At 45.0% G+C, this 70,407-nt stretch overlaps 5 protein-coding genes across 13 annotated transcripts; 1 reads left to right on the top strand and 4 right to left on the bottom strand.

Annotated features, from left to right (window-relative positions):
- Positions 1-945: 945 nt before the first annotated feature.
- Positions 946-4,359, bottom strand: LOC136453795 (uncharacterized). 4 transcript variants are annotated; one of them, XM_066454348.1, is made up of 6 exons: positions 3,202-4,359; positions 2,711-2,911; positions 2,353-2,628; positions 2,066-2,284; positions 1,668-1,982; positions 946-1,580 (listed from the first exon to the last, which is right to left on the bottom strand). In XM_066454348.1, exon 1 carries the CDS (start codon positions 4,347-4,349, stop codon positions 3,864-3,866), a length of 486 nt encoding a protein of 161 aa, XP_066310445.1. In that variant the 5' UTR covers positions 4,350-4,359; the 3' UTR covers positions 946-1,580; positions 1,668-1,982; positions 2,066-2,284; positions 2,353-2,628; positions 2,711-2,911; positions 3,202-3,863. The 4 variants fall into 4 exon arrangements, with proteins under 4 accessions (XP_066310445.1, XP_066310444.1, XP_066310446.1 ...); XM_066454347.1 differs by having other exon boundaries at positions 2,066-2,628; XM_066454349.1 differs by having other exon boundaries at positions 1,668-1,966; positions 2,066-2,628.
- A 1,656-nt stretch (positions 4,360-6,015) lies between these two features.
- Positions 6,016-9,053, bottom strand: LOC136450925 (fructokinase-1-like). The gene is made up of 4 exons (XM_066451619.1): positions 8,525-9,053; positions 7,111-7,443; positions 6,779-6,895; positions 6,016-6,658 (listed from the first exon to the last, which is right to left on the bottom strand). Exons 1-4 carry the CDS (start codon positions 8,915-8,917, stop codon positions 6,530-6,532), a joined length of 972 nt encoding a protein of 323 aa, XP_066307716.1. The 5' UTR covers positions 8,918-9,053; the 3' UTR covers positions 6,016-6,529.
- An 11,037-nt stretch (positions 9,054-20,090) lies between these two features.
- Positions 20,091-22,778, top strand: LOC136453794 (uncharacterized). The gene is made up of 4 exons (XM_066454345.1): positions 20,091-20,412; positions 21,392-21,450; positions 21,829-22,010; positions 22,533-22,778. The coding sequence occupies exons 1-4, from the start codon at positions 20,244-20,246 to the stop codon at positions 22,606-22,608; spliced, it is 486 nt and encodes a 161-aa protein (XP_066310442.1). The 5' UTR covers positions 20,091-20,243; the 3' UTR covers positions 22,609-22,778.
- A 10,606-nt stretch (positions 22,779-33,384) lies between these two features.
- LOC136453793 (uncharacterized) lies at positions 33,385-36,656 on the bottom strand. 6 transcript variants are annotated; one of them, XM_066454343.1, is made up of 7 exons: positions 36,251-36,656; positions 35,539-35,610; positions 35,176-35,243; positions 34,729-34,876; positions 34,549-34,632; positions 34,038-34,096; positions 33,385-33,705 (listed from the first exon to the last, which is right to left on the bottom strand). In XM_066454343.1, exons 1-6 carry the CDS (start codon positions 36,422-36,424, stop codon positions 34,052-34,054), a joined length of 591 nt encoding a protein of 196 aa, XP_066310440.1. In that variant the 5' UTR covers positions 36,425-36,656; the 3' UTR covers positions 33,385-33,705; positions 34,038-34,051. The 6 variants fall into 6 exon arrangements, with proteins under 6 accessions (XP_066310440.1, XP_066310439.1, XP_066310441.1 ...); XM_066454342.1 differs by having other exon boundaries at positions 33,385-33,997; positions 34,040-34,096; XM_066454344.1 differs by having other exon boundaries at positions 34,079-34,096; positions 36,251-36,655.
- A 2,957-nt stretch (positions 36,657-39,613) lies between these two features.
- On the bottom strand, positions 39,614-42,455 carry LOC136453792 (uncharacterized). The gene is made up of 8 exons (XM_066454337.1): positions 42,258-42,455; positions 42,102-42,169; positions 41,954-42,021; positions 41,739-41,836; positions 41,528-41,636; positions 41,328-41,341; positions 40,062-40,163; positions 39,614-39,968 (listed from the first exon to the last, which is right to left on the bottom strand). The coding sequence occupies exons 1-8, from the start codon at positions 42,438-42,440 to the stop codon at positions 39,744-39,746; spliced, it is 867 nt and encodes a 288-aa protein (XP_066310434.1). The 5' UTR covers positions 42,441-42,455; the 3' UTR covers positions 39,614-39,743.
- Positions 42,456-70,407: the final 27,952 nt, after the last annotated feature.

Raw genomic sequence — 70,407 nt, 5'->3', positions numbered from 1 at the left:
AGCTTCGAGCCATATCTTGACCTGACATAGTGGCCACCTTATAATGGTTATGACTACGTGTCATATCCGGATCTAATGAAGGTAGGGAAGGATATGAGGAAGAAGAAGCGACTCAAGGGGGACATGGACGCTATGAGAGGGTACGACAAAGACATGTACGGTGGGGGAGACTTAAATGAGACCCGTGGCAGGAATCTTTGTTCCGTTTGCAAACAATCTAGTCACAAGGCTAGCTGGCATAGAAGATGAGGGCAGCAGGTGATTTCATATTGTGTTCGTACTGCATAACAAGTAGTTTAAATTTTGCAATGCTACATAATGTTAATCTGAATATTGTTAATTTGAGTACTCTAACTCTTTTTTATCAATTTGTAATAAGATGGCCCCTCCCACGCCGCACTAGTTGTACCCCCTTCTTGAGGTGGAGTACGACGACCCCCTTTTTCCACCGGACGACGAGGTTTCCAAGAGGCGTTCGAGGAATCCTTATATTCCAGGGACTTAGTTTATTACGTCGAACTTATGTCGGACGAATATTGTCGTCGAAAACTTGCAGACTCATAAACCAATGAAAATGTTATGTGGTAACTTGTCGTCCATTTATTTGCTTCATGTTTGTTTTAACTTGCGCACGATCGCGGCACCACTTGTAGTTTTGTACAGCACCGACAACAACTCAATTGAAGCTGGATGTTGTCTGTCCGCGTCACTGTCGCGCCGTCGTCTATGGTGCGGCACTGACACGTTGTTTAGTATGGCGCGGCACTGACGCGCTGTGGACTCTGGCACGTCAAAACCTGGGCTATGGTGTGGCCGAACCAGTGGGCTACGACGTTGTATTCGAGATAATTTCACCCGATTACGTTCATTTTAGAAATTTTGAACGCATGATACAAACAGATGTGATCACTTAAGATCGATCATGGGTAATCCGAGTACATGACACATGGGTATAATACATCAGTAGTTTAAATAGAATATAAGACAACACAATGGAATTTCTACTACATAGCTACATTGATCATTAATAAAGCATGGAACTAACAGTCAGCGCAATTAAAAACCCTCAGTCAGAAACATACTGAGTAAGCAACTCGTCGTCCGAGTACCAATCCTCAACCATAACCCTGTTGTTGTGGCTAGGCTCACCTGCATTGCCCTGATCTGCCTTTCGCCTATAGTAAGCGGCCTCCGCTTCATCTACGGCCTCTGCGGCCTAAGTGAAGAACACGTCGTCATCCTCCGCCGCCTGCAAGCTCGCCTTTGCTAGAGCGATGAGCTCGCTCAGTCTATCAGTGTCGTCCTTGGCCTCCTCCGCCTGCAAGCCCGCCTCTGCTAGAGCGATGAGCTCGCTCAGTCAGTCAGTGTCGTCCTCAGCCTCCTCCACCTGCAAGCCCACCTCTACTAGAGCGATGAGCTCGTTGAGTCTGGCAGTGTTGTCCTCATGCTCGTCCCCCTCATTAGACAACATAATCGGTGATTCAACGGTGCGACCAGCTTGCTTTCTGTGCTCATCTAACTTTTTTCCTCGTACCTTGCACGAGCCACCTCTGCAACATGGTCCTCGCTGCATCCAATCCCTTCATGTATAAAATGCAATTAGTTAGCAACGCGACTATATTACATTTAAAATCAGGCAACGAAAAAAAAGGCTTCGAAGTACTCACTAGCACATAATGAAACAACATGCTCGTTCAAGACCTGCATCTGTACTCTTGTCTCCTCCCTTGCCTCCTTCCTTGCTCTCTCCTCCTCTAATGTCATCCGTCTCTCCAATCCCCATTTGACAAGCCCAACGTCGATCGGGTTACAAATACCGCGTTGTCTAGCAAACTCACGCATCTTATCTTTGTGATGTTTAACGAAAAGGTTGACGTAGTCAGGTCCATATCCCCTCTTTTGTGCAATTACTTGCTTCCCCTTTAGTTCATCTAAGAACTTAGCTTGACCATCATAACATTCCCACCTGCATTTTTAGTGCTCTGTTCAAACGATAAATTATATCATATATGTCTTAGCAAAAGAAACAAAATATGATTCCATGGTTACCATAAAAATAACCAACCTCATCATAGTCAATCATATAGCCGCAATAATGACCTATTCTAAGCTCCGAAGGGACTAGACCGTAGTTGGATTTAACACCACATTCGCACTTGACTGGCAGTGCTCTGTAAATTAACCTTTCTTTCTTCTTTTGCTTTGCTTTTGGAGGTTCTTCGGTCCATTTATTCTTAGAACCATACAACCACTCCTTGAAACGACACTTCGTCATTGAATACACCTAAATAACGTGACATTAGTACATGACACATATAGCTCAATATTTCAACACATACACTTTGCACTTACTTTATGCTTGTTTAGACACACAAACTCCAATGTATTGTCAGGGTTTATCACGGCTCGGTCTCCGCAATGGCACAGAGGAGGTTTCTCGAGTTGTCTAACTACGGCTAAGTGCTTCTCCTTAGCCGTCATTGGAGGGAGGTTAGGGTGAGGTGGAACCCACCGCTCGAAGTGCTCTCGTGGATGTCGCCCTCTCCATCAATCGTCGAAAAGGAGGTACCTGGGATCAAACTTGTCTGCACCGTCGATCCACTGAAAGAAAAAGCACCTCTCATGGGCCTACACAATAAAATTCCAACAAAATATTAGTAACCTAGTAATACAAATGAAGAAGAAAAAATATACGAAAACAATTACTTACATTAAAACGACTGCACGTGTAGAAGCAACGAGCCGCTGTGTCCGGATGTCTCGATTGAAACACATCGCCCGGATGACCACAGTCACACTTAGGGACAGGGAGTCCAGGAGGGACGGGGGCATCTTTGCTAGACTCGTTGGGGTACAATTCTCTAAGACGACCCCGTTTTCGCCATAACTGCTCCCGAAATATGTCTTACATCTAATAAAACGGTTCAAATTAAACATCAATCAAAACAACGCAAATTAATATAAAATATAATCATTTGCAATACAACAAAAATAATATAACCAACAATTATAGCAACAAAAATATACATGGTAAACATACTTCTAACTAAATAATTAACCTTAACATTGACAAAATCAAACTAATATCTTCCTTCAAACCGTAGACCATAGTTCCCAAACATAATTTTTTTCTCCTAAACTTAGCTCCCATTCATAATATACTATCCATCATTCAAACGAAAATAAAATATGCGTTATTACCTTGCACGAGGACGAAGAAGGAGGGAGGCGGCCAAGGAATGGAATGGAAGGGAGGCGGCAATGGAGGGCCGGGCGGGGGACGGGACTGGCCGCGACGGTTTTTTCGGCTCTGCCGCGCCACGGATCAGGGCGGTGGCGCGGCAAGCCCTGCCCCGTCAGCGGTCAGCGATTCTGGTCGCCGCCACGTCAGCCCTCTACAGCGCCACCATGCATGGCGCGGCACAGGCATTTGGCCACGCGCAGGACAATAGACGCGGCCAAAAGTGTTAGTTTAAAAAAACCGACCGTGTTAAATTTAAAATTAGTTTACAAAAAAATGCTAAAATTAAAAAAAAAAGTCCTGCCCGAGGCCTTCTCAATGGGGGGAAACCGTGAAAGCTTGGGTCAAAAAGCTCTGATACAGGGTGATGCAGGGAAAATCAAACGGAATCAACATGGTCAGTCAAACTGCGGCACTATGACTAGCGGAGCTGAATTTGGCATGCGAATCAAAGGCTCAGATAATCCGTTATCGATATACCTAAGATGGTTATAAAGGACATTTTTTGTTTGCTTAGACTTGGACACAAGTTGCGTACTCTTCTTACTAAAAAATGTCATTTTGGAGTTCTTTTTTTAGTATTCCATTCCAGTTGACAAGGAAGCATACTGTATGCAAGTGCTTAGTGGTAACGGACACAGAGATGCAATGCAATGCAGCGGCTAGCGTTAAGGAAGGACGGTCCGACCTGGTGGAAGCCGGGCTCGCGGGTGAGCGGCACGCCGAGCTCGCTGAGGCAGGCCTTGACGCGCTCATCGCTGCCGAAGAAGAACCTGTACCGGCCGAGGCAGCCGTCGATGGCCTCGGCGAGCGCGGCCGCGGCCCGGTAGCTGACCGCGAACCCGCCGCCGCCGAAGGCCGTGCCGTACGAGTGCATCACGTCCTGCTCCACGCTCTCCGACGGCGCCCCGACATAGTACATCTCCTCGTGGTCGTACTTGCGCAGCACGGCCACCAGGTTGTCCGGGAAGAAGACGGTGTCGTCGTCGCCCATCACGAACCACCGCACCTCCTCCCGGTCCCGGGCCATCGTGTCGTTCCCGAGCTCCGCCGCGACGGCCAGGAACGAGTCCGCCACGATCCGGGCCATCCGCGACGCCTCTGGCATTTGGATTGGAAAAATTGTAAATGTAGTGTGCCGTCGGATTTCTGGAAAGCCGATAGGGTACCTGTCGGCCCACCAGGATATTTTGGCGGGTGCTATGGGTCATTGAGAGCCCGACAGGATACTATATCATTAAAAAATACTATTTTAAAAACCACGCAAGAACCACCGCCTCGCGTCTAGACCTGCCAAGAGGCAAGGCAACCAACAACCCACTTCGCTTGGACGGAGCAGATGGTAAATTCCCCTTGTGTTCAACAGATATATATAAGTGGATTTTCTAAACTTAAACAGTCTGTTCGTTTGGTCGTATTTGACTTATAAGCCATGGCTTATCAGTCAACGAATAATTTTTTTTTCTCTCACACTAAACCAGTCAACAGTATTTTCAGCTGTTGTTTACCAGCCAAACTAAGCCCAAACGAACGTGGCGAAAGTCGATTCTAAAGCACGCATAAAAGTGGATTCCTGCACGCTTCCTTCCCACTTCCCAGTGGACTGGACAGTCTCGCTAGTTTCGTCTATAAACTGCCTACAGTAATTCCCAGATGCATGTCGCGGTTGCTCCTTTTCCGCACCGTACGTTCTTGGGCTCTTGGCTCTAATTAATAGTTGTCCTGATTGCATTGCTGCCTACCGTTGTGCACTAGCGATCTGTGTGAGCATCCCAGGCTCTGTTCCGTTGGCTAAAAAAACGGTCGATGATACTGATTCGTTGGAGGAGAAAAACATTGTTATTTTATTGAAACGGTACGACTGATAAGTTTCGACGAACAGGGTTCTAGCCTTTAGGTGAGGAGGCAACGCAAGCATCGTCAGTCTCGAGCTGCACCCGGCAATCTTGCGGCCGGCACGCTGATGATTGCCTTGCTCTCCGGTGGAACAACAACCAGACCCACGCACCGTGCACGTCATAGTCTCGTGTCGCGTCCGCCGGCGGCAGATGCCAAACTGTATGGGCCAACCTCGGCGACAATGCCAAGCGCCGCCGCTGGCCCGTTGTGGTTAATTGTGGGTGGCCGTGGCCGATGCAATCGATGACAGATGCCTCTTCAAAAACACACCGGAAACCTCAGCCACGAACCTTACCAAAGCTAGAGAACCAGACGCGTCACTGTTGACGTCGACTCTGATTTGCGCGCCAATGTTCGATGAAAGCTACGTACCTCTCCCCAGGGGACGTGGCGACGTGGCGCTGACATGTCATTTCCGGGTGACTGTCGAGACGACCGTCAGGACAACAGCAGCACTGTAGGAGTTTACTGTACTGTATGTGCTGCGATTGCCGATTCCCAGCACCAACAGATGCTGCTGGGTTCTTGGAACGAAAGCAGCGGATGATTAGAAATGGGAAACGCCGAGACGAGGCCAAGGTGCGAAGGCAAAAGGCTGCTGATTCTGTTTCGCTTCTGGCTGTTGGCTTTATTCGCTGTTCGCCGTTCATCGGTCACCATGTCATAGAGACGATTCCGGCTTTGCCTTGTGCTGTACATGTGCTGTGATGAATACAGTGATTTGCTGCTAGATACATGGCGTTGTTTTCTGGCTTGGTCTAATGAGCAAAGTGCAGGCGATAGAACAGCAATCGTAAAGGACAGCCTTGCAGATGCAGCGTAAATTCCACAGGTCATGCAACAGCGCAGCTACCGTTTAGCACCAACCAGAGAGCTCAAGCTTCAGGTTGATCACATGTTGGGATTAATTTCGCTGAACCTCAACCAATACACACAGGCCGTTACAAAACAAACAAAGCTGAACAATGAAGCCCCACTGGCCCAGTTACATAACCATTCGGCAGATGCCGCCAGTGTACTCTGTCTGAGCTATCTATAGTAGCAAATTCAAGGCTGTGCATCTCTCTCACCAGGACCAGATATCCCAATTTTAAATGCAACCCCAAATGCAATTCATTCACAAACTGAACAAAAGTTCAGGTGATTTTTTTTTAAAATGCTACAATTATGGATTAACTATTTGATCGTATCGAATGCACTCTGATATAAAAAATAAAAGGCTCTGCTTATTGCAAGTAGAGTTCTAAAACAAAACACCCTTTCAAAAGGGGAACTAGGGCAAACAAAAAGGGCAGGTAAGATGGAGCACCCGCTTCTTCTGAAGCAGATCAGCATACAATACAATTTGCAGAAGTCGACGCTAGTGAAAACCATGGCAAACAGGATGATCTATGCCTTCTCTATTAGCTGCAAGACCTCAGCTTCGGTGGGCAGTGACGGGATTGCCCCCTTCTTTGTGGTGGTGATTGCTCCACACGCGTTAGCGAATTTAATAGACTCCGCAAGTTTCTTCTCGTCCTGTACAGTCACCAGATACCAAATTTCCATCACATGGTGAAAACTGAAAACTGAAGGGACCAACTTGACATGTAGAACCAACAATTTTTCAGATCAAAGAACAAATTTCAGGCAACATACTTGTAGTGAGGATGGATCTTTAACGATCCTTCGGAGCAGAGCACCAACAAATGCATCACCTGCGCCAGTTGTATCAACTTGTTGTACTTTGAAGGAAGGGACAGCTCCATGGAAATCCTGCAATCAAGCAAAGTAAACTTTTGTAAGTCTCCGCTGCAGATGAAGTCTTCCAAGTCACAATGTGCAAATTATATATATGCTAATAGTGTACACTTTGAATTTGGCAAAGACTGGCCCTAGTGAAGTTCAATATAAGCACCCCATGAATATTCAGCATCAACAACACATTTTCATAGGAAAGCAGCAATCACAAAGTTATAAAGCATACCCACCCTGGCATAGTACTTGCATCCTTGATCTCCAAGAGTCACTAGGAGCAGCTTCATGGTAGGTCGCCACAGCTTCATGACAACATCGTCCTCCACTGAGTCGATGCCTGTCAAGAACTCAAGCTCGACTTCGCTGACCTTGACAATGTCTGCCTGGTCCCAGATGCTCAAGATCTGGGTGCGGGCCTCCTCACGGGATGGCCATAGTGCCTCCCTCAGGTTTGGGTCATAAGAGAGCAGTGCACCAGCCTCTTTGGCAATCTCCATGGCACGGAGATGTGCCGTCCGGCAAGGCTCAGCAATCAAGCTTATTGATCCGTAGTGAAAGACCGCAGCCTGTAGAAAATACAACTTATGAAAAAATTACCCAAACATTCCCTCAAAAAAAAAACTAAACAAACAGCGGGGAAAGATGGACAGATGCTGCAAGTTTTTTTTTTTTTTAAACTGTGTTCCAATCTGAGTCATTGCATTAGTTCACATATTTTCCAGTAAACTCTACAAATGACAGCCTTTTTTTTAACATGTTTACAGAAAGCATGAAAAAAAATGAACCATCTAGGATCACCTGATACGTGGTAATTCTAGATTTAATTCAAGTTCTTGGTGTAAAGAAAATGGAATAGTGCTAATCCAAATTCACAGATCCAACAAGGACGTTTGCCATCATATAGTTATGCATTTATATCTTAGTAGGATCACACGGATAAATCAGAGTTTCTCTAAAGCTTCAATGGAACTGAGGAGGAACTGAAGTATTGTCACGTCAGTTGCAATTATTGACCCACCACAAAGAAACAAAAATTCCTCCGTGGACTCCGTAATACACGCCATGGCTAACGATTTCTACAAGGCCAGCTCACGCCGATGGATCCAAGAAGCACGGGGTTTGACTAGTTTCATAACGGCTCTCCTTTGGATTGGATTACTACTACTACTTGTTTGTCTCCCCCTAATTTTTAGGATGAATCACAGAAGCCACATGACCAGATCCAGAAAAGAACAAATTCGCCAACTAGAACGCACAACAAGATCCGACCAAAACCAGCAAAGAAAGGCGCCCACTTTGGCCCCGGAATCTTTGGATTCCACGGGAAGATTCAACATCAAAGAGCCGAATTAGACGACGGGAAAAAAAGGGGTACCTTTATAGGAGTATTGTTGAACGTAATAAACAAGAAGAGGCCCGAGAAAATTGCAGGCGCCGCGACCTAAACCGCACGCGAAATCAGCGCAAGAAACCTAGCGGTCGCATCCAGATCCCACCCGGGATCGAATCAAGAAATGGGCGGAAAGATTGATACTGTACTCGACGGGATCAATCAATTACAACAATAAGTCTGTCCGCAGATCACGGGGTGTGAAGGCACGGGGATCACCAAGGAAGGATATCAGGGTGGCGCTGGGCTTAACTTACCCTCTTGATGAGCTCGACGTTGAGCTCGTCGGCGGTGAGGAGCATGTCGGCGCTGGGGTTGCGGTAGAACATGAACTCGCGCTCGCCGTCGGCGCGCAGGGTGACGAAGGCGAGCGCGGTGCGCGCGCCGGCGTCGAAGACGACGCCTTTGCCGTCGACGCCGTTGTCGCGGAGGATGGCGGCGAGCATGCGGCCGAACTCGTCGTCGCCGAGCTTGCCGACGAAGGCGGCCCCGCCGCCGAGGCGCGAGACGGCGATGGCGACGTTGGCGGGCGCGCCCCCGGGCGCCTTGAGGAAGGCCGGCGCCTCCGCCAGCGAGACCCCCGCCACCGTCGGCACGAAGTCTATCAGCATCTCGCCGAAACTCACCACCAGCTCTCGCCCGGCCGCCATTGCTCCTCGCGGTTGCCGCCCCCCTAACAAACACAGCGCACGGACGCAGAGGTGGGGTGGGGAGAGAGGGGAGGACTAGAGGAGAGGAGAGGAGAGGAGGTGGGCGCGTGTGCGGAATTTTCTGGTGAGGTGGCGAGGCGGCGTGTTTTATAGAGGACGGGGAGGGGTGCCTTGGGCCTTGGCTTGGGTAGGGGGGGTGAAGGCGAAGGCGAAGGCGGATGAGAGCCGAGAGGGAGATGGTGGGGTGTTGTGCGGGTGCGGCCGCGGGCCGCGGCCGTGCTTGGGTTTCTGCGGGGCGTAGCGTCGCAAGGGGACGGATGACCACAGCACAGCACAGGTGCGCTGGCTGTTGACGGCTGCCATGCTTCGATCGGCTAGCTTTTTACTAGGCTTCTTCCTCCCAGCTCGTCCTGTAACGTTTATCTAGAACCATGCCTTGCCCTAGGTAGAATGGTGTGTGAATCATATTTCCAGGGCTCGTTTGCTTTGCTGAAAAAACAGTCGAAATATTGTTCCGATTAATTTGTTGAAAGAGAAAAACAATGTTCCGACTAAACAAAATAAGCTAAAAAATACGAGTTAAAAGAGAAGCAAACAGGGCCATATATGAAATGAAACAGGATGGAGATCCCCTCCCCATACTGAGGAGCCATCAAGTATGTGAGGGAAGCCTAAGAGGATGATTTTGGATGTTGCAACAAAAATAACATTCGTATTCGTAGTAAACGTGGAAATTATTCGTATTCGTAGTAAACGTGGAAATTATGAACAAAAGACGGCATTGCAACAATTAAGCATATATCTATTAGACTTTCTATTTTACTTAAACTTATTGTTGCCCTTACTATAAAACCTTATCGTCTTATCAATACACGTACAACATTTTATTATTTTATATATAAGTGATTTAAATCTATTTTGTCACTAAAAATCGTAATTTAGCCTTCTGATGAACGGTTGCACTACTTTACTGCACTCATTACTATAATACATGAGCTAGCTGCAGCTGCAAAGCTCAAGTAGTGTAGCCTATTTGGACCTAATAAGTTGATAATAAGGGAACCATAAAGTATGTGGAAAGTTTGTGAGCGTGAAAAATATGGCTACCATGGTCTTGGCTACGTGGTTCCTCGTCCCTTGCTGACTCCACAAAGCATCAAATGCTCCAGCTAACAGTGGTCCGTGGAGTCCAATTCAGCTGAAGCTAACGTGTTGTTGGCAAAGCACTCCATCGCACGTAGGAGGAGAAAATCTGTTGCGGCCATGTCCACCCGGAGCAAAATGTAGGACAAAACAAAGGTCCGGTTCGTTTCGCTGAAAAAACAAACCGAAATACTATTCCGACTAATTTGTTGTGAGAGAAAAACAATATTTCGACTAAAAAAACAAACTAAAAATTATAGATTATAAGACAAGCGAACATGACCAAAGGTGATGCCACCAAGGCCTCGATGAGTTCCATCGTCCACGTGGATCCCCCTAGCTGTCCCACAATTGGACCCAGATGACAACAAGCTAAAGGGGTCTCAATCAGGTCATGATAATTAGGGTAGTAAAGTTTGTCCGCAAGGATACACTTGTTTTTGTCTATTTAGGGCTTGTTTGATATCATTCTCATATATATTGAGATTCTATAGATTAATATTCTCGATTTTCTGAATAAAAAAATTAAGGGTTATTTGGGTCTCATTTTTAAAGTGATTGCCTTTGTATAGTGTAAAAATGTCCAAATATTAGGTTTGGATCTCATTCTAGAATTCTAGTGTTTGGATCTCGTTCTAGAATTCTAGAGTTTGGATCTTATTCTTCTTTTTCCACATAATTCTCAATTTTGTTAGGAGATCCAAATAAGCCCCGGTCTTCCCACTATATGGATCGTTGTGTTCCTGGACTCTACAATAAACATGCAAGTGAATTTATAGTTTCCCGATATGTCTGTTTACTGTGTTGGTTTTCTGTTTTGTAACTTGAACTTACTTATGGTTCAATAGTTTTGTATAACATTTGGTCACACATAGATTGGGTTGATTGTTAGATGCAGTTATATACTCTCTGTCTTGAAATACAGTGTATTTTAAAGATTTTAGGACATGTTTGAGAACACAAAAGACGCACGTGCCCTTACTTTATTTTCTAATCAGATGCTTATCATCAACACGATTAATGGTGACCGGTTGGTAAACGACAAGTAGCAATATTGTTGGGACACCAATACACGAGTAGCGGAGGCTAGTACAAAAATAAGCTAATGGCATTGGAACACTTGTGCGATGTTGTGCAGGGATACTGGGCGGAGCCTTCACGTGGGACCCACGATGCGGTGAAGGCTCATAAGACAGTGGCAGAGACATCCGGGAATAGCTAGAAGCGAAGGCCTCGGCGAATTAGGCGAAGACGGAGGTCGCGCGCGCTTCAAGAAGAAGCTCAGGACGCCCCCGCGAGCGGCAAGAAGGCCTTCGCCTCTGATTGTCGATAAGGCAGAGGCCAAGCACGGCTCTAAAGATGTCCGGAAGAGTTCCTTGGCGGAGGCTCCAGCGGAGGCCGTGCGATCCCTGCCCAAGAGAAGGGAGTTCTTGCAGCATCGCGGCCCAAAGTCGAAGATAGGCCTTCCATGGGCCTACGACTAAGGCCCAAGAAGCAAAGGCGGTGCAGGAGGAAAAGACCTTGGATGCCCCTGAAGATCTATACTAGTCTTAGGATATTCTAGGAATGTACCATAGCTGTCATAGGACAAATTTGTACCATGAAACAGTGACAAACTATGCCCTATAAAAAGGGGGAGCCAGATGCTATGTAAAAGAGGTAGGTGAATGCATTTATGAAACCCTAATCGAGTCTAGGCTCACCTTCCGCATTCCATACCTTCGCCTAGGGCACCCCGCTAGGCAAAGGCTTCCCGTATCCCTCCTGCTAGAAACCTAGTTTTCCAATATTGGTGCCCACCGTGGGGCTCGAACCCACGACCACAAGGTTTTTGATGAGGAAGGACCCATATAAAACCCACTAAAATATAAAGAGGAATTCCCCCAAGAACGCTATATAAATCAGGTCGAAAGTTTCTAACACCGAAGACATAACATTCGACAACAACAAATCATGACAAAGAGGACCTTCCACTACCTTAGCCGAAGGCTCTAAAGCGTGGAACGACCTCCGCGGCTGAATCAGCCTGCGCCCTTGAAAAAGCCCTATCCACAATCAGGCATCAAGGATTTCTCAAAAACGACCAAAAGGCCAAAAACCCATCAAAGACCTACCTCCGCTGTAGGCATTGGGCGAGAAGAATACCTTGTGAAGACCTATCCGTATCAGGCACCAGGTAGTAATAAATGATGTATAACGAAATTAAAGAATCAAAGATACATCAAGTACAAGGAAATCCATCAAAATCATACGACTTTAAAAATGTATCAAAGTAATAAACCTCGGCCAACCACCAAGACTTATTAAATCGTACAAGTAGTAGACTATAAAACCTAGAGCCATCCCCCAATTCTAGCCTCAGTCAGTGCATCACCATATCCCTAATTCCAGAAGTGTGCTAGGGGGAAGTCAAGGCAACCAAGGGCCAATACACCATAGAGCAAGACGAGAGAGCCATGGAGGCCGGAGTTTCCTTAGAAGCGAAAAAACAAACGATACCGTACGAAGACTCGTAATTACAGCAGCTCGCGCATCCCGCGTGAAGGCCACAGAGAGGTCATACGCATCCTCCACATGGTGTTGTACAGCCTCCACGGGGCATTGTATGACCCCAGTCCGGCAGCAAGCAGTCAGTTTCAGAGGTTACGGGAGGGTATCACACAAAGACTCGTAACATCCCCCACAATCGAAGACACCATCTGATGTAAACCAGCATCAACCATGTTCAATGAGAGCGCAACTACTCTAGCATGGCCGAAGGCAACAACGAAGCAATCCAGACACAAACAAAGACGACGGTCAAGAAATACTTCGTCAACCTTCGTTGCTTGCTCAAATTGCACTATGGCCTCTAGAGAAGCATCAAGATCGAAGACTAGCACCTCCGATGAGTGCTCCAATTACGCCAAAGCCTTCGCAACAACTACAAGATCAAATATGAGCACCTCAGCTTCTCCGCTGCGATGCGCTAGAGCCTCCCTGTCGACAGCAAGAGACCAAAAAGCGGGGATTACAACAGATCAAGTATGCAACGGATCCTCCACACAGGATACAAGGTCGAAGACTAGCACCTTAACTCTTCCGCGCCGACGTGTAAGCTCATTCCCAGCAGGAACCAGAGAAGAGAGAAGCGAAGGCAAGAGCAAGAAAATAAGCGCCATCTACTAGAACCCTTCGGCCTAGGTAGCAATTGTAACCGGATTCTTTAATAAAAACAAGTATCCAACCAAGCACTCCAAGTCATCTTTATTCAAAGAAAACAAATATATTACAGCAGAAACACATTCTTACAAAACCCCGAAGGCAGTAAGAAGGCAAAACGTAAGGTGTCGAGCCTCGAGCATAAATATCATAAAAGGCACGAAGGCCTACCAAACAATACAATGTAAACCTAATGTTAAACTGGAGAGCGAGGCCCTCGCTAGGCCAAGGATCGCACAAATTCAGCACACTCATCGTCTATATCATACAATACAAAAGCAAACATATCACGGACCGAACGTCGAGGGAAAGCAGCACGCCAATACTCCTGTAATTCTCCACTAACATAAACACCATCTTGCATCATCGTTAAAGGAACAACATCCTGCGTAGGCCCTTGAGAGGCAACCTACGCAGGACAAATGTACTTTAAAATTACAATGCCCAAAACAAGCAAGTAAGGTGAAATACGTGGAGCCTCCGACTACAGCTAACCTAAAGAAACAACTAAAACCTACAAACTACACCTTCGGAAACTTTGGGGGCGGAGGTAGACTCTCCGGGCTCCTTCGCCTCGGAAGCAACGGTCGAAGATCTCTGGCCCGCCATTTCGCCAGGCTAGGAAGTCTAGGGCCTCAGCACTGACATGTTGAGCTCCAACCCTCTGTGCGTCCTACACAAGTACAAAAATAGATATAAAAAAACTAAACAAAAGAAAAACTATAAAAAACATCGAGGGTCACAAATAAGGAGCAACGACAAAATTAAGTCACGAACCGTAGCACTGGCGAGCCTCCACTAGGGAGCGAGCATCAACACACCAAACTTAAACCAGAACTGCTTCATAATTTTTTTATGGATTTAGAGACGTCTCGCGAAGACCCTCCAAGCTCCGAAGGCCCCTCGAACTCTTCTCGCTCTTTCAGACTAACAATGAGCGCACAGCCCTACCTTGACAAGAGTCTTGCAAAGGTTGGTGGCACAAGAAAGTGCACCAAAATCCACAGCGCCCCCAATGAACTCCGGTAGCCTAGCGAAATTAGATTTCATCCAAGCAAAAACTATGAAGGCGAAGGCATCAGCTGGCAGGGGGAGGTGGCTCCGCCAAAACCGTCCAGAGCCGCTCGATACATCTTAGTAGTAGTCAGACCCACGGTCTTCGCCTCCTCTAGCCGTTTGGTCAACAAGCTAACTTGCGTCGCCAAAGCGGCACCCAAAGACCTCTCGGCTTCAACCTCCTTCCAAAGGTTGTCATTTGAATCCTTGGCTTTCTGCACACGAGCCAAAGCCAACTCCTCCGCAGCTTTGGAACCTACAATCTCCTGCTCAAGAGTTTCCACTTGGGCCTTCAGCTCATCGACGACCCACTGGCCCATGCGAAGGTCCACAACCTCTTCAGCAAGCCGCTTCTTCTCGCCTTCAACAATGTCAAGCTCTTTATAGAGCACCTCGATGGCTTCATCTTGCTTCACAACTTCAATAGAAGCACACTCCTCGAGAGCCTTCGCCATGTGATGCCCCTAAAAAACGACACATATCAATAGCAAAGACGCAAATTGAAATAAAAAAAAAAGAAAACCTATAGTACAATCATAACCCACCATGCATTAGTGTTCTAGATTGTACCATAGCAGGTTATAAAAATCAACCTTCTTGAAATGGTGACGGGCGTGATCTAGTAAGAAAGGGAGAACATAAGGAACAGTAAGGCAAAATCAGCAAAAGAGAAAACCATGCATCTACAACCTCCTATCTCGGTATAGAGAGCATGAAGAGACTTTGCCCACCCACTTAGAGTGTCGAGCGAACCTTCACCTGAAATGCAATAGAAATATAAAAACAAAAAGTTGACCTACCCAAAACCAAAAAGAAAAAGGTTAACAAGACTAACCTCCGCCGACGGGGGACGCGTGCGCCGAAGGGCCAGTGCCAGCAGCTAGCGGAGCCTTCGAAGGGACATCCAAGCCCACATGGGCAAGATCTAGATCAGCAGGCGTAGGCCTCTCCCTAGGGATAAGGGTCATCATGGCCTTAGTCAGACTAGCTAACACAACAAAACATAATATCATAGCACAACAGAGAGATAATAAAAGGTGTGAATAGGAGAAACGTCGAACAAAGTAAATTTACTAAGGTACAAAGTATCACCAGTAAGATCTGGCACCCCAGCACCATCAACATGGGCCGCAGTCGTAGGAGCCTCTAGACCCTAAGGTTGAACCAATGGAGGACACTCGTCAGATTCAGCCTTCGACTCCTCAAGGTGCTGAGTCTTCGTAGCCTCCACGCCCGGTTGGGCAGCATCCAACCCATCATGAGTACTCTTAGGCATCTCTTCATCATAAGCGTTGTTGACGCTCTTCGCCGATTTTCTCTTCTTCGAGATAGTCTTCAGAACACCAGACTCCTTCCTCTTCCTGGATTCGGCCCGGACCGTAGCAATGGGGTGCGCAGTAGATTCAACAACCTTCGTCGCCTTGTCCCCGATAGACTTTAAGACTTTCTTAAGGATCTTGCGTTCCTCATACTTCACTTTCATTTCTTCAAAAACCTAGTTCAACCAGGGCATGGTTCCACCGATAGCACAATGGGACAAATATTCCCTCTCGGAAATCTCCTCGAGGATCTTGGAAGCAGACCTCTCCACTTCACTCATGAACTCCTCATCAGTCTCATCTTCCGCGCGGGTAAGATAGAAACAAGGACATGACTCTCCCTCTGCGCTGCCGAAGATGGGAAGTTTCATCCTCACTAAGGTCATTCGTGGCCTATGCTTCCCCAAAGGCCAGAAGTTGGCAAACACCATCTCTTTAATAAGGTCATGACCCCCAGAGAAGCGGCAGGCCTTGCCGAAGGCCGCCTCACATGCCACCCGCTCCGCATCAACCTCCGTAGGAGGCCTCATGCGAGTCGAAGGCTTCATGTCTCCCATTGTAGAAGCAAAAGGATATTTCTTGACCCTCAGCCCCGTCTTGGGAATAACTTTGGGAGTTTTCACATAAAACTAGTAACGAGGCCAGTCCTTCTCCCACTTGTTTTTCTAAGCAAAGGAAATCTCCAAACCACCATCCTTCTGAGCCCTCTTCGCCATAAAGGCGCAACTAGCAAACTGGTAGTCAACATCCACATAGTCAACATCCACACTAGCAAACTAGCAAACTGCACGTATTTAACACAAAACTATTTTTTGTCTCCTAGAATAGCTTATATTTGAGTATAATTTTTAGATGCTTGAATGCACTAGGAGTAGGTGGTGTTAATGTGGATCAGAGTCCTTGATTTGTTCATTAATGTTTAGCTTGGCGTTCGGTACATACTGACATTTTAAGTCATTTGTAACAACAATGCTGCTTAGAGCATCAAATCATTAGCCTGCACTTGCACCTTGGATGAACCATTATCAACCATTTGTTGGGAGATATTAAACATGATATTATGTGGAAAGGGAAAGAAAACTGTCATAACTCTCTAGGCAGGTTGGTAAGAGCAACTCCAATAGAAGTCTTTAAATTATGGTCTCTTTTTTTTGTTTAAGGGTTCCCTCTACTTTCTAGGGTCTATTTTTTTTGCATCTACCCTAACGGTAACAGAAGCCCTCAAATCCTTTTTAACTGATATATGGGACACGATCATTATTCCCTCTTCTTCTCCTTCCTCGCTCTCATCGATAAGCTATGCGCGCCGGTGTAGGGGCGCGACACTCGTCGACTGAGCTATGCGCGCCGGCGTCGAGGCAGAGGAGTCACGCACCCGCGATGGGGGAGATGATATATAGATGGGAGAGGAGCCTCGCCGCATCGAGGGATGCGGCAGATGGGGAAGGACTACTTCAACTACCTTGGACCCTGATCTGGTGACACCGCTTCTTCCCCGTTTAGATGTACATGGAGATGGAGTGTTGTAGGTGGCAGTGCGATGGGAGGGAGTAAGATTGTGGCGCGAGAGAGACCCGGACGGAAACAAAAGGACACGCCAAAGCGAATTGGGTCGGGAAAAACTTTCCTCTGGGAAAAAAATGTAGTAGGCAACTCCCTACACACCCCTGGGAGATGGGTTTAAGGGAAGCTATTTGTGGGGCTCTATAAAGTAAGGGCCCGACTAAGGTTTTTTCTCTAGCCCTAAAAGATATAGCATGGGTATTGTTTAGGGTTCTTGTTGGAGATGCTTTGATCTCATCAAAATATAAAAATTATATAGAAGAAGTTATGATATTATTCAACTCTAACTATATTTGCCTAGCTAGAAGATCCACGTCTAGTGGTTAGTAGTCACTCATTTAGATTTTTTTTCTTTTTAGACCCCTAGTAATAAGTCATTTGCTACAACCTGGCAACCCTTGTTGTGTGTTTTTTTTAATGATTTCACCCTAACCCTCTTTGTCAATCTAATATTTCCTCCGTTCTAAATTATAAGTCATATTCTAGTCTTTTTAGATAAATAATTTTATTATGTTTCTAGACATAATAAACATGTAGATGTAATTACATATTAAAAAAAGTCAAAATAACTTATAATTTGGAAAGGCTATTTTGTTGACTCTCATCTGTCATCTCGTTACCTCATGATGCAGCCAATGTAAGGCATTAGCAAGAATGATGGACAGCAACAAAACAACAGATCATTAGCATTTGTTTAACCCGAAGAACAGAGGAGGAAGCACGTGAGACCATGTGCAAAGCCCACACAGTTTAGCTGCACGCACAAAGCTTACGATGCGGCTGAGCTGCTACTTGCTCCTATAATTTCGCTCGCCTATGTTTTGCCGTCCACTAAGCTCGGTTTGGCAGGCTTTTTCATCGAGTTCAGGAGTCGTTTTCTACCAAACGGGATAAAGTAAAATAGCTTTACTTGTGAAGTCCCTAAAAACATATTTTTATAGTGATTTGGAGTGGGATGGAGCTAAAAAAAAAAGTGGCTTCTCCTGACTCCTCCTCCAGACCCCTAAAACATGCTCTCACAGAAAAGTTATTTTGCCAAAGGATTTACCAAAACCACTTCAGCTCCGCCGGTGAAACTGTTCATGGAGCTAAAAAAAAATAGCTTCGCCAGTGAAGTCCCGCCAAACAGGGCCTCATTGTTACGTCGTTTCTATCCATTCATCAGGCTTCGTGCTCCACTGCTCCTCCGCCCGTGCTTGGAATGGAACATGCTTGCCGTGATGGGCCAAGCACTGATGCCTTTCCGCGCGCAGGAACTTATCCTTTGGGACGAACCTGTGGGTGATGCTGACGGGACGAGAGAGAGAGCACGGGCTAGGACTTCCGTTCCAAGTTCCAACCGAGCCGAGTTGGGCATCATCAGTCCACGGATAGGATTCTTTTCTGGTCTCCAAGACTCCAACGTCTGCTCTAGCAGCCTGCTCGATCAATTTTATCGGCTCCAGCTTTTGCCAACAGTGATGTTTCGACTTTCAGAAACTAGGAGTCTAGGACATACCGTGATCTCGATCCATCATCAGGCCTGAGACTGAGAAGAGAGAGGCGGCCGTTGCCAATTTGCCAAACTGTTGATCCTCTTCCTACGAGCCAAGCCAGCTGCTTCCTGCCCTGCTAGTGCTAGGTAGGAGTAGGGTCTAGGGAGCATCCGTGTATTGACTTGCTTCCTCGTATTTCAGCCTGCCTGACGGCTTCGTTTCGTCACTTTTTTGACGAATCAGCTGGGCGCGAGTCACGTTGTTTTCAGGGCTGATTTGCCTTGCCTGACGACGCCAAGGAAATTTATAAAAAACAACTAGCAGCAACTGCTGAGAACTTTATAATTTCTTTTGAGAGATGGCAAATCTAACTTGGCCCGCACCGACACATGAAACCCGCGAGATCTCATCTCATTCCCCGCTGTTCCACAGCTCATCAACCATCATCCAACATGAGACGAGAATCGAGATGCAACCACCGGCAATTATCTATGGTTAGCCGACGTGATTAAACAAAGCTAAGTACATGCGTGCGTAAAGCAAGCCACCTGCCAAGTGCCAAGGACGGTGGTGTTCAAAACCAGTGGGCCTCCAACTCTGAAGTCTGAAGTCTGAACCCGCGCGCCCACACACTCCCAACGGCTGCCCGCACCTGCATGAATTACAGCCAACGCCCAGCGGTTCTGGGACCGAGGCCCGCCACCGCCACCGGGACAATGCATCGCAGTCGCAGGAGCAGCAGCATAGCTTAGCCTCTTCGCCGCATCACATGGCAACACGGCGTTCGTGACCAAGGAGAGAGCCGAGCCATGTGGACGGTGGACGGAAGTACGTGTTAGAGTGTAAACCGGCCCGTGGCCCTGCCGACCCAGGCTCCCCACCGTGCCTGTATGTACGCACTGATTAATACATCGAGTATTCTCCAATTCATATGTTCTCGGTACGGAGCACATGCCGTGCTTCCAGTGTGGCTGAGCAGGACGGTGCGTCGTTGCTGCCTGTCCGTGCTTGTGTTGTGCGAGCAGATCACCGATCACGGCGAATGACGAGTGGTGATGCTGGCTGATCACGAATTCTTGCGATTGATGATTTCATGATTCAACGACGAAATGAGTATACGGGGAATAAACGCACCCAATTTCTCAGATTCGTGCAATATTCATGCAATATTTAGACAGCAATAAAGATCGTATCGTATGTTCAGGCTTCAGTCAGATTCAGAGTTCAGAATTCAGAGTTCAGAATTCAGAATTCAGAATTCAGACTAGTGTAGTTCAGTTCAGAGAGGCAGCACTGGACCTGGACGACAAGCAATGACAAAAAATGGGCCGAGCCAGAATGGGGCCCGACCGTATTTGCATCTCGCAGACAAAGCCCAGCTGTGCGGACCGCTTGTTCACCAACTGAGCCTCGAAAGACTGGGCCACTGGGGGGAAAGCCGGAAACCGCACTGCCGGCCTGCCGCTAGTTCTTCTTCGTCGCCGTCGTCGACGACTCGTCGCTGTGGTGCTTGCGGCGGCTCCGGAGTACAGGCCGTACGTTAGTCGGGGCGCGAGGGGAGAGGAGAGGATGGATCGATCTCTCTCCGTGGCGGCGGTCATCGCCGTGGTCCTCGTGTGCTGCTCCGCCCTTTGCCGCGGCGACCGGCTCGGGGCCCGGGAGTGCGAGGACCTAGGGTTCACCGGCCTCGCCCTCTGCTCCGACTGCAACGCGCTCTCCGAGTTCGTCAAGGACCAAGGTACGCGCGGTCGCGGATCGTCCCTCTGGCCTGCGGCAGTTCGCGCTTCGTGCGCTGCTGATAAGATTTGCGATCTGAACCGGGAACGCGTAGCCATAGGAGTAACTGAGTAAGGAGGGATCGGTCGGATCCGAATATGTCAGTTTTCTTCATTTCGAGTGTGAAATCTGCGAGGAGCGATTTGGGTCAAGACGTTTGCTGTGTAGCTTGCAGCTTAGAAATTGGATCGCTTTAATGCCAAAACTTCAGATGGGATTTTAGACCACAAACCAATGAAGACCCAATTAATGAACCTTAAAACATGTGAACTATTGGATTAGCTCACTGAGCATTGATGGATTTCAGATTTTACCACGATTCTTCCATTTTTGCAGTCCTGACGAGAGTTTTAAAAAAAAAAAAAAAACTTGAAACGGGCAACAAAATGGATTTCTGGGATTAGTGGAGGCTTTATGAACCTGTGCTGATTGTGCTATAAAATTTGAGGTTTGCCCTTAGCTCAGAAGTTGTACATCAGGTGGTGCTGGTCATGCATTGTCCTCACTGTTTGGGTCTATCGTTTTGGTTAGCCGCCACGGCCCCCCCCCCCCCCCCCCCCCCCCCCCCCCCCCCCCCCCCCCAATAGCACTCTATAGAACTCGTGTTATCTAGATGCTGCAAGGCCTTAATGTGCTTTGTATAAAACTGAGTAATATTGGTCTTGAAGACAGAGTCAAAGAGCTGAAGCTAGCTGCATCAGAACGGATTGAAAACATCATTCTTGTCACCAATTGAACACTTCATTTTGAGGAATATATTTTGTCAACTCTGTTTGCTGCTTCTTGCAATATCTTTTGTCCCGGTTGCTCCATGACTCCATTAGTCACTGTGACACTGTCTATTGGCAAAGAAACTAGGGGTGGACTCATTTCCACATGTGCTATTATGTGTTATGTCATGTGATTGATTCAAATCTAAACAAGTTTTTGGTTGTGTGCAGAGCTGGTGGAGGATTGCGGTAAATGTTGCACCGAGGATTCAGATGATTCTATCAGCAAGGTGTGAACTATGAATCTCCATGAATTGTCATATGGAAGACATATCTTTTACCTGTTGTGCCTTTCTTTGTTTCAGGATTTACAGTTCAAGTTTTTATTCTGGTTTGTGACTGTCGGTTTATGTAAATACTGAATAGGGCTTAGATCTTATAGGGATTACCAAAACATGTATCATTTCCAAAATGAGTATATATCTTTATTAGGCTGGAATAATGACATATATTTAAGGCATCACTTCAATGTTAGAGGCCCTGAATGGCCAGTAAACAAGACTTAAACGACGTTCTTTTTGGATGAGCATGGGTCTTAGAAGTGCCATATAGTTCTTTATTTCTTCTACTGGACGTAGCATCTGACTATTTGCTGTTGCCTGTTGCAGCTCACATTTTCTGGTGCAATTATTGAGGTGTGCATGAGAAAACTGGTATTTTATCCAGAAGTTGTTGGCTTCCTTGAAGAAGATAAAGACGACTTCCCTTATGTGGAAGCCCGTTATTCCTATGCTTCTCCACCAAAGCTCATAATGCTTGACAACAAGGGTGAACAGAAGGAGACCATAAGGCATGTTCTACTTAACTCTAGAATAAACCTCCAGTTATCTGATTTACATTCTTAGACTTCTATTATTACAAATAATATAAGAACTGTCTGCCTGAATCATTTCATATCATCATGTCTTAGTTCATTGCACTTATATATGTTGTCTGCTTCCAATCATCCTTGCTCTTGCAGTAATGTCATGTAGTACTCTGATGACTGACACAATAGGTAAAGAAATGATCGGTTTGTTTGTGCATGCATGCTTCAAAACATAGTTTTATTGATAGAAAGTGTACTGCTACTGGAATGATTCATAAAGCTGCAGTAGTATAGTCAATACTAGGTGATTTGCTAAAGTGGCCTGAATTTTCCCTTGGCACAGCATTCATCTATAAGTGACAGGTTTAACTATTGTACTGAATAAATTGTCATCTTTCTATATGTGCGCCAATTGCTTAAAGTAACTAATGTATGGTAGAAACAGTGTTCTCAATTGTTCATTGGTTCATTTACTGAAAATCTAAAACGGGCTGAGATTGGCAGGATCGATAACTGGAAGCGAGAGCACATTCGGCAGTTCCTCAAGGAAAAAGTGAAGCCAGTGAAATTGGACAGCTGAGTTCTTGCATTAAGTGCCTGAACATTTCCAAGTTGATGTTGCCATAGAACCTACGTAACTTGTACTTTGCTAGCAAAATCGAAGCTGGTATGAGATTTGCGTTTAATTTTGTGTGACATCTCACATCTGTAAACCTCAAAATGATTGTACAAGAAGCTTGTGTGGCCCTACGAGTTGTTTCCTGGTAGGCTGGTACACGTCAATAAAGGTGGCAAAAGCTCCTTTAGCACAATAGAAATAGAAATAAACACAAGAATGAGCCCATTCATTTTTATAAGCAAAATAAAGAGGGTAAAAGAATGCAAATTTGCTTTCAGCATATGCGATTCCAGGTCTGGTCGTGTACATTTGTAAGATGCTCTGTAGGCAAGACTTGAGTGTTTGACAGCATTACTGAAATCTAGGCTGATGAATCTGTGTAGTTCAGTAGTTGTGTACGGTACTACGGTGTCTCCTAGTAGTGGTACCTGCGTAAGGGCCTGTTCCTCTCTAAAACGGCAAATTTTTTAAGATTCTTCGTCACATTAAATCTTTGGACGCATGCATGAAATATTAAATATAAATAAAAAATAAAACTAATTATATAGTTTAGATGAAATCTACGAGACGAATCTTTTAAGCCTAATTAGATTATGATTGGATATTAATTGCTAAATAACAACAAAAATACTACAGTGTTGTTTTGCCAAAATTTTCGGCATCCAAACGGTGCCTAAGGTTATGCCAATGAATTGGCGGTTGGTGACGACGAGTAACTGAAGTACAGAACCGAGTCAGTCATCAGCGACCACCGCTCAACGCCTGCACAAGCCCAACAGTGCGTCTCAGAATCGACCAGCCTTGTGGTGCAGGCCGTTTTTTTTAAAAATCGACCAGCCTAGTATTGCAGGCCGTTTTTTTCTTTGTTTGCAAATTAGCCCTTTTCTTGAAAAAAATGAAAAAAGTTACATTTGCACTTCTGGGCAAACTAATTTAAAAAATATACCTAAGGAGTCAGCGTACTGATTTTTGACGAATAGGTTACACACCTCGATGCCACACGTTTTGGCCCCTAGGAAGCCTAACTCGTTGTGTCGTGCCTACGTGACAAAGTTCAATGTCAAAACCTATGGCGCCGAGTTCAGCGATACAATCATTAGTGACCACCTTGACGCCGCAGATCTTGGCGTCGAGGTAGAGGGCTATAGTGCCCGCGTGCGGCCGCCGGCTACTTGCACTTCTTTCTTCTCCCTCTTGTCTAGCTGCTCGAGCTTTATTCTTTCAATGAAGTTAGCTGGCGTCCCCAAACTCTAAAAACTCTAATTCCCTCCCCAAATCAAGTATAGAAGAAGGGGATACATTCATACAATATGCTCTTTGCTACACTCACTGATTTGAAATATTTCCATTAATGTACTAGGTTTTGTGGTGTTTAGGGTTTCATCTTACGAGGCTTAATTTGTGTGATTATACTACATCCAAAGGCTGATGCAAAGCCCCTAGAACAAGCAGCAGTAGGCGGCATTGTAGACATGCAACCAAGAACCAACTAAGGCCCCGTTTAGATGCAAGCCAAAATCCAAAAATTTTTCAAGATTCCCCGTCACATCAAATCTTGCGGCACATGCATGGAGCATTAAATGTAGGTAAAAAGAATAACTAATTGCACAGTTTGCCCGTAATTGACGAGACGAATCTTTTAAGCCTAAATAGTCCATAATTGGACAATTTTTGTCAAATACAAACGAAAGTGCTACAGTAGCCAAAAGCCAAAAAAAATCGCATCTAAACGGGGCCTAAATCGAAGTTTCCAGGAAGATGACTTCTATTGGGGCTCCGGATGTAGTTCACAAAGCCACCAGGTGGATCAGCTGCCAAAATGATAAAAAAAAGGACTTTAGTATCAGCAACAATACCATCTTGTTAACCTTGGGTTGCAAGATTTATGAATGATAGATAAATCTAAAATGTCGAAGAAATAAAATCCTCCACCTTCCACCTCCTCTATAAAAGGGGAGGATGGTAAGGTGAAGAGGACCCTTGGTTCATACCTCATTTTGCTCTCTCCCCCTCACTCTCCTCCCCTCTCTCGTGATCGGATACTACATTAATAATATAAATTGTATAGACTTAGTATATATAATAAGCAAAAGGTCATGTATTAGCAGATATCCATTGCCTAAACTTTTCCAATTTGACGTTCCAATAGAATCTACGTAACTTGTACTTTGCTAACAAAATCGTCGCTGATATATGAGATTTACATTTGCCATCTGTACACCTCAAAATGATTGTGCAAGAAGCTTGTGTGGCATACTTGTATCCTATTGTTACTCTTACAGTCAGATAGTATCTGGCTCTGTGATTCATGAAAAGTGGTTAATGTACGAGTTGTTTCATGGTTAATTCTAGATTTGTTTTGAGTTAAACTTTTTATGTGACCGATTTTATAAAAAAAATAGCACAAATATTTACGAAACTAAATATATTTTAATGCCCCACCTCGCAATCTTCTCGACAGAATCAAAAGTCATCTTATCTCCCTCCTCCGACACCCCGACAGAAAGAGGAGAAATGAAGGTCTTCGAGGCCGCCGCCACCGTAATCAAGTACATCGGAGTGCCGAGCTCTCGACGTTTGTAGAAGGCGTGAAGCAACCCGTGCAAACTGCGGGAGTTCAACACAAAGAACTATCTCGAGTCGGTGATGTGTTGAAGGAGGCAAACGAAAGGGACAGAATGATCGCTATCGTCAACCTAGGCGAAGCGTCTGAGCCCTGGAGCGTATAGCGTGCGCTCCGCTCGTGGCTCTCCGCGACTCACGGTGAGCCTGGCACGAGAGTGCCGAGATTTCCAGGAGGCTTACCAAAGCATCGAGAACCTGCGGCGCGTCAAAGCATCGAGAACCTGCAAATTTCGATCGTTTTAAGTTTCGCCTCTCTGTTGAATCTATTGCCTTGACTCTCCAGACTACCTTGGGTGGCTTGGCTGAAAATTTCAATGTCTCCGAACTTGATCAGCGTGTGTTTCAACTTCTCAGTTGTTATATAGCCCTCTTAACTTTATGAAGCTCACACACTAAGGTTTGTCGTCGACCTTGAGGCCGCAGCCACCATGATGGAGGGCACAATCAGCACTTCGCCTAATGTCCTCCGTGAAAGGGCGGCAGAGCTGGTGCGCACGTGTATGGATCTCAAGCGAGCGTAGGATGTCATGGTCATTGTGCAGCAGGCCGCGGCGGAACAGAGGAAGGCCTGGATTGCTGGCGCGGTTGCGGCACATAGGGAAGGAGGCGTTGCTGGCATGGCAGTGGCATCTAGTCCAGGCGAGTAGCCCGGTCCTGGTCAGAGGTATGCATACTTCTCAGAAAATTGTGGCCCGTTGCTGGGTGTGGTGGTGCTTAGATAGTACTTACATTTTAACCATCGATAGAACATGACTGAATTATTACTAGTTATGTTGTAGTAGCGGTGTGACATCTATGGGGACCTGTTGAGTTGCATTGGTTGTCTAGATCTCATACCATGTACTGCAGTAGTATGGCTATGATTGACTGCATTGGTTGTTATTTTCACTTATCTTTTTCTGGGTTCGTTTATTCTCTGCTACATGTTAGTCTTGTTATTATTTTTAAATGATTTTTGTTTTTTATTCTCTCTCCTTTACTTCCCACAAGCGATTCATTGCATAGTGCAGTTTTACTACATTGTAGTGAAATCAGAAACATGTTCTGGGTAACACATTTCATTTTTCAATTGCTCCTGGTTTGCATATTAGATCAGCTCCTGTATAATTAGGGGATGACTTGGTTAGTGTTTGCCTATGTGGCTCGAATGACATTGAGAACATTAGCGCTGGTTGATCTTATTGTGATAGGAACTGTAAGAGTTTACATTATGTTAATCTGCACTTGGCATGTGAAAGACCCTAGTTTTGGTAATTGAGTGACAACCTAGGTGGACTAACATGTGTTTGATGTAAAATACAAGGTGTTTAGTCCACAGGTACACAAGTATAAGCAACTAAAGCCATGGTGGTGAAGTTGCTTGGATTTATTGCAAAGCTCAACTAGTTGTGATGAAAGAGTTCATTGCATATGAGACATGACATGAAGTCATGTGGCTAGGTGGAGAAGATCAAAAGACATGGCTTGGCTACGATGGACCGGGTTGCAAGTGTGAAGGACAAATCAGATGCTTTGGAGCGATGGACCGCATGTGGCGGAGAAGCTTGAGCAAGGATTTGGCACTGATGAACCAAGGCAACGGTGAAGAGCAAGCAAAGTTGTGGTCGATGAACCAATAAGGCCACATGGTTACATGAAGTGGATCATATCATTCAAAAAAGATCAAGCCAATTGTTGATTTGTGTTGATGATCAAAGGGCTTGATGAAGGATGATGGAGGAACTTCATGCTATGGCAGTGATCAAAGGTATCATGGTTGGCTACACCTATGGATGATCATTGTTCATCATTTGATGAAGATGGAGGTTGGATGCTTGTGTAGCATCACCAACATGGAGGTATATTTGTAGGGCATTTCATTTTACCGGTCAAAGATTGTGTAGAGAGAAGTGCATGACCCGATTTAGGATAGATGCTCGTACTATTAAGATGGGCAAACTTATTTGCATATCGGTCATATAGTGTCACTTAAGCGATCTAACTTTGCATGTGATGCTAGGATCAAGGGGTGGTTGGGAAGAGAAGAAAAGGTTTTTCAAAATGGTTGAAAAATGCTAACTCATACACATGAAATGTTAATTCATCGCTTGGTGGAGTTGAGCACATTTAAAAAGGCTTTCAAAACAGAAGTTTGATGGGTTGTTTTAATGGTCATCGGACACTAACCATCGAACAAGTTATTGCTCACATTGGACAAAGCTGGAGCGTGGCATCGGACGAACCGTTCGCACTGTGCATGTGCTAACAACCCGGACAAAGAAGTGTGGCATCGGACAAAGAAGAATTCGTTTTTGGGAGGACCTTGGTTTGGAAATTCTAGCTTAGCTATTCGGTTTTGGCCTTTATATGTGATTAATGAACAACAAGGCAAATCCATTTATGATGTTTGGGATGGGGAAGTTCTTAAACTATCTTTTAGAAGAACTATTTCTAATAGGCTGATGCGGTCTTGGTATGAGCTTTTGGGGTGGTAGAGAGTGTAAATCTCTCGAATGAACAGGATCAGATTATTTAGAGCTGAGCTTTAGTTCAAATGGATTTTTTTTCACTCAAGTCTTTATATGCTGTGATTAATCACAGAGGTGTATGCTTGTACATGTGCATGCTGTTTGGAAACTACAAATTCCTCCAAGAGTGCAGATTTTTCTGTGGCTGTTGACTGATGATAGATTGCTTTCCAAGGACAATTTGGCAAAGCGTAGAGAAGTTTTAGATCAATCTTGTTTGTTTTGTAAGGAGCAGGAGACTATTATTCACATGTTCTTTGAATGGGCGTGGCTAAGAGAGTGTGGAGTATTAGAATGATACAGGTATTTATAGATTACAATCAAGGTATGAAACTGAACTGTTTCAATGTGACTGAACGTTTCAACTTCTAGATGATTCATATTCTAATATGGTGCATTGTCTTTTTGTATTCTAAATCTCAGTGAGGAGTGTGATTTTGAGCTTATTGCTACTTGCTGGATTGCAAATAAGAAACATGCAATTTTCAATTTTATTAGCTTTTCAGTTTTATGGTGCTTATGGAAATTACGAAATAATATGCTTTCAGGGCGAAGTCTGGAAGGGGGGCGTTTGGAGGAATACTTGGATCAACATCCAAGAATCGGCTGCCAGGACTCAAGAATGCCGCAGGACTCAATGAGGGAAGGGATGAACTCTCGGCATGCAGTGAAGTCCACCAGTGTGGACCATTCTATGGTTGAAACTCTGTATTTCGGGGGGGGGGGGGGATCCGTAATCGTTAGGTTACGCTATTTGGCGAGCACGCCTAAAACGCCTGAACTTAAACGCATTTCTCTCTAAAAAATAAAAAGAAAATAGCTCAGGTTTGTCATGTCGTGTCGTGCGTTTTTAGGACTATGTATTATGTATGAACCCGTGTAAAACACGATGCATGTGCCCGCGTGAACGGGATTAGAGCCAGAACAGAAGGGCTGGTTATGGGACGTCCGGCCCTAGGTCCGCGTCTCGACGCTTGTAACTGCTTCTCATCGGACGCCCCCGCGCTCGCATTAGATCCCATGCTAGCGAAAATCGCGTCTGGCCGCCCGTGACTGATCCCGCGCTAATGACCGCGTCCGACCATCCGTGATTCGATCTCCATCCCCATCCCGGTTGCGCCCCTGGTGTCAAGCCCGCTGCACTCCTTCCCCCGCCACGCCACACTCCTCCCCTGCCGCACCGCACTCCTCCCCTCGCAGTGGCGCCATCCCCACCGTGCCCCCCGTCCTCCGCTGCGCGCTGTCTCGGCCATGCCTTTTCCCTGTCCTAACATGTCATCTCCTCTGCAACATCTGTCCGACCGTTGCAACATATGCAATATACTATTGAAACATACTTGTATAGTCATTGCAACATCTAGATGAAACACATGAAACATACGTCTGAAACAGCTGAAACATTTGGAACATACATTTGTAACATACATCTAAAAACATATGAAATATGTGGAACATACACTTAAAACATACGTGTGTAGCCATTGCAACATATGCAATATCAGATCCTTTTACAACATCAAGATGAGAATACATGAAACATACATATGAAACGCGCGAAACATAAGTCTGAAACAACTGAAAAACTTGAAACATATACTTGCAACAAACGTATATAGCCATTGCAACATACGCAACATATAGATGAAACACTTGAAAACAACTTCTGAAACACACCTGAAACAAATCAGGGCGCCGCAGGCAGCCATGGCCTACGTGGTGGGGAACTACAGTAGCCAGCAAGCTCGGGTCTCCGCGGTGGGGGGGGAGGGGGGAGGGCATGGCAAGGTGGGGGAAGGGCACGGCACGGCGGGAGACGGGTGCGCGGTGGGGGAAGGGGGCTGGCGGATGAGCGGCCACGTGGCCATGCACGCAGCTCGGCTCGATGATGAGCGCCAGGCCTAGGCAGGGCATAGGGTAGCGGCTGGCAGGGTGGCCACGCGCGTAGCCCGGCTCGATGACTAGCGCTAGGCCTAGGTGGGGCCACGGAGCAGCGGCCGGCGAGGTGGCCACGTGCGCAGCCCGGCTCGGTGACGAGCGCCAGGGCCTAGGTGGGGGTGCGGAGCAGCGGCCCACAGGGTGCCTCTCTGGCATCTCAGCCTTGGCGCTCAGGGCGGCAGCGTTCGTGCTCGAAGTCGGAGGCAGAATCTTGAGTCGCGGCCTTGGGGGTCACGGGATTGAGCAGATAAGGAGTGGGGATTTTTTTAAAAGATGAATCCACGTGTGGGGGGCGCGTCCGGACGCGTCGTGATAGGAGCGTTATCGGAGCCAGAAAGGAAGAAGGGAGCTAGCTTCTTCACGTCCTCGGGGTATGTACACGTACACCGAACATCGCCCGCACACACTGAATTTTTTTTAATTTTAACCCTTTTTGAATATAATTTTAAATCTAACATTGTCGGGTTTTTTAACTAACACTTTTGGCCGCGCCTATTGCCCTGGCGCGGCCAAATGCCTGTGCCACGCCATGCATGGCGACGTGGCAGAGGCCTTACGTGGCGGCGACCATCACCGCTGACCGTTGACATGGCAAGGCTCTGTCGCGCCACCGATCTTGGCGCGGCAGTGCCGCGCCCTGATCCGTGGCGTGGCAGAGCCGGGTATAACCACCGCCACGGCCTCTTGCCCGAGCAGTCGGCGTTCCGCGAGAAACGCAGCAAGGCAGTGCCGCCGCGCCCGCCTTCGCCCCACGCCTGCCCGCCGCCGAGGACGCCGTCCGCCGCGGCCGTGTCCGCCCACGCCAGCAAGCCAGCCGCGTTCAGCCAGGCAGCAAGCGAGCCGCGCCAGCCAGGCCGCCGGCCGCCCGGTGCAGCCACCGCGCCCGCACGCAGGCGCGCCTCCCCCTCCAGCCAGAACCTCCGGTCACGCAGGGCAGCTGCCCGCCTAGGCGCTACAGCGAGGTACTCCACTAATATAGTTAGCACAGTTAATAAAGTTAGTAAAATTATCAAAGTATAGCTAGTATAGTTAGTAAAGTTAGTTAGTTTAGTTAGTATACGTAATATAATAAGTTAGTATAGGTAGTAAAGTAAGGTAGTTTAGTTAGTACAGTTATTTACTCTAGTTGTACATTGGATTTAGTCTAATAAGTTGTTGTAGTTAGCCTTGTATAGATGTTAATATTTGATTAGTTAGTATAGTTATAGTTAGAAAATGTAATAATGTTAGTATGGACATTACGTACGATGATTTCAACGATTTGATGAAGTTTCTTGAAATACTTTTGCAGATGGATTGTTGTGTTAAAGTTTTATTCGGAGGAAGTGTTAGGAGAGAAGATGGTATGTTTGGGGATATAAAAGAAGAATTGGAATGGTTTGATGAACCTCCTAGCTTCAATGACCTTTGTGTCTGTTTGAATACAAAGTTTGGGGGTGATTTCACACTCAAGGGGAGGTTTAATACTGAGAAGACTAGGGCACACTATGTCCTCATGCCCTTGCGCGACCCTGCTCACTGGTCCTGCTACACTAGGGTTCTCCAAGGTTCCAATGTGCCCATGGCTGAGGTGGTAGTGGAGAATGGGTACAGTATGCATGGTGTGCAGGACGACCCGTCCATTGATGGTTTTAGAGGCAATGAACAAGAATTAGGTGTCGAAGGAGAAGCAACTCAGTATAACTTGGATTTGGACGGTCAGTTAATGCAGGAGCAGTTTCATTCAACTGCAGTAGGCTGTATAAACAATGACTTCGATGTGAATGAGTTCGAACGGGAAGAGGAGGAGTATGAGGAGGAGGACAGGATCGGTGATGTAGTTAGCAGTGATTCAAACGATTTTGATGATGACCAAGGAGGTACAGATGTTGTGGCAACACCGGCTGATGCCATGCCAGTACCGGTTCATACTATGCCATTACCAGTACCAACCGAGGTTTTGCATGGTGTCCATGTTCAGGGTAGACTAGTCACAGATTTGGCTGTAGATGATAACCCCTATGATTCATGGGCCAGAATTAGCGAAGCGCAGCAGTATGTTCCACCACCACCTTACACAGCGACTGAGCTTGAGCAACTAAGGTCCAAGAACGTACCTTTCAGGGCGTTCCGAACTATAGGGATGTCAGCAAGACGGATATGACAGTTTGTGATACCGGTCTACAGCTGTGTAGGAATTCATTGTATAACCATGAGAAAGAACCCCTTAGGAAGGGGATAATATTCAACACAATGTCAGAGATGAAACTCTTCCTTCATACTATGCTGTGTACCACCATAGACCGTACACCGTCACTCATTCGGACCAGGAGTTGAGGTACTACTTGATATGCAAAAATGTTGTCTATGGAGGTTAAATGTACGAAGGAGACAGAGTGATGGCAAGTGGAGGATAACTAAAGTTGTTGAACCCCACACTTGCCTAGACAATAGGGGGAAGGAAAATCATCAGCAGCTCACTGCATGTTACCTTGCCCCTCGTATATTGGGGCTCGTTGATGACAATAACGACATCTCGGTGTCTTCTTTACAACAGTCCATATCTGGATTCGTTAGGTACGATGTGTCGTACGGAAAGGCTTGGCGTGCTAAGCAAATCGCTCTCGCAATTCGATGGGGTACTTGGGAGGAAGCATACAACAGGGTGCCCCGCATCTTATGTGCAATGCATTATTACAACCCTGGCTTGAAATGGTTTGTGGACACCGGAGGGATATTTTTTCGGGGCCCATTGAGGCATGTCCTCTATCGTATGTTCTGGTCATTCACGCAAACAGAACATGTATTACAGTTTTGTCGGCCAGTCATACTTGTTGATGGCACTTTCCTGCCAGAAAAGTACAGGAGCACCTTGATGATGGTCGCTGTTGTTGATCCTGAGGACCAGATAGTACTCGTGGCTTTTGCTTTGGCAGAGGGAGAGAACAATGAATCCGCGTGGTTATATCCGGCTCTGCCGCGCCACGGATCAGGGCGTGGCACTGCCGCGCCAAGATCGGTGGCGCGGCAGAGCCTTGCCACGTCAGCGGTCAGCGGTGATGGTCGCCGCCACGTAAGGCCTCTGCCGCGCCGCCATGCATGGCGCGGCACAGGCATTTGGCCGCGCCAGGGCAATAGGCGCGGCCAAAAGTGTTAGTTAACCGATAGTGTTAGATTTAAAATTATATTAAAAAAGAGTTAAAATTAAAAAAAGAATTCCACACACTCAGGATGGGCGTACTGAACCTGTCTCAGCCCGGCCCGAAAAGCTCAAGCAACGTACAACATTGAACCGAACAGGTAACCCCTCCTGTCCCCTGAGAAAGATGGAACTAATCAATCAGCCGAGGCCGGCAAGTGTGGCAACTGGCGAAGGACGCCGAGTGCGGGACGCGCAATTCATGAAATAGGAGCCGGCGGCAGGAGTCCGGGAGGTCAGGTTGGTCGGTCAGCGTGTGGAAGGCAGGAGCCGACGCCGAGGAGGGCACGGCGGCGTTGGCAATATACGCGGATGACCGGCTGAGAGCACGCAGCAATTGACGGAGCATCAGAGCGGCACTGAACCCGTGACTCCACGTCTGTCCCATTCGGAAACCTCCCTCTGTACGCACTTGTCCAGCAGCAGCAGCAGCCGCCGCCGCCCTGCACTCTGCAAGCCAGCCATCCCTAACCAAGCATAAACTTCAGAGGCTGATGGTAGATCGTTCTTTTATTTGCAGTAGAAATGTGTGAGGTTACATTTTGCTTCCATACAGCTGTAAAAAGGTCATGTTCTCTCAACATATGTACACTTGAGCTTCACAACGCCTGTTCTCGCTACTCAATCCCCTAATTAAACCGCCTACGTTTTCAGGAGAGAAACCAAATGCTTTGCGGTGACTCCAAGCAACAACAGGAAGCTCACTTCGCAAGCTTCCATGCATCCTCTCTTCAGGGGTACTGCCGAGGCGGTGCTTCAATTGGTATTGGTACGCCTTGGTGCTCTTTAAGGTTCAGGTGAGTCTCCCTACACCTGTGAAGATAGCCAACAAAACAAGTTAGGACTGTCTCCTCTGTGGGATAGACTGCATACGTACATATCTCGACAGACTTCACTTGCAAGAAGCAGCGAAGACATTCTCAATGAAAACCATTGGGGTCCAACCCAGCAGCACTGGATTCAAGCAGGAGTAAATAAACACTATCTTGGAACATTATAGGGCCGTTTTGGGTCAGGGTTACAGCTTACAGGCTACCAATTCAGAGAAAAAAAAGATGTTAACGTCAATAGGTCAAACTGGTAGAATGCTGAACGTGAGAAATATAATAGCAGGTTCTACTAGATTCAGAACAGGTTGGTCATACATTTTTCTATATCATCAGGACTGGTAGGAAAGGAAGTACACCTGTCTTCGTCTCCGATGCTGCAAAGCATAGCAAGAACGAGCTAATACATAACAAGGAAGAAAGAATCCTGCAAACTGAAGAGTTGCCTGAAATAAACGAAAGCTTTAGTGTCATGTATTGATAATACACATGGAAAAATAAAAATTCAATCCCACTATGGACTGAGCAACAAATGAGAAATGCAGAAGTGGGCTGTAATCAATCAAGGGCAAATCTTTGCTAATAAAACACTGTCATCAATTTATCTTGAAGTATTTGTTATTCTTTTGCAGCCACTGGGGTATACGATTTTGTAATAGACATTAATTAGCTCTCAGCATCATGCCATTTCAACATAAACATATTAATAACAGAATGAAGCATTATCGCACTTCGACAGCATTCATAGCATCATGCAGAATATGGAACTCAAACAGAAGCAGATCACATCATCTCAGCAGGACATGTTAACTAGGTTTTTTGAACTCACACTGAACAACACTGTTGCATCTTGTAGCATGCTAACATCCCTCACAATGACAATTACATGTCGTACAAGCAAAAGGAACATCAACTGCAATAAAGCCAATATTAGATTCCACTACCGAACACAAATAAGTCAACACAAATAAGTATTAAGTCTGTGAAGAAAGAGCTTTTTTTGACGTACAATTAAAGCAATAGTTCGGCAGCATGTGACACCACTAGAATTTGCAGATACACAATCATCAAATTCAGCTTGCAGCAGCTGCTGCTCTGCGATGGCAATGGCTAGAAAATGGGAATCATGAGGATCGATTCGTCCAACCCAGTTTTGCCTGTTTACCAAAAAAGATCACCCATTCAGAATATCTACATTGGGGTCACTCAAAGAATATGCACAAACTGGAACACCACATCTGCGTTACTATTGAAAACTAAGGGAAAACAACTGTGCTTCCTTAATTGCTGTTAAAGGGTACAAATCACATTGTTCGAGTTACCCCACAGAACATAAGGTTATTTTCTTTTTTTTTCTCGAAAAACACATAAGGTTATTTTCACAATATGTTTTTCATTTAGAAAGGATTGATTTCCGCAAATTGAGCAAAGCATAAAGAATTGTATCAGCAAGTACCTGAGATCCATGTCCACTTCATCTAAACAACATTTAGGTGGAGGGATGACATAGTTCGGGGAGTAAACCTGTAGAACATAGGGACAACAAGACAGATATGAAAACTTCAACAAGAACAGCAAAATACAAGATATATAGAGTGTTCCCATTTCTCCTTATTTCTTCTGCACTGCAGTTGCATTGAAATGGATTGCTAATATAAACCTACTAGATCTATCCAAATCAAATAGCCGCTAGTAGACTGGAAACTCGGCAAGGTCAAAGTAGCATACCACACCATCTAGAAATGATATGGTACACAGTATGAAACAGAGAAAAAAATTGCTACTTTTGGTCTTGTAGCAGAATAACAGAAACACCCACCTGGTTGCAGATTTCACATGTAATATTGCCCTTCTTGTTGCACCATCTCTGTATGCATTTCCTGTGGGCAAACTGCATACAACCAACGCCAATAGGTCAACACACGATTAGCATTTTCTTCAACAGATATTCCTAAGTCACGTGTACAACAACGTCAAGGGGAGAAAGGTTTATCGGATAACTGAAAATGGGGGTACAGTATATATTAGGATAAGGATTATCTATCGATTGAAAAATCGGATGATTGGACCTGTCCACAACAAAATCGGGTTTTCTAGAACTCATTCAATCCAAAGGATACTGTTTAAGACAAACCCAAAACCTGGCACAGCACCTGCAAATACGGAGGCCGAGTGAACAGACGATGAAACACTGACAGTCTGACACTGTTTCACTTGGTAGACGAAGATAAAACAATCACGGTAAGAACAGCAAGATAATCACGGAAAAGAAGGAAGCAGGTTGAACATAAACATCGACATAACCAAAAGCAACTTTCCAAAACGCAGTGACCAGAAGAAAGGGTAAACAGAACTTCAGAAGCACAGAAATGGCATCTTTAAATCTGTCCAGCTCAAAAATAATCACCATTCTACTCCAAATTTACCAACCACTACACTTTAGACTCACCTCGGCTCCTCAAACATCCAGGCAAAGTTCAGAAGGAGACGATAGGGGAGAGGGAGAGAGAGAAACAGAGGAGAGCGCTCACCTTGAGTGTGCCAGTGCAGGCGCAGGGTGAGTCCATGGCGGCCTCCTCCCCCTCCTCCTGGCATATCCGGCACTCTATGACCCCCTTCCCGTCCACCCCCATGCCGACCTCCACCTCCACATGTCCTTCGCCGCCAGAGCAGCCATCGCCGGCAAGTTTCTCGGTGCGCGCCATCTCCAAGAAGCTTTCTTGGAGCAGGTGGTAAAGTCTGAGAATGAGCCAAAAGGCAGGGCCTTTTTAGCTCTGGGGACACCACCAACTCCAAGAACAAGAAGAGGGAAGAGCGGAGAACAAATACAAAAATGAGGTAGCCTTTACCTTTTTCTATTATCCTAATACTCCGTGCTATTTTACCAATTTCTGCATTTCTTTCTCGCTCCAAGCCTTGCAGTTTGTTTGTTTATTTATGGGGTCCAATGATGGGTGAGTGATTGGGTTAGTGGGCAATGGATAGCTTCCACTCCTGCTAGAGTGCTAGTGGAGGATGAGTTTATACTGACACGCCGATACTGAAAAGTCTTTTCCTTTACTTCTGAATTATTTTTCTTATTTTTCCTGAAGTGAAACATTGAAACATCTCTCTCTCTCTCTCTTATTTTTGTGAGAAATTTTATTGCAAACTTTTCGTTCCCTCTTGTCTGAGCTGGGCTCTAGGTGACTGTCTTAACTCTGGGCAGGCACTAAAAGCATCTCAACCTAAAAATTAGTTACCGGGAGAAATACAAAACGTGTTCAAGGATTTTAAAGGTCTTCTATCCGGGAGAACGAGAAAATCCAATCGAGAAAAATAGTGAATTGGGGAGGAGAAGTCTTCCCGTTATTTGAGGGGTGAGGGGCTATGATTTGATGGCGTACCCAGTGCAGAGAGCTCCCGCTCTGTGCGGGGTCTGGGAAAGGGTGTTAGTGGCCAACCTTACCTTCGTTTGTGCAATACGAGGAGACCGCGACTCGAACCCAGGACCTTCCGGTCACAGGGGGTAAGACTCTATCGCTTGCACCAGGCCCGCCCTTCAGGGGCTATGATTTGAGGGATTGAGAAAAAAAATCTCATTGGCCCCATTCACTTCGCTAAAGAAAACCGAAACACTGTTCCGACTGATTGTTGTGAGAGAAAAATACTGTTCCAGCTGAAAAAACAAGCTGAAAAGTACGGATTATAAGACAAGCGAACAGGGCCATTAGGGTTAGGGTTAGGAACCGCTAGAGCTACAAGATCTTTGAAATAACCGTTATTTTTCATTGGGAGTTAGGGAAGGGGACCGCTGGAGATGCTCTGACTAGGCAGGGCTGTGATTAAAACCCCTTTTGTTTTGTTCTTGCCATGTCATGATGGTACAGTTGGTTCTGCCCTTTTATTTTATTTTATTTTATTTTATTTTATTTTATTTGTGTGTGTCATGGTTCCCTGCCCTTTTGTCTTGCTTGTAAGAGGACATGCTTGGTTAGAGTCTTAGGAAAATTGCATGCCCGAGAGAGTTCTATTCAATAAAAGCCAAGCAAAATCAGACATCTAAGATTGTTATCTGGGTCAGGCAACTTTCTTGAGTTCAGAACCAAATAGAGGCCAAGTGCATAAGTATATACTACTTGAAAAGAGCAAGCATTCTTTTTTATATTGAAATTGGGCTTTTGTTGAAAGATGGAATTAGAATGTGAGTATACGGTACAAATGATTATGAAGTACGTAGCTTAGATCCAAGAAGCAATATAGAGGTGTACTCGCTTTGCTAACCAAAATGTCCATCACTATTATTTGCTTAAGACTAATACTGTTGTGCAACAGGTACAACAACGAATAAGACTGTACACTCTCGGCTACCTTTTGACGTGGAAACATATGGTTATATAGTACAAAATGAATCACTTTTTAATTTTAATCACGTTTGGGGGCAATGCCCCTCTTGCTCTGTACATAAACCTCTTTATTCTTCTTAATTAAAAGGAGAGCTTCTGCCATTATGTTCAAAAAAAAAATTTAATCACGTTTAGAGCTCTCTTTTCTTCTTCAAAAGAATCTAAAAGTAATTACATTTGAAGCTATAGATATTGAACTAATTCAGAAGGGAAACACCAAATTATAATATTTTGGAAAAAGAATAGACACCTAGAAAATGTAAAAAGGCTACGCAACTCTAATTATCTAGTAGTATCTAACACATTAATCATCATAGTCATGTGGTGCCTGCCTCTTCTACGGAAGCCTTAACTTTTGTGGAGGCAAGATTTGATGTGTGTACTTGGGTGGTTAAACCACCATTGCGTTCGATTTCAACGAGAGGTTGATGTACCTTTTTGGACTGTGACCGGTCACCCTCTGCATCTAAACACCGTTATCATTAATTCTAAGCCAGTTTGTATGTCACATTTGTGTGCAGATATTTCTGGTCTTGAACCCCCTCTATGTTTTGTTTTTTGGGAATAATGCAGCCACTTATATTCATTCGTCTGAACCAATGATGACAGATAATGGTACCTAATCTGCTCTGGCTGATTTGGCTGCCAAATCAGCAACTTAATTCTTTGCCAAACTAAATGATATAAACAAGAAGTACATATTAGGGGGTTGAGAACCCAAGGTATGCTAAAATCATTCTCCAAGCATTCACAATGCTTCACAAATTGTACTATATACAAGATTCCTGACAGCTGGGCTGGTGTGGCTCCAAGCCAAGCTCAGGCCAAAAAGGAAAGGTTCTACAAGATATGTAATTTTGAAAAAATTATAGTAGTAAGTAGCAATTTGAGATCTAGCAATCCTGTTGGTTGGGAGTTCAGCATTGAAGGTATCAATGTGTCTTCATCATTAAAAAAATATTGGAAGCGTGATAGGAAGGTCCTGTGTCCAATCATCTTCCCTAATGAAATGACTTCTTTCTGGTATAATGACGTGGCTACTATCCATGACGTGAACATTTCAGCACTGAAATAACAATGTCAGGAAGTTGCAAAATACTGTCATGACAGGGAATTCTCATGGGCCATGGAATCAGAAGTGCAAATGTTTAGGGCCGGGTCTTCTCCTCGACTAGAATATATGCAGCTGATTTTCTCTGAAAAAAAGAAGGAATAATATGTGCAGTTGGTAGGTCACTGGCGATGTGGGGCAGTGTGAACCTTGGGAGGTGGGGAGCACCCGGAATGATTGATCTGGTAGTTGGAAGCCAAGGTGTCAACGGATGATACTCCAGACAAAGTGGATAAGATTTTGTTATAGTGTGCTGGAAGCTGAAGCTCTAGTGTCATCATTGTAGGCATGGACCTTCCATGCACATTTTCTTCAGTTCTAATCATATCTGCAATAGGTTCTGAAGCGTATGTCCGCTGTGTGTGTTCATGTTCAGAGCGGCTAGTCGGCTACTCATATCTTCAGAAATGTTTCAGTTGCAACTCGCAACTCAAAACAGTTGCAACGACTTTCCATTTAGTACATTCATTCATAAGGGATGGCACATGAAGAAGAGTGATAAATGTATGCAGGGATGGGTATTTCTTTCTACTCTGAGGAGCCAGATTTTTGCTCCTTTAAGTCGTCATCAGAGTATGGTTTCTCCTCTGAATCCTGATCAAAGTCAGGTTTCTCCACTGAATCCTCACCAGAGTCAGATTTCTCAAGCTGAAGGATAACATTGAACCCAAATGATGAACCTGGCGCGAATGCCGACTCCATTTCACCTTCGGACTGGGTTGTCTTGATCTCAGGTTTCACCTTCAGGTTTTCCTGATTCAGTAGCAAGTCAGTGTCATACCTACCAGGCTACCAAACATACACAATGACGATTTTTTGCCAAGTGTTATCTGAATTAGCATTCACCTTCTTGATAAATTCTTCAATGGTGATGCTCAATATTTCCTGAAGAACGAACTTGGTGACCCGGCTTTTGCCAAGCATCTGCAGCAGGATGCTGCTGGGTATCTGAAGAACAGCAACATCATAATCTGTGCTCAGTTGCTTCTGAGTTCTGAAGGAGTACAAAGTACAGACAGAAGGATTGTGCAGTGCAAGCTTGATATTGCACTTGTTGCCAGGCCGTATCACTGATTGATCTCAATTATTGGCCGACACTTTTGTTTGAAATCTAGTAGTTGCTAACAGTTGCATGTACTCATGTTTTATCGAACCGAGTATATAATTTTTTTTCTTTAGGAAAAGGACAACACATATTAATAGAGCATGCCTTGGAAGATGATAAAACAGCTTTGAATAGTTTGCATTGGTGAAGCTTCAAGTGAATGAAAAGGAACCGTGCAATTACAAGGCTCATGGGCACTTATTGATCGAAAAAAGGTTGGCAGAATAGTCATTTTGGTCCCTCAACTATCTTTCGAGGCTCAGTTTCGTCCCTGAACTTTTAAAACGGCCGTTTTGGTCCTCAAACTCTACTTTTAGACTCAATTTTATCCTAAAACTATGAAGATGATCGTTTTAGTCCTCGAACTTTGCATTTTGAGCTTGATTTCATTTATAAACTATCAAAGTGTATTTTGTTCTTTAAACTTTTATTTTCAACACAACGTTGTCTACGTTCTACGTAGAACGCTGTACTGTTGCACCTGGTTAGCTCGAACACCATCAACGATTGGAGATAGAAAAATAATATTCATCCAAGAACTCTTTCGTGGTCATTAATAATTCCAAGCTATTATTTTTAGTGTTACCTTATAATGGTACCATTTATATATATCCGACTAAATGATATTACGGGAGCAATTGCAGTTGCATCGAACACTATTTATTCATTAAGAATACATGGATATATTGAAACAATAGCAGATCTATGATTTTGATAATTTATGAATGAAATTATGCCTAAAATATAAGGTTCTCTTTTTGAATAGACAAAATTAAGTTGAAAATAAAAGTTAAATGCACTTTGATAGTTTATGGATGAAATTGATCCCAAAATACAAAGTTTGAGGATCAAAACGATCATCTTCATAGTTGTAGGATGAAATTGATCCTAAAACTAAAGTTTGAGGACCTAAACGGTTGTTTTAAAAGTTTAAGGATGAAATTGAGCCTCGAGTTTAGTTGAGGACCAAAATGGCTATTATGCCAAAAAGGTTCATGTGCACTTACATTTGATGTTTTCCCTTCGAACATCCAGCAAATGTCCATGCAGAGGACGAAAAATAGTTAGAAGTTTGAATTACTTGAGGCAAACAAATACTAAAATATGTCTTGTAAGAAACGGTGAGTGCCAATGTGAAGCAAGAAAGAATGTGATATTAAGAAGAGAGAGAGAGATTACGGTGTACAGTACTTATGATGATCAGTACCTCCTTTGGACTTCCTAAAACCAGGAACTGGCGGTGCATCACGAGCCAAGATCGTCAGAGCCTCGTCAAACACCTTTTGTGTTGTCTTTCCAGGCAACTGCACTCGTACCTGTATACAGAGAATTAATTGACATGGCCAGGTCAAATTAAAAGATTCAGTCTGCCACATCTGGACGGCTTTAACATGCCTCAGCTGAGTTGGCGAGCTCACATTGATCTTTTCGTCGTCGCGGGAAACGACGGACGTCTTGACGTTCTCCAGAGACAAGTCGCTCTTCCTGTCTGCCTCAGTGACCGATGAGCCCCGACCTGCACGCATTTCCTGAAGACGTTAGCAATATCTGAAACTCTGAACAGAAGGGCGGCATGCTATCCTCTGAACATCATGGAACCGAGCAGAACATAGTTGAAGAGCTCGCAATTCACCTGTTCCAACCGCAGACACCGGCAGGAATGTGTGCCTCCATCTTCTTCCTCCAGCTGAAAGAAACAACCTGTGAAGGCAAACATGGAAACCGAAGACTGAAAATCTGAAGATGACAGGCAACAAAGGAGCAGCGTCCAGTTTGTTTACCCGTGGATATGCGTCGGGCACTTGCAGGCACCGCATGTTTTGATGTGCGCATGAACTTGATCGGTCACCTGAGGGTTGAGGGTATTGGAACGAATCAACAGGGCAACTGATGAACTGAACTTTCAGGAGAGGAGAGAGTGCAAGAATGGGACGGACCTGGAAGTAGCTGTTGCATCTTGGCCTCAACTGAAGCTTGGGGAAGGTTGCAGCCGAGGCCATGGAGGTGACTCCGGCAGTCCCGCTGCGCTGCCCGGTGCCCGTCCAGTTCCAGCCGGCCGCAGTTGGGGAGGCCGCAGAGGTCAGGGAGAGGTCAGAAAAATTGGAGCCATAAAATCGCATCCAAAATTATCTGCAACTGCACTACTGCAGCAAGGGGAGGGAAGGAGCCCTTCGTTCGTGGGCTCTTGCTTGGGCCCTGTTCTCTGATTGAAATGGGCTGTCAACGGCTCAACGCACTGGTGGCTGGGCTATATTCCAGATCTTGATGCATCTCCTCGCTGGTGCACTTCACTTTTGTTTTTTTCTTCTTTATTACCACGTTTTTAATCGTGCGTTGCAATGAAAGCCACGTAAATTTAAACAAAATATCTGTTATCTTAGGAGCATTCTCTCTAAGTCAAAATGTAAACATGGGAGTTCATGTACAAGACAGTGCTCACTTGTCTTCCTTCACTTTCGCCAGTAACACTCAAATCAAGGTACGCGGCACAGTTGCTTGAGTCTTTGCTACAGTGCACGACGAAGCAAATGGGGTGTTTGGCTGGTACAGATTTCTACTCGGCTGATTTTGGATGATTCAATAGTATTCTGTGAGAGAGAATAAACTGAAACAATCCAAGAACAGATCAGCCAAACACGCCGTTTAGGAGGAAAGATCAAAAAGTCTCTTTACTAAGTAAAGTACACGAAGGAGCCAAAACAATAGTGGCTTTACTAGCTCTTGGTTCATTTTAGGAGGAAAGATAAAATAAAGTCTCTTTACTAAGTAAAGTACATGAAGGAGCCAAAAAAAAAATCGAAGCTCACTGAACCTCTATCGAACAGTTATTTTCAAAAAAAAAAAACTCTATCGAACAGGACCTGTTACACTCTATTTATACCTGCCTCCATTAATGTTTTGGGTCTGTCTCCCAAAAACTATTATGTGGTAGTGACACGAACCTTATTGTACCCATAATCTCGATTACTCTCCCTCGAATCCAAACTATAGTTTATTTTTACTTTGTCATAAGTCAAACTTTTTCTAATAATGGCTTAGTTTTTAGCAACATATATTAACATCTAGGAGTTTAAATAAATACACTGTTAGACTATATCAATTTCAACAAGAATATAATCTCTATCTTTTTAATTAATATTCAAGAGCCAAAATTTCATCTTTTTTTGTCCATCTCCTCTAACTATCTGGACACTTCGTCCCACTTGTTTACATGATCCGCATTTATGACCCATATGCTCATACGAGTCAAAATAACTCGGGTCTAGCGATGATGGATACAGGATCCGGTTCCAATACGTATTGGGTCGCGCTCTTTGTATCTCGTATGTGACTCAAACTCATAACATGCGCTCATGCAAGTTAGAACAACTCGTGTCTAGCGATAGCGATGATGTGAAGTCTAAATCATATATGTATTGGTTTTCTTTTTTTTTTGGCGAAGGGAAGGGGACTTATATTAAATCTTGGCACAGTACATCCTCAAATTATACATGAAAAAAATTGAAATAAAAAATTCATAACATTCTATCCAGATTCTTTCATCGTCTTCTTCCCCAATGGCTTCCCTCGAACGTCGAAGCTAAAGTGCAGTCCTTATACCGCATTCAACGACCAACCCTAAAACATTGGACATGCCGCAAGATCCAACGTTTCGGAACCAGTCCAAAATACATATAAATCGCTGAAAGAATATCGGTAGTTGCATCATCAGGTACGACATAGGCTGCAGAATCATCACCTGGAGGCCTTGAATTTATCTCCACGACCATCGACAATGAGATCGATGATCCGAAATCGTTGTCCGCGTATGGGGCTCCCAGAAGCACCCCTCCCCTTTAGAGAAAGGTGACAAATTGGCCGCATGCCGATAAAATCGACGCCTACAACGAGAATCTCGTCGTGACAATCACCGAAGTCATCACAGGAAACACGACCCCGATCGAAAATCATCTGATTTTGCCAGAAATTTATTTGGACCCAAATCCTAAGACACTGAAAAACTACACGGAAAAAGATGGATCCCCTCCCCTTCTTGTCTCTGGTAGAGTCGCCGGAGAGGAAGAAGGAGAGGGGCCCAAGGCGCGACAGCGGTGGTGGCGGAGCGAGGAGCCGGCGGTCCTACCCTAGGCCCTAGGCGGCAGCTGCGTGAAAGGCTCTCTATGTATTAGTTTTCGTTGCAATGCACGGACACATTTGCTAGCGAAACTAATCAAATTTTGATGCATTGTTCCTATTAACTTTGTTAAAATTAGAAAAAAAATGCCTTGAGACAAAGTCAAAATGAGCTATAATTTTAAACAAGAAAAACCAAACAACCAATAGTTTTTTTGGACACTAGCTTTCCACAATCCAATCTTCCACACAACCGGTTACATGGGCTTTTTCTTCCTTCAGTGTAATATCTATACTATTGTGTGTTGCACGAGGTAACAAAGTTTTGGCTATGCCTATGTCAACACATGTGGATTGTGGCTTAGATGGATATAAAGTCAATTTTTTTATCTTTATCATCAACAAAATCGTTTTAGATCAGGAGGAAGATTGCAATATCACTTAAGTATGATGCTCATGACAAGTTTTAGCAAGTGATTCACTATGTAACACCGAGGGTGTTATAGGCTCACTTCACGGGTGGCGTCGGAGTAGCGCTGGCGGGCCTCGTTCGCCCTGTGAATGAGCCCACGGAACTCGTGCCGATCATCTAAAGAGGACAACGATGAGCTTGACCCTCCTGTGGGTAGGGTCACATCACAAGTGGCACTAGCGGCCACTCCAAACGCAGCGTGGGAGGTAGCCCTGCAAACACGCACAGTCAATACAGGTTGAAACCTCCAAACTAGAACATCATCCGAATGCACTTACCCCTGATCGCGTAGGCAAGGACAAAGAGGTGGCGATGCCCTGCTGCAACTCGGTGACTCCTCCAACGCTACCGCGGTCCATCCTGGCTAACGAGGAAGGAACTCCAGCTGCTCAAAAGCGAAGACAAGGAAGTAGTGGAGCAGGCGACCCGAAGCGAATGCCACCCCACCGTACCACTCCATGAGTATCTATAGCCACCAAGGGCACTCAAGGCAAACACACATTCATTCACATTTACTAACCTCATGGAGAACCCCGTAGAGCAGGTGAAGAGATCAGAGTGAAGGCAGAACATCGGTTGCCCACACAGCGGTGCAAGACAAGTAAGCCACACACACCTCCACTCGTTTGATATCATTTCGATTTGCACGCTCGCTTTCTACGACGCATGCCCGCTCGTGAGTGGGCGCTAGTATGCCACAGTGTGACCGAGGAGGCCAATTGCCCTCCAAGATCATGCATGGAGCGACCCACCGTGAACATGACCTCGTGTCGAGCTTAGGAAACCCACTCTGGGGCTGGTCCTTAGAAGGGCTCGAGGCCACAAAAGGGATAGGGGTAGGGAGGAGATGGGCCCCTACGGCTCTAATCAGTGGTATGGAGCCACACGACTGTAACACCCTAGTGTTAAGCATGCATTTGTCACTTGCATTTCATGAGCATAAGCATCATCCAAGCATTCATGAGCATGAGCATATGAAGTTTCATTTCATTCACCTTCTCTATATCACATGTGATGTTGCTTATATACTTACATATGCTTGTGATCATGTGTGACCAATGTGAGAGATGGTTGTGAGGTTATAAAAACACCTTAGACATATCTAGGATGGTAAATGGAACAATGTTTGTATTCATGACATGGGCCAATTTTGCTTCTAAGTCCTAGTTTACTCATAATGTCATTTTTCATGATCCTACTTTGACCAAAGTTGAACTATAGCATAGAGTGTTTGCATGGCAGTGCACCCTTAATAAAATTTGTAGTTCTTGACATGGGTAACAAACTTTATTTAAGGGTCATGAGCAAATTTAGTTCCTAACATAGTCCAAAATAGCTCTAAAGTAGCAAAGAAATACTATTTTTGGACTTCGAGATTTTGCCAAGTCCTAAAGCCATTCACAGTTTCAATGTGCCTCACTTGGGAGCATTGTAACTGGCTAACCATTGAGAATTACATGATGATTCCTAAAGCAAAGTTGAAGATCTCACATAGCTCTACAACTTTCACTACTATAGTTTTTGCTAATTCTGCACGGTTTAGGAGTTCTAGAGACGCAAAGTTGGCTCGTCAAATGGCATGAACCGGCCCTTCGCTGCACCGTCGTGGCCGACCGCTGACAGCCCACGTGTGCCACGTGGTGGCCACTCACCGGCGTCGGCCCGGCCAGTCTAGCTAGTAGAGGGAGAAAAGGGAGGCGTAACTGCTGCTCTCTCCCATTCTCACTCCCGCCCTCGCTCTGCCTCGCTCTTGCTCTCTCACAACCAAGCCGAGCCGTCGTCGCCATCACCATTGTGCCTTCACCGAGCTCGCGCGCCACCACCACCGCATCTCCATCCAATCCATCACGTGCATAGCTTCATGTCAGCCACTGTTTACACCAGAATTTGGAAGATGGATTTCAGAGGCTTAGAAGCTCCCAAAACCATGTCAGCAAGGAATCAATTGCGTGTAGATCGAAAACAGATGATTCTGTACAGCACTAGAATCGGCTTTCTTCAGATAGTGCCAGCGGATAACGACAGAAGCTATGATTGGCGCTAGGACGAGGCATGCTGGACTCTACAAAAAGGGAAAGATTAGAGTCCAAGTTATCTTAAATTAGGAATATTTTCTTTCATACCAAAGATTGTAACAAATCGTGCTCGAGTAGGATTCATATTTAGGCTCCGGGTATAAATACCAAACCTCGGCTATTGTAAGGAACAACCAATCAATCAAATACAAGTCAATTACTTTTTCGGCTTCGGCCACCCTTTAGGAGTAGGAGTAGAGTAGATCTTGGCGAGTTCTTTAGCAAGTACGACTGCATCGATCTGGTCAACCTCCACTACTTGTTGTAAGTACCGTCATAGTTTATACCTCTATTCGTATGGCTGCATCGATCCGGTCGACTCCCACTATGGCTCTAGTATAAAATAGTTATCGACTCTTGCCTAATTCAAGTATGGCCTATGTGATTCTGCCTCACACCCCACTGCTTGAATTAGATCAAGGTCAAGTTATTGACTCTACCTTTGAATGGCAGTCTTTGATAGATTCATTAAGTTACCGATATTGCTTATTGCTTTCATTGTTTATCTAATTACAGCAATATCACTCTGCCCGATTGAGATTGATTTGGATTGGCCTCATATCTTATTTAACCCATCGTTTGCTAATCTTAAACTGATCTAATCTACATCTTAAACGATGAGTTATGTTTTTATTAGTTGTTTTGTATCAATCTTAATCGTGCATAGCGTGCGGTTAAGGCATGTTCGATCTTGAGTAGATCTATTGATTAGCGAGAATCGTTCCATGGCCTGTCATCATGGCCTGTGGGATTCTGCCTCTCACCCCACTGTTGGCACCGTGGAGTGAGGATTGTTAGTTGGTAGATCTGTTCCTGAGAAGGCATGACCTTAACTATACGCTATGCCTAAATCGGCTGTTTAGCCGATATCGAATGTTTTCACAAACAGTTCACATCACGAGATCATTGAAATAGAGATAAGTTAAAAGATGTGTTAGCCCTATGATCTTGTTATTATATTATGGCCTGCATGATTCTGCCTCATGCCCCACTGATATTAGTAATGAGTTAGGGTCGTCGAGTCTATTGTTGTTTCTACGGCCTGCATGATTCTGCCTCATGCCCCACTGGTCATGGCGATAGATGAGATCTAACATGTTTATTAGATTTATCTTTATTAGATGATTGAGCGGTGTTGAATTGTTTCTTTACATAAACAGGAGTTCGGTTACTTGTAATCATTGGCTCAGTATAAACCAATCATCATCGATATCTTATTGTCATTGATTAATGTTTGCTTAGATGATATTTATTCTGAATGATAACCGATTCTTCTTTACATGATCCCATGAGCTCTAACTAACTTATTCTCATGAATATACTGGGATCGGCTATTTAGCTGATTTCCTTCCATATCGGCTCTCATAGCCATACTTTTGGAACTGTCTGGCAACACCAGTAAGTTCCGCCCTTAATTACTAATGAACTTTCTCTCTTTATCAATTATAGGGTCAAATTGACTGGCATGCCTCGGGAGGATTACACAGGATTGACCATCCCTGCGCTGAAGCTAGGCGGATTTGCTCCATCGAGCGGACCCTTTCAGCTTGCTGCGTGTGTCCTCGGCACGGGACGAAATTCTATGTCGACACATGTTTTTGGCACGCTCGGTGGGACACCACAATCGTCATGGCGGTTCATAACAATGATGACATCCTTATGGTACATTATGAAGACCTACCTGATGAAGATAGGGATACCATCAATAAAGCTATGGAAGAATTTTAGAAGAAGTGTTTGTTGTCCTACACCAAAACATGTGACAACACAATTATTTAGAAATTTCCACTATCAAGAGTTCTACTACACGGACAAACAGATACAGTTAAAGCCGAAGACAGGTGTTTCTTTGCAGAAGCCATAAACAAATCTGTTCGTGATGCCCTATCAAGCCGCAATGAAGCTTTCGTTGACGCATTTCATAAAGCCATGAAAGAGGCGATTCATGGAATTCCAGTTAGTCAGATTGGATCGACTTGTTACAACATTCTAGATCCGTTGACCCAAGGGACTAATCAAGTCGGCACCAGCCATCAAGAAGCAGCACTAGTTGGTAATGGTGAAGTCCAGGCACTACAAGGTTCATCTAAACAAACTCTAGGTGCTACTACGAATCAGATACAGTACAATCCTGGACCATCGATACCGCATGTGCAACAGCCAGCGGGGAAAATTAGAACCAGATGATCAATTTTGGCACATCAGGCCACATACCATCGTCGGCTCAGAAGATAGCACCATCCATTCAGAAGATCCGAAGAGATATAGATCCTTATGTCTATAATCAGAGACTTCAAGCAGCAAACCAGCAAAGGACCTAATAGATTGAGATTCCACAAGGTTATTATTATGGCATAGATTATAACACCCTCCACATGATACCAAATCCAGGATATCAAGGCATACGGGATTCCAATCTATAGATGGGTCAGCAAGTACCGAGAAATCCAAATCCATAAGCTGACGAGTTGCTGCTGAAGGTGACCGAGATGATGAAGAATCAGTTCGGCCTAAAGCCAAAAGGGCTGACCTTTTCGTATAAACACCCATATCCAGAGTGGTATGTTTGGTCGCTCTTCCTACAAATTACAGGCTCCCGGAATTCGCCAAGTTCACTAGTCAAGACAGTATAAGCACAATAGAACATGTCAGTCGGTATCTTACACAATTGGACAAAGCGTCAGTTGAGGATGCCCATTGAGTTCGTTTCTTCTCCTTGTCCCTGTTAGGGCTGGCCTTCACTTGGTTCTCATCACTACCAGTCAACTCCATTACCAATTGAGTTGACCTAGAGAAGAAGTTTTATACATATTTCTATACTGGGACTGGAGAGAAGAAAATAACCAATTTGACGACCATGAGATAGAGGACTAATGAACCAGGCACTGAGTTTCTTCAGAGATTCCGAGAGACTAAGAATCTGTGTTTCTCATTGAGCTTGGCCGATGATCAGTTAGCTACTTTAGCCGTCTAAGGAATGCTGCCGATGTGGAAGGAGAAACTGCTGGGACAAGAATTTGATAACTTGGGTCAATTGGCTCAATGAGTGGTAGCACTTAATAGCCAATTCCAGAGCATACGCAGAGATACCCGATTCTAGAAGAGTACCTCAGTGGCCGAAACTTACAATCCATATTCAGTCAATGATAGCTATGAAGATGAAGAAGAAGAGGTTGCTGTAGCTAAATGGAATTAGGGCAATAAGACAGTGATGGTGCCAAATCCTTGGGGAAGAGGAGTTGAGGAGAGTTATGACTTTGATGTTACCAAATCAGACAAGCTCTTCGATTTCTTGCTTGAGAAGGGGTCGATCAAGTTGCCTGATGGTCATGTCATGTTGCCCCCTGATCAGTTGAAGAACAAGAAGTTCTACAAATTCCATAACGCTACTTCTTATTCCACTAATGAATGCAAAATCTTCAGGCAGCATATACAGAGAGCTATTCAGCAAGGGAGGCTCAAATTCGATACACCTCGAAAGATGAAAATCGATGATAATCCTTTCCCAGGAGATCAGAACATGGTTGATGTTGGGCTGTTCAAAGAAAAAACTAAGGTTCTAACATCGGCCAAATCAAAAGAAGCTAGAATAGTTGATCCCAAGATACAAATATCGGCTGATGAGTACAGAGAGATTAGAAGACACCGTGCCAAACAAAAGAGCCGATACGAGCAAGGGAAGACGTCAAAAGCAGAGACATCAAAGCCATGGGTCACATCTTGGATTCTGTTGAGTAAATGGCAATGGCAAAAGGAAAAGGATTATCAGCGTTGGTTAAAAGATCAAGCATACTAGCATCAATTAGAAGAAGAGAAGTATGAAAGGGAACAAGCTGAATTACATTGGAATTGTCCCTTCTTTAGATATTGCTGAAATAAAGGTTTGAAGTTGCCTACCAGACATGACTGTCTAGAATGTAGCAATCAATATCAGGAGTATAGGCAATGTCGAACCAACCGCCAGTCTATCCATGCTCAAGATGCATATCATTATAACAACATAGATCAGCGCTTAAAAAACAAAAGTGTTCATGATCGGTTGGGGAAAAGAGTCATTGGACAGAACTAGGCTGATCATGAAGAGGAAGGCACTGAAAGAATATACACATGGTAGGAAGGCCAGTGGTGCCCAGGAGATTTGATGAGAAGCCAAAAGAGAAGGGTGTAGCGCCTAAGGAATAAAGAGTTGGAACAGGCTCAAGTATCCGGTAAAACTCGAGTATGGCGTACCAAGCAGATAGCTGATAAGAGGCAACCATCAACTAATATCCAAATGGCTTTTCTATTGCCATCAGAATTCAAAGTCAGTGGTGAAAGCCAACAGCCGATCCGAGCAGTCGGCTTTGAGAATCTGGATAATCCAATAGATGGCACAAATGGCAAACTAGGATAGGGTTTCACGTCGGCCGATGAATTGGAAGAGATAGATATTGGTCCTAGAGATAAACCTAGGCCGACGTATGTAAGTGCTAAGTTGGATCCCGAATATAAACAAAAATTGATTGATTTATTAAAGGAATTCAAAGATTGCTTTGCTTAGGAGTACTATGAGATGCCTGGTTTGGATCGATCGATTGTCGAACATCGGTTGCCAATCAAACCTGGACATCGACCGTTTAAACAAGCTCTAAGAAGATTCAACCTGAACGTGCTTGATGATATCAAAAAGGAAACTGAAAGGTTGTTGGAAGCAAAATTTATTCGACCGTGTCGATATGCGGAGTGGATATCGAATGTTGTCCCTATATATAAGAAAAATGGGAAATTGAGGGTTTGTATTGATTTCAGGGATCTAAACAGAGCCACACCTATGGACGGTTATCCAATGCCGATAGCTGATATGTTAGTGGATGCAGCAGCATGACACAAGGTTATTAGTTTCATGGACGATAATGTAGGATATAACCAATTTTTCATGGCCAAAGAAGACATAGCAAAGACCGCTTTTAGGTGCCCCGGCGCAATCGGTCTATTTGAATGGGTCATAATGACCTTTGGTTTGAAGAATGCCGGTGCAACTTATCAAAGGGCAATGAATTACATTTTCCATAAGTTGATTGGTAGGATCATTGAGATTTACATCGATGATGTGATGGTAAAATCCAAGGGATACAAAGAACACCTAGCTGACTTATGAGAAACCTTGGAATGCACGAGGAAGCATGGTTTGAAGATGAATCCTAACAAGTGCGCTTTTGGAGTATCAGCCGGACAATTTTTGGGATTCATGGTTCATGAAAGAGGAATCGAAGTTGGTCAGAAAAGTGTAAAAGCAATTGATGAAGCGGTTCCCCCAACCACCAAAACAGAGTTACAATCTCTATTGGGAAAGATTAATTTCATTAGAAGATTCATTTCAAATTTGTCAGGAAGGATTCTGCCATTTCCTCCCTTGTTGAGATTAAAGAATGATCAAGAATTCAGATGGGGTGACGTACAACAAAAGGCGTTTGAGGAGATAAAAGAATATATGAAGCGTCCACCCAATGCTGGTCCCTCCTCAGCAAGGTAAGCCTTTCAGGTTGTACATATCAGCCGATGACAAGATAATTGGATCGGCCCTGATACAAGAATTCGAAGGAAAAGAGCGAGTGGTTTTCTATCTAAGTAGGAGGCTTTTAGATCCAGAAACAAGATATTCTCCCACCGAGAAGTTGTGCTTGTGCTTATACTTCTCTTGCACCAAGTTATGGTATTACTTATTATCGACCGAGTGCACGGTTGTTTCCAAGGCTGATGTGATCAAACACATGTTGTCGATGCCGATACTGAATGGGAGAGTAGGAAAGTGGATTCTCGCGTTGTCAGAGTTTGACCTGAGGTACAAATCGGCTCAACCAGTTAAAGGGTAGATAATAGCTGATTTCGTCACCCAACATCATAAGCCAAGCATGAATCATGTAGAGCCGGTGCCCTGGACGTTATTCTTTGATGGGTCATCATGTCAGCAAGGTGGTGGCATTGGTATTGTTATTATTTCGCCTCGGGGGGGCAAATTTTGAGTTTGCTTTTCCAACCGAACCAGTGGTTACCAACAATCAAGCAGAATATGAGGTTGTTCTAAAGGGGATTCAACTTCTTCATAATGTAAAGGCCGAAGCGATTGAAATATTTGGGGACTCACAGTTAATTATTAATCAGTTGATCAGCCTATATGAGTGCAAAGAGGATACTCTGAGGAGGTATTATGATGAGTGCCAAAGGTTGCTCAAGGAATTTCCTCATGTCTCATTTCAACACATTCTGAGGGCGTAGAATCAGGAAGCTAACCGTTTGGCTCAAAGTGTATCAGGTTATCGAGTGACTCAAGAAATCTTGAGTAATGAAGCCTTGGATAATGATTGGAGAATTGAGATAGTCAACTACCTTAGAAACCCATCATAGAGAGTTACCAGAAAGCTAAGGTATAAATCGACTAAATATGTTTTACTAGATAATCAGCTGTATTACAAAACAATCGATGGGGCATTACTCAAATGTCTGAATCAAGAAGAAGCCAAGGTTTTGATAGATGAAGTGCATGAAGGGATATGTGGGGCTCATCAATCGGCTTATAAGATGAAATGGATTATTCGTAGAACTGGGTACTTCTGACCAACAATATTAGAAGACTATTTTGAATACTACAAAGGATGCCAAGACTGTCAATGTTTTGGTAATGTCTAGAAATCACCTGCATCGGCCATGAACCCAAAAATTAAGCTATGTCCATGTCGAGGCTGGGGAATTGATTTGATTGGCCAGATCTTTCCACCCTTAAGCAAAGGACATAAGTTCATATTGGTAGCAATAGACTACTTCACCCAGTGGGTTGAGGCAGTTCCCTTGAAAATGGTAACTTCAAAAAATATGGTTGATTTTATCAAGGAGCATATCATGTATCGTTTTGGGATTCCTCAAACCATCACTACCGATCAAGGGACCATGTTCACATTAGAGGAATTCAAAGATTTTGCTGCCAGTATGGGGATTAAGCTGCTAAATTCATCCCCTTACTATGCTCAAGCTAATGGCCAAGTAGAAGCATCCAATCAAATTATGATTAAGCTGATCAAGAAGAAAATTGAAGAGCAGCCAAGGAAGTGGCATTCAACGCTTAATGAGGCGTTATGGGCATATAGGATGGCCTGTCATGGATCAATTAAAACATCACCTTATGAACTTGTGTATGTCCATAACGTAGTTCTTCATTGGAAAGTTCAGCCTGGATCGAGGCGTGTTATGTTACAGAACGATTTGACAGCCGAAGTCTACAAAAATCTTATGATGGATGGCTTAGAAGACTTAAGTTACCTTCGGTTGTGCGCTCTTTAAAATATTGAAGCCAATAAACTGAGAGTCGTAAAATATTACAATAAAAAGGTTAAGAATAAGCAGTTTTTTGAAGGAGATTTGGTCTGGAAGGTGAAATTGTCGATCGGGACAAAGGATAGCAAGTTCGGCAAATGGTCACCCAATTGGGAAGGACCTTATCGGATCAAACATTGTGCTCCTGGTAATGCGTATATTTTGGAGACACTAGGAGGAGGAGAAGAGTTTGACCGAGCGATCAATGGGAAATATCTGAAGAAATATTATCCCAGCATTTGGATTAATAGTTAAATAGATGATTTGTTTGGTTGACAACTCTAATAGCCGATGTCAGAAAGGTATCGCCTCCAGCACAAAAATGAACCCAAGGGGGTAAGAGCCGATATGATGTATTGCCTATAGAAGTGAGGCAAACATAGACAGAACGATGCATGCAAATCACGAAGCAAAAGAAAATCACTCAGGACAGGGAAGTTATTTGCTAAACATCGCCTATTACAAGCTACATGCCAGAGAATACTTTGCTTACTATATCATTAGCCAGAGTATTGAAAGCTACAAAATTGGCTACATTCATAAAATCCTCAACCAAGCGCTCATGTTCCCCAGGATACGCTACATCCGGAAAGTCATGGAGAAGGAGCCAGCGATCTTTGCCCGAACAGACTTGGACACAGCCAACGCCATAGCTGCACCATGACGAATGCCATGAATGGCGACCTCCCTAACACGATTTAGAATGTCATGCAAGCAAATCACCCGAACGACACCCTAGGGATTCAGGGGATGAATAACGAAGGGATGGTAGACTCAGACCCATTGCTCCCCCAGAAAATTGCGAAATATCATAAATGGATTCAAAGATTGACCAGAGATCAACCTATCAAGGCTTCTTTGGATTGAAGGGAGCCTGAACCCTATAGGGCCAAAGGTTGTCATGACACAAATCGACATCGGCCCGTTGTACCCAAGAAGAGGGAAAAAACCGTCCGCCTAGCATGTGATCAGCCGATTTCTCGGTGATACAGGAAGCCATGGGGAAGAGGCCGGTAGCTTTCTGGTGGGCGTTTAGCGGAATGAACAAAGGGAAGGTGTCCACACATTTTAGCCCTTGCAAACACTAGAACAGCTCTACGAGCATGGTGAGAAGATGCAGGTGATATCACAAGACTTTTTCTAGCCACAGTAGCTGATTCTCTTGCTCGACAAGGCACTAGAATGAGCGACACAATCACCCTATGCATAAGAATTCTCCTAACCGCTCAAGATCTGCATAGCATAGGGGTAAACCATAGAGGATCTAGCGGGATCGGAGACACCCGAGGATGCAAATAAAAGCGAAACATGGCTGAATTGTTGAATTTGCTCTCACCGGGGTCGGATAGCCATTTAATAGCCGGCTTGGAAGGATGAGTCCAAATGCCCATGAAGCAATAATGCTCTAAAAAAGTTTTGGAGCATGGGCTCATATGGATGGCAACAAATAGTAGACCCCAAGATTCCTTACCCGTGACTACGGGCCTATTGGGAGCACAGACATGGTAATTTTGGAACAAAATTTCTTTTGTCCCAAAATTGGGGGGCATGTGTTTACACCAAAATTTGGAAGATGAATTTTAGAGGCTCGGAAGCTCTCAAAACCATGTTAGCAAGGAATCAATTGCGTGTAGATTGAAAATAGATGATTCTGATACAACACTAGAATTGACTTTCTTTAGATAGCGCCATCGAATAACGACAGAAGCTATGATCGGCGCTAGGACGAGGCATGTTAGACTCTACAAAAAGGGAAAGATTAGAGTCCAAGTTATCTTAAATTAGGAATGTTTTCTTTCATACCAAAGATTGTAACAAATCGTGCTCAAGTAGGATTCATGTTTAGGCTCTGGGTATAAATACCAAACCACGGCTATTGTAAGGAACAACCAATCAATCAAATACAAGTCAATTACTTTTTTGGCTCTGGCCACCCCTTAGGAGTAGGAGTAGAGTAGTTCTCGGCGAGTTCTTCAGCAAGTATGGCTACATCGATCTGGTCGACCTCCACTACTTGTTGTAAGTACCGTCATGGTTTATACCTCTGTTCGTATGGCTGCATCGATCCGGTCGACCCCCACTATGGCTCTAGTATAAGCTAGTTATCGACTCTTGCCTAATTCAAGTATGGCCTATGTGTTTCTACCTCACACCCCACTGCTTGAATTAGATCAAGGTCAAGTTATCGACTCTACCTTTGAATGGTAGTCTTTGGTAGATTCATTAAGTTACCGATATTGCTTATTACTTTCATTGTTTATCTAATTACAGCAATATCACTCTGCCCGATTGAGATTGATCTGGATCGGCCTCATATCTTATTTAACCCATTGTTTGCTAATCTTAAACTAATCTAATCTACATCTTAAACGATAAGTTATATTTTTATTAGCTGTTTTGTATCAATCTTAATCGTGCATAGCGTGCGGTTAAGGCATGTTCGATCTTGAGTAGATCTATTGGTTAGCGAGAACCATTCCATGACTTGTCATCATGGCCTATGGGATTCTGACTCTCACCCCACTATTGGCACCGTGGAGTGAGGATCGTTAGTTGGTAGATCCATTCCTGAGAAGGCATGACCTTAACTATGCGCTATGCCTGAATCGGCTGTTTAGCCGATATCGAATGCTTTCACGAACAGTTCACATCACAAGATCGTTGAAGTAGAGATAAGTTGAAAGATGTGTTAGCCCCATGATCTTGTTATTGTATTATGGCCTGCATGATTCTGCCTCATGCCCCACTGATATTAGTAATGAGTTAGGGTCGTCGAGTCTATTGTTGTTTCTACGGCCTGCATGATTCTGCCTCATGCCCCACTGGTCATGGTGATAGATGAGATCTAACATGTTCATTAAATTTATCTTTATTAGATGGTTGAGCGGTGTTGAATTGTTTCTTTACATAAACAGGAGTTTGGTTACTTGTAATCATTGGCTCAGTATAAACCAATCATCATCGATATCTTATTGCCATTGATTAATGTTTGCTTAGATGATATTTATTTTGAATGATAACCGATTCTTCTTCACATGATCCCATGAGCTCTAACTGACTTATTCTCATAAATATACTGGGATTGGCTATTTAGTCGATTTTCTTCCATATCGGCTCTCATAGCTGTACTTTCGGAACTGTCTGGCAACACCGGCAAGTTCTGCCCTTAATTACTGATGAACTTTTTCTCCTTGTCAATTGCAGGGTCAAATTGACTGGCATGCCTCGGGAGGATTGCGCAGGATTGACCATCCCTATGCTGAAGCTAGGCGAATATGCTCCATCGAGCGGACCCTTCTGGCTTACTGCGTGTGTCCTCAGCACGGGACGAAATTCTATGTCGACAGCCACTCTACCTTCCCAACCAGCCATTGTCACCGTTCGAGCCATGGTATAGCCACATTATGTGTCACCATCGCCGCCATGGCCATGGAGAACTGCCGAGCTCTGAGGTCGCCATGGCTAGCCATATCCACTGCTCCTCCTACCTTCTTCTCCCTTGGTCCATCATCGCCTTAGGTCATTGATGCTCACATCGTCGTTTATTTAACCACCACCGCTGCATGGGAATGCGTGATGCCACCGTGCGCGTCCACCATGGCCACAAGCACGTGCTCGTTGTGGCCGACCCTAACTAGACCCCATCTTCCTTGTCCTTTGTTTGCTTCCGCAACACCGTGACCCATAGCACCTTCTCCTATGACAGAGACCCGTCAACAACCACAGTCTCATCAAAACGGTGACCTCGCCGTTGCCGTGCTCGCACCGCCATGCCGCCATGCACACGGCCATGCATATGATCTGTTGATATGAGTAGTTGTGCTCAAAATTAATTGGTTATATGCAGCTACTTAATTATTGCTTTATAATTCAACTAGATGGCTGCATGTGTAGTTTCTATTATGGTGATAATTTTGTGATGATAATTACCTTTCTTGTGAAACTTGTTAATAACAAAGTTGTAGATAACTTACTCATCTTTCTTGTCCTATAATTTAATGGTCATAGGCCTAATGGTTTAAGAGTTATAGCTGTTAGAAGTCTACTGTTAGATTTGCTTGTCCTCTGGATAGATCTAGAAGATTGAATTGTTTGACCTAGATAGCTATTGAATCACCTTAAGATGATTAAAATAAAGTTGTAGGCAAGTTCATAAGCTTTCCAGAAAGTCCACAACCATATTGCTTAGATGTGTATAACTCTAGTTATGGTCAAAACAATTGGCTACTGTCTTGCAGCCCAGAAAATGTTTAAATAGGTGTTTGTTTAATTACTAGAAAGGCGATATGCACCTACTCAGTAAAAGAAGTTAATCTTGTTATCACCCTAATACCTTGCTATTAAGAACACTCATGATTATGCATTTCATCATATCATGTCACTATGTCATTACTTATGCATCCATGATATCTTATTTGTGCTCATGCATATAGGATCGCCCAAAGGAGTAACCCTATTGGAATTCAAAGAAGAGGCGGAGGACAATCACGGGACACCCCAAACCGCAGCTCCTGAAGGAGAGGATCTGGCCACTGATGAACTTCTAGAGTACCCTGACCACCGACCCACTTCGTTTCTAAAAGGCAAGCCCCAAGGCATTATAAGCCTCCTATGTTTTATAAAATATCAGTTGAGTCCTTTATGTTTGATGTATTAGGTGGTAAGAATTGAATTGGAAACACTTGATGCATAGTACTACCTTGTCCAAAAATATATACCTTGAACCCTATGTAGGTCTAGGATCGAACATATGCTTAGCCCTGCTTAGACCGGTAGAAGTCGGGTGATTTTCTATCACCTGTAAGATATAGGTGGATACCGAAGCACGGTTGGCTATATTTGCTATTGAGGAAAAATAACCATGTGATGATTAATAAATGGAGACCAAACAGGATCTAGGGATTGAGAGGCAGCAGGACATGGAGGTCTTGTGTGCATGTTTTATCCTGTCCGTGTCGATTAAGGACCGTACCGTTGTTGGCGCTTCTGTCGAGATTAAACGCATGCCTCTCACTTAGCTGGCCAGATAACTCATTCTAACCGCGAAGTCAAGTAACTCAACTCAGGTTGGGCCTTGTTCTATCAAAGTGCATACTCTAGATGGTAGTAAGGATGTGCGAGGAGCCAGACGCGAGCCCAAGGGCAGGGTAGTCCTGATCGTCCTAGCAACTGGTTGTCCCTAGTTGTGCGGCGCTGATTGAACCCACAAAATGTGTACCTGAGTTGTATCAAATGTGACCTAAGACTACCTTGGTGTAGGTATGTCTGGATTTGTGTTAGGAATAACTGCCCAGCTAGTTGCAATCGATTTGAATCGTTGTTTCTCCCGGATAGTGATAAACTTGACTAGCTCCAACATCGTAGTAAATGTATTATGAAATATGATGGTTCTGATGAATATGAAAATCTTACACCGACTATGGTTACTATTGTTATGCTACTAAGTGATATACCACATGTTTGGCATAGGTTAGTTGCTAATCTAGAGATGAATAGCTATAATTAACTTGATGACTGAATTACAAAATGTATAGCCAAATTAGTGGCTTTTTATGCAAAATGTTGTCAAGCTAGCTCCACTTATAAAGCCTTGCATGATCCTTGAGTTACTTTATTTTTGGCTTATGATGGTGTCGGTGTTTTGGACCGGTGGGCCCTCAATCGACTAGTGAAAGTGTATTGCGTGTCCCTAATCCCGGATGGTGATGCAAAGAGGCATAAGGTTTATACTGGTTCAGGCAATAGGTGCCCTACGTCCAGTCTGAGAGAGCGATATTGTATTCCTTACACCGAGGTGCTTGTAGTAGGAGCTTACAAGCTGGACGAGAGAGGGAGCTAGCCCTAGGTCTCTGTGAATTGCAGTGTGGGTTGCTTGAGATGTTGATCTCCTGTAGTGAAGGAGTGTGTGTGTTACAGAGTGTTGTGTGTCACTTGCACGGGTGTCTCCTCTCCCCCTAGAAGTGGCCCTGGTCACTCCCTTTTATAGTCGAAGGGAGGCACAGGGGCGGTACATGTATTTGCTACATGGCTTTTTGTGAGCAGATGCGGTATGTCCGAGCCCTATAGCTCGTCACTGTGGCAGCATGGTCAGTGGAGTGGTTTTGTCCTCCATGCACTGGAGCAACACGCCGGTCATGCCTGATCCTATGCGACGTGGGAGCTCCTATGGTGGCAGGCGCACCTTCTTCTATTGGAGGCATGCTGGTCACTGTATGTTTGATCAGCGCGTAGTGCCGAGGCCGGGTTGATGCGATGGCGTGGTTACACTGATTCTAAGGCTACAGGAGCTAGGCCCTGTGCACGACGTGGGAGCTCCTACAGCCCGACGCAGGGCATGACGCGTACTATGGGCGTCGTGCCAGTCCCAAAGCACTGACAACATAGAGAGCCGAGGCCCAGTCGATGCAGAGGCTGGACCGTCATGGGGGGCTCGGTGGGCGCGAGTCCCGAGGCTATAGGAGCCCAGAAGCGGATAGCCAAGGCTCAGAGGGAGCAGTTGGTCTTGTACGTCGATTCCAAGGCTACAGGGACCCAAACTTGACTTTCCACGCCGCGTTGTCCTTAGAGCAGGGGTTAGGTAGCACAGTGCAGCATGGGTGTCAGCCATGGGCATAGTGTCGAGCACAGCGGCCGGTAACCCCTGTCCTGTCCTATCCTGGATGGCATGGCGTCGATGTGACTCCCGTCTCATCGGCCACTCCACTATATCATGCCATCGTTCAGCTGACATTGCGGGAGTGGTTGGACACATTAGTTAGATGTGACATCCCATCAGAGAAGTCGGTCAAGGCGGTGATGATGGGGATGATGCCGAGCTGGCCTCGAGCGAGTCGGTAACTGGGTGCTCGTCTGAGGCCTTGTGGCGTAGGGCCTCGGGCGAGTCAAAGAATCAGTACCTCGTCTAAGGCCTTGTGGTTTCGTTCTGGGCTAAGCCCGCTTTGGGTGAGCCCAAATATTGTTCGAGGTGGGCCGAGCAGTCCAGCCGGGCCTTGGATAAGGTGGGGGTTTACTGGTGGTTGTCTCTTGGCTTCGATATTTACAAGGTCTAAGTGATTTTTTTGGTTCTTACTTAGGGGACCCCTTTTTATGGTACCCGATAGATAGGTAAGTCTAATTGAGTACCTTCTTGTACTCAGGGTTTATTTCCCACTTATTACAGATGATATCATCTATCATGGATACTGTAAGAATTGCTTCTATCCCGCTGTAGACGAGGAGTAGGCCTGGGCAAGGCGCTTCTACTTTTATGTCTTATCTATGATAATTTTGTTGGACTTGATCATAGACTAGCAAGTATTTGAACAATGGTGTGAGATGTTAGTTTAAAAACTACTTTGCTTCTGCTACTACTTTATTTGAACTTAGTGTGTAATAACTTTAATCGTACTCTGATGTATGTCAATGTATTTGTGAACTCTATGTAACATGTGACATGTATCTTGAATTATGTACGATCTTGGTTGTATGTTGGGGATTAATTGAGACCCTTTGTGGTACTCGATGTACTACCGGGTTTATATGGGGCTCAAGTATGATAGTGCGACTGCTTCGTAGGCTGCCGTTGTACTTATGCTCTTATAAATTGGACGGTTCTATTACACCGACCATCTCTCTCTGTGTTCAAGTCATTTGCATCGAAGACTCCTGGGTTGACCCCCTCTAGGGGGGAGGCATCTTGCCCCCTGGCCACTACGGAGGCAGTTGGAGACAGACGGGATTAATGGCCGACGATTTATGGGACGTCTCTCGATGAGGCACGACCAAACTCCACGTCGATTGGGGAGGATATCGGGTCTCGCTTGGATTACCCATTGACCCCGATGAGGCGCATCGCTCCGACCGTGTGGTTACGGTGGACATGCCTCTTCCTGTGTGGGCCGAAACCAAACATATCTGTAACAGGGCATCATGACCTCTCAAGGTCGGAAGGAGCACTGGGAAAATGGGAGTCAGTCCCTGCGACCCCATAAAAAGGTGGAAACCAAGACAAAGACCCTTCCCGGCACCTCCAGGTCTAAAGACCAAGGGCTAGCTTTGAAGCCTCACAAACTGTCAGAGGTCCACGACCTCTTCGAGAGGGATCAGCAAAGCATACGGCCTGGGCGATGTAGCAAGTGACTTCCATACAAAGCGATGCAGGACCCAAAACATGATCATGGCTCGGACACATCAAAAAATAAAAAAGGTCCAAGACCTACGAGCCAGTGCACGATCGCAAAAAACTTCAAGAGCGCGCAAAAAGAGGTCGACAAAACATTTTCTCGCGTTAAGCCAAAAACCGCGATCCTGACCCCGTGACCCGGGGGCTCGCGACATGCTCCAAAAAAACCCCAAATGCACAAAAAAGAGTGTTCTTTTCATTCAAATTCCTAGAAGTACAAGAGCAGTCGAGCCGCTAGGAAATGTACTGAATCATGACTCTACTACCTAGGCAGCATCATCGGGGTCCCCAGAGGCGCCTGCTACAAGTGTTGGAGGAAGAAGATGAGAAATCACTTCACTCCCCTTCTTGTAGCATCACAACCTCTAGGGCAGAAAGGCACAGGAAGGACAAGACGAGAGCCAGATCAAGCCCGTAGGCCACCACCATCATGCTTCAGAAAGCATGATGGGGACACCAAGGGATGGCAACGCCTCCCCTAAACCACAGGCAACTCCCAGGAATAGCCCTTAAGCTCTGGGAGCGATTGATTGTTGCCCTTAGCGCTCGTGTTTTAGCGACCCAAAACCTACGAGTTGCGGTTGGCCTAAACACCACCTCAACCCTCCCCTACTCACAAGATCCCTTCTAGCACCAATTGACGAAGGGGCGCCACCATATTTCTGGCACTATTGGTAGGGACATAGGATAGGAACCACATGGTTCTTCTTGGACTTTTCTCTCCTATTTCCTCGCCCTCTCAGCCAAAAGGACAAGAGCGGTTTGTAGATATAGCCATGGGTGGTTTGAATGAAAGGAAGGCCCATATTTATAGGCCTAAGGGTAGACCAAATAGCCTAAAACTCTCACACCACATGGCAAACCATGGGAGGTCATGGCCACCATTAGATGCTCGCGTAAAGTCAAGAAAATCGAGACTCTCACAAAGGCAGGGCCAGTACAACATCGACGAGACTGCTCAGTCCCACCTGGGTCATGAGCCCGTGATGCGCAATACACGAACATAGCGAGGCTCAGTGGTCACATACCACATTGTTAGGGCATCCTAATAGGGCAAAACACAACGACCACCTAACGCATTGAACGCACTAGTCCACAAGGGGTCGAGCAAAGAAGCTCAGACAGGCTAAGACTGTGAACCCACGCTCAACGCGCATGCATCTCAGCGCTTTCACGATCACTTCATGATCATAAAAATGCTCGAGGGCTACTATCAGGGTCATAACCCCAGGGTGTATCAAGCCACCAATTAGTTCACTACTACAGATTGATTTATAACTATCGCAACTTCAATTGTCATAGCGATAGAAGTGACTGTGTTATGCTTCCACCATCGGTTGTACCCATAGCGATGCCTCCTGAGGAAGGAAATTGGTGGTTGAAACTTCTAGCACCCATGGGTTAACAGTAAATGCGGTGGTGGTATTTTCTCCATCACATGAAAAGTTGAGCCGATTGGATAGACGTTCTGGCCACTGGCTCTACATGACCGTTTGGTCTACCGGCGGTAGTAAATTCAACCTGAGTTATTTCCCTATTTTCCAACTACCCACAACACAGTTGCATCACCTTTCCACTTCTCCATCTTCAAGGTTGGTGCATTGTTTCTCTCTCCATTACATGCCTCGCACCATGCCACCGCCACCTCTAGCACGGCCAGCGCATTGTTCCTCTTGCAATTTGTGTGAACCATTGCACGCCTCACGCCGTGTCATCGCCAGATCCAAAGGCAAGGGTATGCTCTCATACTTCACTAATGGATCTTTATCAGATTATTTTTCTCTTTAGGGATCTGATTACTAAAGAAGGTCTCATCTACTACACAATGATGATCGTAGGCTCTTCAAAATGGAGGCGACCCCCAATAGTAGGAATGCACTGGCCAGCCTCATAGAGGATCTTGTTCTGGAGATCCTCCGCCACCTCCTTGCTCGCTCCTTGTTCTCCTGCAAATGTGTCTATCAGGTGCTGCCCTAGACTATCACCAGCTTCTTCTATAATAATGAGAACGGCAATTGAAACTTCACCAGCATCTCTGGTGTATGCCTCCTCCTTTGAATTCTTACCCTTCAACCTTAATAATATAGCTATCTTAGATTACTGCAACAGCCTCATCCTATGCTGGTGTCTTGGGGCTAATGGACATCGCTATGTCGTCTGTAATCCAATGACCCAGAAGTTTAAAATACTACCGCCTAGCACCCATGATGTTGGCCATTCTGTTGGTGAGGCTCGCTTGGGGTTTGATTTGATAGTCTTCTCACACTTCCATGTGATTGAGTATGTGGATGTCGACGGTTTGTGCGCAGGTGTAAAGATCTACTCATCTGAAACTACAGCATGGATCTATAAGGAATCTAAATGGGGTGAGGATACTGATATGATATTTTACAAACAACCAAGTGTGTTTCTTAATGGTTGTCTACACATTATGGGACACTCTATGGAGTACTCTATGATACTTGCTGTGGATATGGAGGAAAACACATAGAGGCAAATTGATAGGCCTAGTGGTCTTCAACACTCCATGCATCAAGCTTAGAGTCACTTGTGTGTATGTATTGTTGCTGGTCTCAATGATTTCAAGCTTTCAATCTAGATCCTTAAAGACTATGGTACTAATAATTTGACATTCAAGCATATGGTCAGCACACGGATCCTGTTTGGAAGGATTAATATTAAATTTGATTTTGTGGTTGCCGAGTACACGGTGATTATAGTTCACCCCGAATGGAATATGATTTTCTTTGCTTGGGAGGATAGAACAATCATCGCTAATGACATGGACCGCAGAAGAGTTCATGTCATCCCTGCCCGTGTCTTTCGGTATGTTGGACGTAGCGTTAAAAAAGAGTTCAATTGCAGACCATTCTATCTTCCTTATGTTCCCTCGTTCTTGGAATCATTAGCAGAGCAGTAAATAAAGCTGCATTTGATGTATCTCTCTGTCATGCATTTTAAATGGACTAATATTGTTTGCTTGTCTATGGACATGTTAATTTCCTCAATGATGGATGTTGTCATTATTTCAGTTAAACTATTGTGCCATCTTTGTTTTGTTTGCAAATTGAATTATTTATTTGGTGCACACATGCGTTATGGTGGTGTTACAATAACATTTCAACACCAATGGCTTCTCTGCTTGGCTTTTAATAGAGGGACATGGTCACGTGTACTGACTTCTGCTTGACTTTTAATTTAATTCCTCACAAAAAATGTGACACGAGACTTGATCGGATGAACTCTGTTATGCAATGAATATGGAATTAGACATCAATTCTTGGTGGTGTGACAGCTCCCGTCGTCGTTTCATACAGTGATTCAGCATTAGTAGCGCGAAGAGTTTAAGAAGGGGTATGTGGTGTGTTGCTTTCTCCACTCTAAACTTACAAAATTTTGCAGTTGATCTTTCTCTTTCTTTCTTCAACTGTCTATGCAAGCATGGCAGGCCATAGTGACTCTGAGATCAAAAACTCATATTCAGATGAGTCTGAATTTGAAGAGAAGGAGAGCAAGATCCTACTCGGCCTCTCCAATGGAGGCATTAGGTTTCATGGTCATGGCGAGGGCACCTTTGTGTGTCCTTTTTGCCACGACAAGAAAGTGCCATCATGGAGTCTTTGCGAGTTGCTACAGCACGCAAATGGGAAGTCTCGTAGAGACGAGGGGATCTCTGGGCCAGAGCATAGTGCTTTGGCCAAGTATATCCTGAGCAAAGCCATGGCCCGTGGTCGTGAGCTTAGTGAAGTTGGGGACTATGGCAGCAATCAGGCGGTGAAGGCTCGCAGGGACAAGCGCCACATGGCCAATAGGGCCGACAAGGAAGCAAGCAAGGAGAAGGTACTAAAGAAATAATAACTCTGTGTGATGATGTTTTTTGTGATCAACCTTCTTTCAATTTTTTATAAGTTACTACGTAGTTCCTGTCACTAATCAAAACTAACTATATATATTTTAATTAACACAGCGGACCACGCGCCACATGGGAAAGGGCCCCTACAACAAGCCTGGCAGAAGGCCCGATGAAGGGTCATCCGCATCCCGCTGAAGCTAGTCTTGTAGTAGAATTTTATTTTATGTACTGAATTTTTAGCGTAAAATATGTATGTTTTATTTACATGAAATATGAAATGTTATTAACTTATGTATTTTTTGGGATCTTCCTTATCTTTGCTACAATGTTTATTTTGTGTGATGGTGAAGCGGTCTTCTATGACCGGTAGAGTGATGATATCCCCTGAGCACCTTAGATTTCACGACCGTATGTCACGTTCGCCGTTAGGTGATATTCGTAACACACAAGCACCACCATCGGCAGACCTCACCGCCACTTCCAGACGGTTAGGATGGCACTGCTATCATTAATTTCCAAGCCCGCCCAAATCTTCCGCGCGTATTTATGAAGTTTTACTCAAATTTGCATTATTGTGGCCCTGACTTTAGCTTACAAAGACCACTTCCCCACCCTGTCTGCCTCCTTCTCAGTGCTACTATTCCCCATCACCGCCGCTCACTGTCGACAATCTAGTGCTCCACACCGCGGCACCGGTACTCCTCATCGCCCTGCACAGATCCACTGGTGACCAAGGTGGTACTCATCGCCGTGCTCGCTCGAGCTCACTGCTGCAAGATCCAAATTCAAGGGTAATGCTTTCGCACTTTCCTTATCCATGTTTCTTGGATTTTTATTCCCTTGTTCACTCATGTAAGTAGGAAGAAAGCTTACATCTGATTAGTGTGTGTCTGCTGCTCCAGCAAATCCTTGTCAAGCTGGAGAAGGTCCCCAACAAAATGAAGGGAGTGGGCATCTTAACAGACCATGTCTTGGTCCTCATCATCTGCCACCTTACTGCCCGCTCCTTGTGTAGTTGTAAGTGTGTCTGCTGCTCCTAGAACCACCTCATCTCGGATGCCGAGTACCGAAAGGAGCTACCCTAGATTATTACCGGATTCTTCTATCGCACCTAGAAAGGCAAACGCCACTTCACCGGCGTCACCGGTGAACACCCCTCCTTGTCCTTCTTGTCCTTCCCCATTCACGATGTCATCATCTCAGATTGCTGCAGCGGCCTCATCCCCTGCTGGTGTTTTGGGTGTCGCTTTGTTGTCTGCAATTCGGCGACTAACAAATGGTTGATACTGCTGGATAACCTCCATTCTTGTGGCGAGGCTCGCTTGGGGTTCGATCTAATAGTCTCCTCGCACTTCAATGTATTTGAATATGGGAAGATGAGGGAGGGTGAGTCCATAGGTGTGAGCATCTACTCATCTAAGAGTGCAACTTGGATCTTTAAAAATCCGAATGGGGAGACAGTATTATAGTATCCACATATGCAAGAAGTGTGTTTCTTAATGGTTTTATGCACTGGCTCGAGTTCTCCCAGATCATTGTTGTTGATACGGACGGAAAGACATGGATAAAAATACAGAAGCCACATGGTGATGCAATCTCCATCCATAAAGCCTAGGGTCAGTTGCGTTTATGTACTGCTGATATTTACACTGACTCAGCTTTCAATCTGGATCCTTAAAGACTATGGTAGTAATAAATGGACATTGAAGCATACGGTGACCACGCTGGAGATATTTGGATAGAACAATATTGAATTTGGTTATGAGGTTTATAATGCGAAGTATAGAGTGATTGCAGTTCACCTTGAATGGAATTTGATTTTCCTTATTGGGGAGGATAGAACACTGCTTGCATATGACATGAACCACAGAAAAGTTCATGTCCTCCCTACATGGGTCATTCGTTGTCCTAGACCTACCTAGAGTCTATGTATCAACGGACCTCACCATTTTCCTTATGTTCCCTTATTCATGCAGTCACTAGCAGAGCAGTAAAGGTGCATATATTGTATTTTATTGTTAGGACATGTTTTTGTTCAGGTAGGGAGTTGTTTTGAGTCTATATATAGTCCAATTTTAGCTTGGTAACTAAACCAATGGTATGTTAAATATTATTAATTATTAATTCTACTGATTTGCAATGTGTAGGTTTTGGAGTCTCGGTGCTTTTGAATGTTTTTCCTACAATGGCTATGGAAGGAAGAAGAGGGGTTCCATCGTGCATTAGCTGCCAAGCTAATCAAGGAGAGCCAATCTGAAGGAGCGGAGCACATCTACCTTACGTAAGTCTGTAGGGAGCAAAACCTTTATTATGCTATCTATGTACCACTTGTGTTAATTCATCCGTTGACACAATTGTTATGTTAGTGTCGAGCATTGTTATTATAACAAGTACTCGTTGTTGTTGACATGATGAATGATGTGTAATGATTATATCTGTATGGTGAGTGTTCAGTAAGTTATTAAGGTCCAGCTGAATTAGTAAATATATTGTGAAAATCAGAAGCAATTCTGTCACTGTCAGATGTATGGGCCGTTGGTTATTTTGTCATCACCATCGGTATTCGTTTGATGCAGCAGGGGTCAATAGTGTATCACCGTTGAATCGTTTAGTAATCCAACACCGACCAAAGGATCATCACAGGCGGATCGTACTGCAACACGATGGTGACGATGCCCTATGACCAGGCGGTTCATTCGTTGAAGCGACGATGATGTTCACCTCAACACAGGTGGGTCGTGCTCCAATGCAACAGAAATAAGGACCTAATCACGGACGGATCATAAGCCAACACGGCAGTGTTAGTGTATACCTACATAGGCGGGTCGGGTCTCAATGCGATGGAATAAGGATCTGATCACAAACAGATCATAAGCCATGCGGCGGTGTTAGTGCATCCCACACAGGCAAGCTGTGCTCCAATGTGACGGAAGTAAGCACCTTATCATGGATAGATGATAAGCCAAAACAGCGGTGTAGTAAACATCCTACTCGACCTCATATAGTGACGGCGATGGCTATGACTATCACTGTCGACACTTACTACCGAGGCCGAAATAGGACCGTGATAGGGGTTACAACGTGGCTGTGAAAGGTACGAGTGTAGTAGTGGTTAGCAGGCCACGAAGCCCGCAATACACTAGCTAGCGAAGGCCCGAACGACTGAGGCCTAGCCACGCTGAGCAAACCAGGTTGAACGCTAAGGCCAGGGTCAGCTGTGACCCCTTCCCATGCTTTAGCCGCATGGCGCTCGAAGGGCGCATGACCTCTCCCTCATCACGCCCCTTAGGAGGAACAGAGAGAGGTCGAGCCCGGCTAAGCGTGCCTGTTCTGATAAGAACAAGCACGCCGCACTAGCCCCGCAAGGGCCGAGGGGACAGCAGTCACCTCGGTCCGGTCAGACGCCATCCCTATGCCACACCGCATAGACAAGACAATACCTCTCTAAAGCGGTGACAACAGGTACGATGACCACTGGCTAGATACGGCCCGACAAGACGCATGTATGACCCACCCACTATGGGATGGGTTCCATGACAAAAGCCTTGACTTAAAGATCATCCAGACCGATGGCGGGCCATGACCCCAGCGATCGGGATCGTGGCCCTCAACTCCTCAAGGCAACCAGACAATCGACGGCACAGGGGTGGCCACCAACTCCTGTACGGCGCCCTAGGAAACCAGGCGACGATGACGAAGACCACGGCGGAGACCACATCGCACAGGACACCTGGCGAACCACCATCGTGCCTATAGTGCCACCACGGCCGGCACAGTAACATCACGCCACATCATGCCGCGACGTGGCCACAAGACCATGATGACAGCCACGCCTGGACGTGCTCCATAAGACGGCGTAGCTTGCAAGCCAAGTTAGCTAGGCCCTCCCTCAGGTTCACGACCCTTCAATCGGGAAAGAATCTCCTGCTTTGTATGTGTCCTGGCCCCGAACTCTATATAAGGGCAACCATGGCACCCTTTTCCAGATATTCTGAGTCCCCTACTCATTCACCCACTCTCTATCGTAGTAGGGCTCCTGAAGCTTTTCTTCGGGCTGTCCGTCTCC

The sequence above is a fragment of the Miscanthus floridulus genome, chromosome 5 (genome assembly GCF_019320115.1).
Source record: "Miscanthus floridulus cultivar M001 chromosome 5, ASM1932011v1, whole genome shotgun sequence".
Lineage (NCBI taxonomy): Eukaryota > Viridiplantae > Streptophyta > Magnoliopsida > Poales > Poaceae > Miscanthus > Miscanthus floridulus.
Note: the sequence above shows the minus strand (reverse complement) of the source record. Positions and strands in the feature narration are given on the sequence as shown.

Excerpts from the sequence above, each read along its gene's own strand:
- LOC136450925 (XM_066451619.1), bottom strand. The coding sequence starts at position 8,917 with ATGGCGGCCGGGCGAGAGCTGGTGGTGAGTTTCGGCGAGATGCTGATA. Across the intron at positions 6,896-7,110 it reads GATGCAAGTACTATGCCAGG|GATTTCCATGGAGCTGTCCC; the intron begins GTGGGTATGCTT and ends GCTTGATTGCAG. Across the intron at positions 6,659-6,778 it reads AAGATCCATCCTCACTACAA|GACGAGAAGAAACTTGCGGA; the intron begins GTATGTTGCCTG and ends GTGACTGTACAG.
- LOC136453795 (XM_066454347.1), bottom strand. The coding sequence starts at position 4,349 with ATGCCAGAGGCGTCGCGGATGGCCCGGATCGTGGCGGACTCGTTCCTG.
- LOC136453792 (XM_066454337.1), bottom strand. The coding sequence starts at position 42,440 with ATGCGATTTTATGGCTCCAATTTTTCTGACCTCTCCCTGACCTCTGCG. Across the intron at positions 41,637-41,738 it reads GCGACGACGAAAAGATCAAT|GTACGAGTGCAGTTGCCTGG; the intron begins GTGAGCTCGCCA and ends CTCTGTATACAG. Across the intron at positions 39,969-40,061 it reads TTGAAGAATTTATCAAGAAG|GAAAACCTGAAGGTGAAACC; the intron begins GTGAATGCTAAT and ends CTACTGAATCAG.
- LOC136453793 (XM_066454339.1), bottom strand. The coding sequence starts at position 36,424 with ATGGCGCGCACCGAGAAACTTGCCGGCGATGGCTGCTCTGGCGGCGAA. Across the intron at positions 35,611-36,250 it reads CCTGCACTGGCACACTCAAG|TTTGCCCACAGGAAATGCAT; the intron begins GTGAGCGCTCTC and ends GGTTGTATGCAG. Across the intron at positions 35,244-35,538 it reads CATGTGAAATCTGCAACCAG|GTTTACTCCCCGAACTATGT; the intron begins GTGGGTGTTTCT and ends TATGTTCTACAG.
- LOC136453794 (XM_066454345.1), top strand. The coding sequence starts at position 20,244 with ATGGATCGATCTCTCTCCGTGGCGGCGGTCATCGCCGTGGTCCTCGTG. Across the intron at positions 21,451-21,828 it reads CAGATGATTCTATCAGCAAG|CTCACATTTTCTGGTGCAAT; the intron begins GTGTGAACTATG and ends TGCCTGTTGCAG. Across the intron at positions 22,011-22,532 it reads GAACAGAAGGAGACCATAAG|GATCGATAACTGGAAGCGAG; the intron begins GCATGTTCTACT and ends TGAGATTGGCAG.